Source organism: Camelus ferus, chromosome 31, assembly GCF_009834535.1.
Source record: "Camelus ferus isolate YT-003-E chromosome 31, BCGSAC_Cfer_1.0, whole genome shotgun sequence".
In the NCBI taxonomy this organism is placed as follows: Eukaryota; Metazoa; Chordata; class Mammalia; order Artiodactyla; family Camelidae; genus Camelus; species Camelus ferus.
In genome coordinates, this window is record NC_045726.1 from 4582357 (window position 1) to 4635727 (window position 53371).

General features: G+C 51.1%; 1 protein-coding gene across 7 annotated transcripts; it reads right to left on the reverse strand.

Annotated features, from left to right (window-relative positions):
• Positions 1-11739: 11739 nt before the first annotated feature.
• Positions 11740-41278, reverse strand: MFAP3L (microfibril associated protein 3 like). 7 transcript variants are annotated; one of them, XM_032470792.1, is made up of 4 exons: positions 41025-41278; positions 32041-32335; positions 26406-26819; positions 11740-17439 (listed from the first exon to the last, which is right to left on the reverse strand). In XM_032470792.1, the coding sequence occupies exons 3-4, from the start codon at positions 26689-26691 to the stop codon at positions 16511-16513; spliced, it is 1215 nt and encodes a 404-aa protein (XP_032326683.1). In that variant the 5' UTR covers positions 26692-26819; positions 32041-32335; positions 41025-41278; the 3' UTR covers positions 11740-16510. The 7 variants fall into 7 exon arrangements, with proteins under 7 accessions (XP_032326683.1, XP_032326684.1, XP_032326685.1 ...); XM_032470793.1 differs by lacking the exon at positions 41025-41278 and adding an exon at positions 40581-40771; XM_032470794.1 differs by lacking the exon at positions 41025-41278 and adding an exon at positions 34341-34683.
• Between the last annotated feature and the right edge of the window lie 12093 nt (positions 41279-53371).

Consider the following 53371-nt stretch of genomic DNA (forward strand, 5'->3'; position numbering starts at 1 on the left):
AACTCAGCGAACATTTATTGGAAAAGTTAAGGAGTTCTTAACTTGGTCTGATGCAACTTGTTACTGACGTAAAATAAAGTCTTGGGAGCAACAAAGAGGACACCGTTGTGTGCATGTACATTTAACAAGGGTTTAGTGTATGTGTGTGACACACACACAGCAGGTTATGTCATTATTACACCTTTCTACACGGTTATACCGATTTGTTTTTTCCATAATACTTAGAACTTTCTAAAATTATCTATTCAGTTGGTTACACGCTCACTGTCTGCACTGACTGCACTGACATCCCTGGAGGGCAGGGACATTGCCTGTTCACTGCTGGTTTCAAACACCCAGAAGAGCACCTGGTGGAGACGTGAGTATTTGTGAAATGATGACTGTGGTCAACATCACCATCGCTGTGTTACTTGCTGTGGTATCGTGTTTTGATTTCGGTGTATTGATATATATTCTCCATATTGACTTATAAGAACGTGAACAGAGAGGACCAGAGAATGGTACAGCCAACAAGTGAGCCAGGGAGCCCGGAGCCACCTGGCAGTGTAGACAGTGTAGACAGTGACCCACGAATGCAGACAGGAAAGCCGGTTTCCTTGCTGGTAAGGACAGGTTGAGCTGGATTTGAACAGTTGGGCGTGAATTTTTCAAGGCTCTCGTGTTGCCTAGTGACGGCAAACACACAAATCCATCACACTGGCAGCTGGAAGGAGCTCGGCACCCACGTGAAGACACCAAGAGCTCAGCCTGCAGTATTGATCTCATCCAAACCCCACGTGTGTGCCAGCCGCCCCAGTCAGGGAAGGAAAGTCCCTGAGGCACGGCACCGGGAAGGGAAACTGGCTTCACTGGTAAATACTCTCACGAATCTGAGACAAACGGGTGTAAACAAACCCCAGACAGTCTGATTTATCGTGATGCTTTTATCAAGCCAGTGTCAGTGGAGCATCACAGGATGCAGAACTTGCATCTCTGTTCTAAGCCATGGCGTAATGACCATTAGTCATTCCAGATAGAATCAACGATTCCACTTTTCTGACAGCGCCTGTCTGCTGTTCCCACGAGCCGCCTGCTCTCTGCTCCCAAGAGGGCGTTTCGAGCTTGAAGCGCGTTCCCAAGGCCGGCTGGCTGCTCATCACAGAACCGCCTGTCCCAGCCAGACTGGCAGCATGAGCCCTCCTCCCACGTCCTCCTAAGTACAGGGCGCCAGCTCCCCGGGGACGTAGAATCCCGCCCCGCCCCCAAACCCTGGCTGTAGCTGGAGAGGCCAAGAACTCTATTCCCACTGGGAGATGAGTTTCCTCAGTGACAGAAATAAGGGCAGATCGCTCTCAGTTTCTGAATTCATTGATATAAAACGTTAAAGAAAAAAAAACCTACTGTCCAACTTCTCATTCTCTCTCCCCTTCTCCCTCCTCCTGTCGGGATGACTGCAAATGTCACAGTGCCTCCTGGCCACCACCTACCTCTGCAGCCCCCCTTCTTCTTTTGAAATTCATTTTTAATTTTAAAAATTTTAACCTTTTTAAAATTGTAATTGAAGTATAGTCAGTTCGTAATGTTGTGTCAGTTTCTGGTGTACAGCATCATGTTTCAGTCATACATATACATATATATTTGTTTTTATATTTTTTTCATTATAGGTTACTACAAGATATTGAATATAGTTCCCTGTGCTGTACAGTATAAATGTTGTTGATCTATTTTATATACACTAGTTAGTACCTGCAAATCTTGAACTCCCAGTGTATCCCTTCCCACCCCCTTTCCCCCTGGTAACCATAAGTTTGTCTTCTATGTCTGTGAGTCTGTTTCTGTTTTGTGAATAAGTATCACATTTTAGATTCCACATATGAGTGATATTATATGGCATTTTGCTTTCTCTTTGTGATTTCGTTTAGAATGACAATCTCCAGGTTCACCCGTGTTGCTGCAAATGATATTATTTTATTCTTTTTCATGGCTGAGTAGTATTCCATGTTATATATACCACAGCTTCTTTATCCAGTTATCTCTACAGCCCTCCTTTCTGATGGAACCCTGCACAGCCCTCCTCACCTCTCTTAACAGCTGACATGGTTAGATTCCAGTGGACACTGGCCCTGTCCAGAGGGTGTTTATTGTGGTTGACATAAGCCAGGGACTGATTTAGGCAACATTTCACTCAGTCCAGGACAATGAGATGAGAGATTAAGTCTGCTGGGGGTACTTATGAGAAAGAGATCCCTTCTTTAAGACAAACAAAACAAACAAGAATAGGAATAAGGAGCCCTTTGCTAAATGGCGAGTCTGAATGGCGGTGCCCCCAGCTGCTTTTGTCACTGGGAGATCATGAGGGACCCCAGCTGAAGGGCTGGGAGAAATGGGAGTCTTGAAGGCTGAAGAAAACTCAGCACTTAATTATGCTGATGATTCAATTAACCTGGGAAACTCCACCTCCAAAGTTTTTACGTGAGAGTTAAAAAAAAAACAAAACCCAACAATCTTTGACAGATACACAGTACTGTATGTGAAATGGAGAAGCAGCAGGAATCTGCTGTATTTGACTTCTTGTTGTGAGCAGTAATTGAAAAGGCTCTGAAAAAATATACATGTATGCATGTATAAGTGTGACTGAATCGCTCTGCTGTACACCTGAAGCTAACATTGTAAAAAAAAAAAAAAAAAAAGAACAGTAATTTTAAAAAGATTTTAAAAAACAATCCTAATGTTGCTTAAGTCATTCTGAGTTGGGTTTTCTACCTTCCTGGTGGCCCGAAGCACCCTAACCAAGCCTTTTCTTCTAGGTCGTTTGCTCAGTGTGTCTTTATAGTTCCCTAGTTTGGGGACTTCTGAACAACAGTAGGACTTTCTAGTAATTAATAGGTTAATATATTAAACAGACAGGTCTCTATTTCCAACAGAAGACAGATTATTGATTCTATTTTCAGCGTTACCTGTATTGTGTTTCACCACTGCATGTTCTCAAATCACAGCAGACGCTGAAGTCCTGCCGTGTGGGGAAGTCCAAGGATGAAAAGACCTTTAGTAACTGCAGAGGTGCAGAGAGGACAGTTGTCACCTACATGCTTGCATATACTGATCTGTTGATCTCAGGAGACAGAAAGGACCTTTACAAATCCCAGCATTAGGAATCCCACCTGTTCCGAGCGTGCGGCTTTCCTTCTGTCATGCCCCCTGCTCCGTGCTGGCAGCGTGGTTCTCAGGCGTCCAGCATACTGCCAGCTCTCTCGCTCCAGAAACAGTGGCGCCCAGCATGCCATGACAGCCTCTTAGAGACATCCTCACATCCCTGCTGTCTGCACTGCCAGCCCTGCCACTAACCTGGTTCAGACCCTCATCCAAAGCCTTCTGAACCCCCCACAGGGTGCTCCCCTCTCTCCCACTCATCTGTCTGAAGCCAGGGTCCCTCGTGCCCACCCCGTCTTAGTGAGTCCTCGCTGCCCTGCTCTGCACACTGGCCTTCAAGATCCTGGGAGACCCTCCATCCCAGCCACCTCCCAGCCTGCCTCGTGGACTCCCTTCCAGCCCAGCAGAACTGCCTCCACCCTCAGCTCACATTGACTGTCTCCACCTGCTCAAATCCAGCGCCTCTTGCCAGATGATCTGAAATTACCTCCCTTACAGCGCTCTCCCGAATTCTCCCTGTCAAGAGTGTGGAATTCCTCCCTTGAATTTCACTAGAATTTCATCTCTCTGTCAGGGACATTTATTACTTACAAGCATCTACTGTAGACATTTACCACCTGTCTTACACACTTCCTATAAAGGGGGTGTTTGGAGGAACCAGGCCTGGTTCATTTTTATGTGCATGGGGCCTAACATTTCCTTGGCTGTTACAAACACCCAGTAAAGAAAGGGGAATCACCAAAAGGGGCTGTCTTTCTGCTGAATCCTGTTTCGTGAGTCCAAACCTTGTCATCATCTGATTAATTAAAATGAAGTAAAATTTTGGGGAAAAAAAGGTGGTGGGAGGGTATAGCTCAGTGGTAGAGTGCGTGCCTAGCATGCACAAGGTCCTGAGTTCCATCCCCAGTGCCTCCATTAAAATAAATAAATAAACCTACTCTTACCCCCCCAAAAAACCCAACAAAACAAAAAAGGGGCAGTATTTGGTTCAGCTGAATACCAACTGCCCACATGAGGGAGAATTCTTTAAGGGGTAATGAATTCAGAATCATCTTAACTACAAAACAGGATCAATACCTCAGCTCTCTGTTTCAGAGATTCCTCACTCTGAGACAGTCTGAATAACACACATACATCAGGGTTAGTCTCCAAATCTATACGTCCTTTCTGGCCTTTCATCTGAAGATTATCACATGAACTTTACCCCCAAAAATGATTGTTTTGCGTTACTGGAAAACACCACTGTTCAGTGAGTCAAAAGGTTATGTGTACCAGTATCAAGATGAAGGATGTTTTTATGTAAGTGTCTGTTTCTTCACTGGGCAGAGTTCGCTACTGATCAGGGTGACGCCCCGCTGCCCATCTGTAGGTGCCAGGAGATGACGAGATGCATGTTACCTAGTTACCAGGTAGCACCAGGAGATCCTGTTGGACCCCAGGAACCTCGAACCCGCTGACTTGCAGGAAAACAATGCACCCTGGACTCATGCTGGACGAACCAAGACATGGCTAGTATTACCCTCCACATTTTCTTTCCTATAATTCCCCCCCCCTGCTGTTTAGCTTAAATTTAACGCACAATATAAAATGGAAGTAGGTCCAGAGGTTATCAGATCAGGAAAACTGTACAGTAAATGCATGCTTCTCATTTCCATAAGCTTACTGCCTGCTGGGTAAGAAGACAATGTAAGTGGGTATCAGAGCAGGAGCTGTTCTGACTCACTCAGTTTAAGGTCAGGTTACAGAGCGAGCACTTGATAATCGGTGAAACCGAATTCCTGAGAACTGAACAATTAAGATTCTATTCACACGATATCCTCATAAAACTAAAACACAAAGGGATCCACGTCAGGATCAAACAGGTCCTTCATTGGGTGGGGATACAGAGGACTGCAGAGCTCAGAGACGCACAGCAGGTAAGTAGGGAAAAGTGAGTTCCCGAGAGGGTTAAAGGCATTTCTACCCCACAGTTAAGTAATACCCAGAGTCCAGCCTCTCGTGACTGCAAATGCCAGAAAAGAGGATTTACGGCGAGGTCGGGCAGGGCTGGTGTTACGTCTGAAAGCAGTGGCCCAGCCCGGGGCAGCGGAGCGCACGCGGAGATGCTGGGCCCTTCGCAGACCCGCGCGGCAGTGACCGAGGAGCCAGGCCATAACAAGAGCCAGGTGCAGGGAGCTGGGATCCCCGAGGAAGGAGGAGGAGGCGGGGAGGAAGTGATACGGACTCCCTGAGACAACGAATGAGGGAAGTTGCCTTCATCCCCCTAGGAAAGCGGCAGACGGTGGCCCTTCCCAACCCCGGGCACGGGCTGCAGAACTGCGGGCTGGGGGCTCAGGGTAAGCGCGTGTGAGGCGGGACACTCACATCCTCTCTGTTCTCAACCTGAAGTGACCCTCACTTCATGAGCCCCATTTTCCTGCTCCTACGAGGCCTGTGTGCAGCGTTGCCCTGTTTGTGCCCTGAAAGCAAATGGGGAGGGGGCAGGGGGACAAACACCTGGCCCTTTAGGAAGATTTAAGCCCATCAGCTGTGTGGGGGTTAATTCTCCAGGAGGGCCACTCTGCCCTGCAGAAGATTTCAGGCTCAGGGACAGCACTGGAATTGTGCTGTTTCTTTGGAGGTAAGACACCTAGAAGGGAGGCAGCCTGGACGGTTAACGTGTGAACCCGTCCCCGGGGCGCACGGACTGGCCCCGCTGGTATCTGTGAAGGATGTGGGTTTATTCTGCTCCACCCTCTGGGGACTGAGAACTGCTCTCCCAGAACATGATACGAAGTGACAGGGAACTCATTTCAGAGTCACGATTCCTTCCTCTCGAATTCACTGCAGGTTTCTAACTGTGGGAAAGTGCCTCACCCTGACACCACGAGAGTGGCAAAAGACTTTCCAAACAGCCCTTTAAAATATCAGGTTCAAGTTCGACGAAAAGGGCAAAGTTATATTCTGTTTGTGAAAAAAGGAAACCTACCCAGAAAAACCATCCTGAGGATGGGGGAGTTGGGACAAGTTTAATGGTTTCAGGTTAAAAGAGACTCTTCAAAATGTGCTTTTTACCCTTCGCTGGGCCCTATGAAAGAAGACATTCAGCCCAACACCAGTAGATCCTCATTAGCGAGAAGACATATTTGCTCTCAGTTAATTAACGTTTACTGAAGGCTGGCATCTCTGGGGACACAGAGCTGTCGAGCAGAGCTCAGGGTCTATTACAGTCTTGGGAAAATTGCTTTTTTTGTTCCTTAGAATGTGGGGTTACCTATTAGGTTAAACTGCCTATAAGACAGGGAGAAAGAAAGGTGTGCGTCGTTACGAAGTGGAAACCAAAGAAAAGACTCGCGGGGGGTGGGAATAGCTCCGTGGTAGATTCAGGATTTGCAGATACAAACTACTGCACATAAAGTCGATAAACAACAAGGTCCTACTGTCCAGCACAGAGGGCTATATTCAATGCCTTGTACCAGCCTATAATGAAAAAGAATCTGAAAATATGTGTGTATAACTGAACCACTATGCTGTACACCAGAAACTAGCACAACACTGTAAACTGACTAGACTTCAATTTTAAAAAAAGACAAGGGTTTACCTAGCTTTATCTAAATACTCTTTGATATGGAAAAAGGACAGGAAATGTTACATCCTACTGTTGATAAATGAGCATGAATGATCTTGTAAGGCTGAAAATACAGCATATGCAGAGAAAACAAGGCAAAACTCAGGGGAGACACAAGAAAACTGAACATCACAGAGTGTGGTGTAGGGATCTTGTGCGTAGTCCTGAGTTTTGAGTGGAAACTACAGAACAGCAATGTTACTGATGAGGCAACTGTAAAAAACATTTCTGAACGTAATAGAAACCAAATACCCTAACTAATGTTTCACCCTCAAAATAAACAGGTATTTGAAAGATGCTTCAATATTACTGTTTCCTGGAAAGTCTGTCCTCCACTATCACAGAATCATTTCCTTTTTTTCATTTTGAGTTTTTTCCATGATAGGTTATTACAAGCTATTGAATATAGTGCCCTGTGCTGCACAGTAGGACACTGTTGTTCATCTATTTTATATACAATAGTGTGTATTTGTTAATCCCAGACTTCTAATTTGTCTCTTACCCTCTTCTTTCCCCTTTCATAACCATAAGTTTGTCTTCTATGTTTGTTTGTTTTGTAAATAAGTTCATTTGTATCATTTTTTAAAGATTCCACATATAAGTGATGTCATAACATTTGTCTTTCTGACTTATTTCACTTAGTATGATAATATCTAGGTCCATCCATGTTGCTGCAAATGGCATTATTTTATTCTTTTTTATGGCTGAGTAGTATTCCATTGTGTAAATACACCACATCTTCAGCCAATCATCTGTCAATGGACACTTCGGTTGCTTCCAGGAATCATTTCTGAGACATGGTTTAATAACTCAAGTTTTATAACAGACTCTGCTGATTAGCTTAGACCAAAATGCTTTAAGCACTGAGATTCATGTCACCTAGGAGACAACCAGGACCAAAACTGGAGGGATTTCTTGGCTAGAAATCAGGTAATGAGTGTAATTTTCTGCAATTTTAATGACTGATTCACATAAGTGAATGCATGCAGTATTTGCCGTATTTAAAAATTCACTCTTATCTGGGCATGGCTGCTCCTGGCTGACAGCACGACGTAGGAGCCATTTTTCAATTGTCTCTTGCTTTCCATAGGCAGCTCCTCTTATGCTTCCAAGAGGTGAGCATCCAGCTCTTGACTGCTTGCCCTGCGCCCAGGTCTGGCCTCCCTAAGTCTCCTTGGATAGCCTCACTCTCCTGCTCTGGGCACTCAGACTTCAGTGGCTGTTAGGTAGAGTCACAGGATTAAACCAGTCCACGCCATGCACTTGCAATGCCTAACAAGGCCAAATGGGATTCCGAGTCCAGGGCCTTTGCACAGTAAGAGGAAAATGTTACTCTGAAGGAGGGACTCTTCCACTGTGCCATTCCATGAAAGAGTGGCTGCGAACGAGGGGTGACCCTGTTCCACACCCTGCCCCCTGCTGCTTCCCTCGAGTTGGGCAGACCATCTCCTCGACCCCGGCTGGCGGCCTTCAGGCCAGCGCTTGAGATGGTAGCGGCGTTCACGCTTCCTCAGTACATCAGGCGTGGCAGGCATCTCAGCGTGGCCGAGGGGCTGGGCACTTACCTCCAAGTCCTGTCTCACCCAAGGGGGAGGAAAGCAAGGCGAGCAGGTCACCAGTGTCACAGAGTTGGGCTCTCCTGGTGCCGTTAGCACCCTGCACTCTCGGTTCTGGGACCTGCGGAGCAGACCTAGGGAGTATGGGACACTGGGGATACAGGAAAGCGGGCCTTCTCCTTCTCTGAGGCATTTAAAGGCGTGTAGCAACGATGCCTTTGCTCCATGTCCTGCATCTCTGGCTCCCAGAGCAGTCGGGGTGGGTTTGGTGGCCAGTAGATCCTCCTCCAAGACAGCGTGACTGATGCTCCCTCAGGTCCCCTCCTTCTCAAGAGTTTTCTAGGATTTCAAGTGTCTGGCTGCCTTCCCTGTGTGTTTCAGAAACCACACCTGTCTGTCTTCATTGTACGAGTTCTTCTAAAGCAATGGGAAATCAGACAGCCAGACGGACACATTTGCACAGATGTCTATCGGACAAACATACTTATTACAGTTGGTTCCAGATAAGCTTCAGTTATCTAATTAAGTAAAGTTAAAAAAAAGTGTTCTGGGGTGGTGGGGCGGCAGGGGAGGTTATAAAAGGGGAACTGGAGGGATCCTTGTGTGATGGAAAATTCTGCTTCTGGATGGTGGTGGTGGACGCCCAGCCCTACACACCTGATAAAATGTCACACAACTAAATTCACGCACACAAATGAGTGTGGGGAAAACTGGGCAATCCGGTTACGACTGGGGAACTGTGTCACTGTTGATGTCCCATTGCGATGGTGTGCACACTGCTATCTGAGGTTACCACCCGTGAAGTGGACATGGGAGATCTCTGTACAATTTCTCACAACCGCAGGAGAACCTGGACTTACCTCAGGATAAAGGGCCTAATTACCACAGACTGGCACCTGCAACAAAACCATTCATTTCTCCCAGTTCTGGAGGCTGGGAGGTCCAATAATCAAGGCTCTGCAAGATTCAGTGTCTGGAGAGGGCTGTCTTCTCGCTGCGTCTTACGCGGTGGGTGGGTGGGGGAGCTCCCCAGGGTCTCTTTATAAGGGCACTAACCCCATTCACAGGGCTCCACCCTCACGACCCAATCACCCCCCAAGGCCCCCCCTCCTGACGCCATCACACTGGGGATTAGGATTTTGACACCTGGTTTTTGAGAGGACACAACATTCAGTCTGTGAGCACAGGATAATCATCTGATTCCTGTGTTACAGCAGAAAATCTTTTGTTTTTAAAGAAAAACCTTCCTTGATCATCCAGCTGTTCAGCTGTTACGATCATACTGAAAACCTCTCACTGATTCAAAATGACTGGGAGTAAGACATCTGATTACTGAAGCAGCCTGGTTCTTGAGAGTCGGTGAACTTGTGTGAACCAGATCGGTTACTAATTTCAAAGGATGCACAAAAAGTAAAATATATTTAACTTAGTCGTCTCAAGTTCATTATGGGTGAAAGATAACAAAATAATTAGCATAATATAAGAATTATCTATTTATATGTATTTTTTAAACATTTGGATTAAATTTGGGGTTTTTTCCCCCACAAGATCTGGCAGGGTGTCAGAAATATGTATTTCAATAATTACTGTGATGACAAAAAAGTTAGGGAACGTACATCTTGCAGATAAAAAAATTTAATGATCACAGATTTCCCATACCAGCTGCCATCTTCCTTTTTTCCTAGAAATGGAATATATTTAAATTTTCTGCCATTTCTGAGGTCTTAACACTTTCTAATTTCTTCTTCCTTAGATGAACACACTTCTACAAGGACAGTATCAGGTCATGACTTTTGTAATGTTTCAGAGTCAGCATTAAAATTTACCTCTCTTGTGCTCAAATGTCTACCAGAAGGCGGACGGGTTTCTCTCAGGCTCTGTTCCGTAATCGAGCATCTTATCTCACGTGTAACAGCTTGGTTCACGGCCCGACAGCAGAGGTAGGTTCGCAGGGAAGACAGAAACATTGCCTGACAGCGAGGGAGCTCCATGCAGCTGGTCCTGGGGAATGTTACCTCTTTCTTCAGACAAACCTGTCATTTTTTCCCCCACATCATGTGAAAACCCTGATGTTTAGAATCAGGAATCTTCTTAAAGCTCTGGGACAACTTTGCTCACCTCCTCACCCGGGGGGATGGGTGCCACAGGGGATGTAATAACCAGACTTGAAACCAGGGACACCAATCACACCGGGGTCTCCAATACGTATCAGCGTCGTGTGAATTATCGCACAGCATTTAAACTGATGACAGCAAGTCACTGAATTCTATCAGTGTTCTACCCGCAGGTGATGTTTCACATGCTCCATGGGGTTCCTATTCCATACTGAGCTTCCAAACAGGAGTCTATTACAAGAAAATCTACTCCTGTGGTGGTGAGAAATTTGCTTTTTGAAAAATCCGTATTGCTGTATCAACCTTCATTAGTATTTCTTAGCTTATTTGGTATTAGTTATTTAATATTTTAGGAAAATTCTTATTTTACCCTTGGCATCTTCCTTTTACCTGATAATTAAATGCAATCGGTGCTGGCTCTGATTGAACTGTTACTTAAAGATACTCAATATCTGTGTGTGCCGCTCAGCACACACCCACTCCTGTCAGTATGTCAGTCCTAATGATCCTTCCAAAACACACTCATCTACTGAGGCACTTAATCTGCTTGTTCTTTCATTTTTCTGGCTTTTGAACCATCTTTTATTTAATGAGCTGTAGCCTCAGGGCATCTTGGGGGCCAGGGGAGCCCCAGATTCTCCTGACTTCTGCCTCCGACATGCCCGCTAGCAGAAATCACTCAAACTCAAATGACCGTGTCTGCCACACAGCATGTGCTCAATGTCGGGGTGCCAGGAGCACCCAGGTTTGGTAATCCTCTCTGTGATATGAATACAATTATCATTTTCATTTGGGCTTGACAGTAAAAGGACAATTTTATTGCGGCAGGACAAACTCATGCTTTTGGTTCCAGATGGCTCGACAAGGACCAGGGTGGAACCACTTTCAAGAACCTTGACTCAGCGCTTAAACCCCACCCACCAAGAGACATGTACAGCACGTGGTCACGGACTCCACACCGTCAGAGACGCTCAAGCAGACCTGAACCCCTGCCTGTCAGGAACACTGCCGAAGAGACAGGGGAATCAGGACACCTGACACTCACTTTCCAGCTCTGTGATGACACACATCTGAAAAACCACGCAGATTAACATGAAGCCTTACCTAGGCTCCTCTGCCCATGCAGAACATACCATTCCAAAACCTGTAAAAAAGAAAAAGTTAGCAACTGTTTATTCTGGGTCTGAAAATACACACCCGTCAAAATCACGCAGTTCGGACAAAGCTCTCTTGAGTCTCTCCTGTGATGGCACAATGGCTGATTTGTCCGCTGACGCCAGCACCCCCCTCTTCCACGCTTTTTGGCTCCAGGTGGGACACGACACACACGGCACACCAGTGCAAATCCTTTATTAAAGCAACAATCAAAATACAGGATGGGTCATGTGGGTTTTCAGGGTTTTTTTTTCCTTTGCTGCTAGATCAGCTTAAATATTAGTCATTGATTTACATGTTTCAATTAGTTTTTAAAAGTTACAATTCACAAATCAACAGTTTGACATTTCCGCCCAGATACATTTTCCCGTCTTGTTTTCCGGTTTTAACAAAGGATGTCTAGACCCAGAGGTTCAGCACATGGGACGCAGGAACGAGCACCTCCCATGACCCCGACTCGCTGCAGGCAGCTCCAGGGTGTCTGAGGGACACTGGAAGGTTTACATTCCCAGTGAGATAAAAGTAATTCACGCCGGAATATTCTGAGAACTATTTGCTTTCTGCTTTTACTTTCTCTACAAGCTTCAGTTTTGATTGTAGTCATCTAAGCATCAGCCTCCTTAGAAATGACATCTCTAAAAAAAAAGTCTCAATTAAAGATCCTGGTCACCTCCATACGAGGTTTTCCTGTATAACAAACACTCAGTCCTCAGGAAAGCATAATGAGCAATTCTGTTTTATTTGATTCTTTTCCCCACCACTGATTTGCTTAATCCAAACCTTATTAATCACTGTAGGAACCCTAAGAGTCATTAGGAAAGTGAAATTTGTTATCTACTGAAAGATTTTTAAATGAATCGGTGAACGTAAAAATGACTTAATTTCTTGAAGGTAACAGGTGCTCAAACTATGTGTGTGAATATACGATGTGACTCGGTAGATACTTAAAGAGAACCCATGAATTAGTTTAAAAAGAACAGAAACAGGGATCATGATCTTAAGGGACTGCAAAAAGGTTTGCGAGGAGAGGTCCAGGATGGTCGCCGCACTGTGGAGCATCTGAACGTTACGGTAACTGCTCCACTTTCTCCCCCAGGGAAACGCTGGAGGAAATCCCTGGTCACAGCACCGCAGGGGCTGCCACTCAGGGGCCTCACCCTGGTGCAGCCCTGTCACCCCGCCTGCAAGCACACGGAGTCGGGGCTGCTCTCCTGACACGGCAGCGCCAGTGCCTGGGATGGCTGTGCCCGGCTGAGCTGGTCTGTGCTGTCTGCTCAGAACACGCAAATATTCCTTGGGCCCCACGTTTCCTTCACCTGCTAGAGCTGAACAGATCCCGGGTCACCAAAAAACAACAATCCAAGCACGCGACGTAGAACGTCATCAGCCCAGGGAATGCGTTACGGAGCCGCAGTTCATGTCAGCCCTTCCACCAGGTGCTTTCTTACCTCACGTGTGCCCTTGAAAGGGCAGCTTCAACAACACGGCCTTCTGCAATTAAAAACTGAAATACACAATAAAGAGACAAAGAAGGGAGGATTCTGTGCTCTACACTGGAATTTGACACAACATTATAAAATGACTATAACTCAGTAAAAACAATGTTAAAAAAAAAAAAAAGAAGGGAGGATTCTGGACTCCAGTGCGTGGGATGTCAGGCCCTCTGACCTTGGCTTTGAAACAAGAAATGCTCATCAGCCTCTGAGACCAATGCTTCCGGGTGTAACGGGTCACACGGCGCAGCAGGCTCGGTGGGCGAGAACACGCAGGGGTTTTCAGAGCGACTTCTGCACATTACGTATATCACATTTGGTTCCTAGAGATTTCGTCAAGTATTAGTATTTTTTTTTTCTGTCAAGTATGATGTACAAAAAGATGAGAATAGTAGATGTGCCCTAAAGATATGAAAATATAATATATAAAACAAAACCATTATAAATTACATAGATTTGCAGTATAAAATTGCTTTTTTCCCCGTTTAGAATAAATACCATCCAAGTTTACAGATCATCTCAGTGAATTAAATACGCACACATATCTGAATCATTTTCAGAATTTCAAGAAAAAAAAATCGCTAGAGATATGACCGATGACTCAGAAGCCAGAAACTGTTGGCTTTTGAGAATGACGACAGAAAAACCCAAAGGACACGGCTTGGGATTTAGAGTTGAGCTCTTAAAAACTGCCCGAATGAGTCTGATGTGTGTGTGTGTCTGTGTGCGTGTACAGACACAGACACACACATGCAGCCGTACGTCCATGAATCTCCATGAAGCGGAAGGGGTTAACTCATCTTTGAAAAATCAGCTGGAAGTCATGAGGTCGTGGAATTCCACGTTCCAGCAGGAGAGCCTTTGTCACTCCGAAGGGACACCGCAGGAGGGGAGGAGAGCGGAGACTCTCCGGACGGAGGAACCTGCATTGGGAGCCAGCCTCCTCTTTGGTCGGCTGTCACCCTGTCAAGAGCTTTCCAACGCCTCAGAGATGGGGAGCATGCTGAAAATCTACATAATCTCCCCAGTCTAAAAAAGCTAAAACCAACCTGAAAACATTCTTTGGTCACACATTCCTGCTCCTGCTTCATAAAAAAATCTGCCTATTTTAAACTTTCTACCCCTAGTCAGGGTCTAGATGGGAAAGACACCTTTTCCTGTAACTACGTGGATTTCGGTGGCGCAGACTGGACACCGTGGGAAGCAGCTCATACAGTGTCACAAAATCAGCACCTGCCAACATCAGGACAAGCGGAAAATGATTATGCTCTTAGAGCTGGAGATACAGCTTTCCTGCCACCCGAATACAGAAGACCCTCGACCAGAGAGCCGAAGCGGGACTCCAGGAGTCTCCTGGTTGTTCACTAACTTTTTATGTGACCACCCAAGACACTCCTAACTAGATGGCAGCAGGTCATTCCAGGCCAGGACGTATCTGATCCAAGTCTGTGCCTTGTCGGCTCACCTCCCACCTCCCACACCGGTTTTCTATAGACAGAGAAGACCCTCCAGCCAAGCCCTCTGCCCTCAGCTACAGGGCCAGATAAATTCATTGGCTGTAAAGTTTGCGCAGCAAAAGCACCCACCCCATGGGCACCCATCACCTGCCCACTTTCGCTTCCAGTATTACTTGTCTCAGGCAAGGGGCCATCGGGGGGGGGGGGGTTTACACACCTTCCATAAAATAAGATCTCTGAACCCGATGTACCACCTCCGCGTCATGCAGATGAGAGGGATCAGACCAAGGGAGGCATCTAAGGTCACTTGTCCGGACAGTGAGAGTGAGGACGGGACATCGGGGCTGCGCTTCCGCGGTTAGCGAGGCCCATGGCCCACGGTGTGGCTGCGACCCTAACGACGGCTCCCCCGCCCACCAATGGAAATAAAGCCCCTTCGCTCTTAGCACGGCTGCGTCTGAACGGGAGGCAACTTTGGGGGGAGAAGAGCCACAACTTGCTGAGAGAGCTCAGAGTCCTCTGAGACCGACTCTCTATTCGCATTAATACTAATTTTCAGCAGAAGAACCATCAAGAGAACCACGGAAGTGGAAATCTTTACCATGACTGCAGAGAAGAGCGGGGCGACCTCACTGGTTTGGTTCTGCGGGACAGTGAGACCATCTAGGTGGCACTCAGAGCCCGGCTGGTCTGTCCCTCTGAGAGATACGGAGCTGAGACCTGCTCGCCCAAACCCCGTGGTGGTCGCCCCCTAGCCAGGTGAGGCGCTGGCCTTTGGACGACCGGCTCTGTCCCCCTCCTGCAACGTCTCTCTGCCTCATGTGCAACTGCTTTCTTGTGGGACTAAAACTTACTTCAATAAATTTGGCATGCGACTCAATGCTATCACGCTAACCTTTCACTCTCTCCTTCGAGGACGGACTAATGCTCTCCGTGTCACAAGAGGGGGCCTGGCTCCGTGACTCCACAGACCTCACCCTTAAGGCCCCAAATCAAGTGTCTGAGCCACCCGACGGCATGCGGTCCCCTCCAGCTCTCGCGGGGGCCCCGCTCTAACCTGACTCATTGGATGGCTCTGTCTTTGGAAGCAACACGTTTCCAGAGGAAGCAGCAGCCTCGTGTGGGGATGACGGGACTAAAACGTAAAGACGGTGCTTCCCACGGACAGGTGGGGTGTGCCCTGCCTCACGGTCTCCCTCCAAGCTCAGCTGAGCTCACCAAAAGGCTCCCAGAATCGGACGGGTAAACACATTTCTATCTGGCTATTAAAGTGCTATTCTCGGGCAAGGTGTTTTTTTGTTTTTTTTTCTGAGTTTCACAACAGCAGCTTCATTGGAAACAAAAAGGGTGACATATGACACCAGCCTGGGGACCCGACAGAAATCACAAGGCTGGTAACCGCTTTGGAACATCGCAGGTGACCTGCAGGTGGCAGCCCTGACACCAAAGCCCCCGAGGTAAATGTTCTGGGGGGAAGTAAGGACAAAGTGGTAAAGAGGACGGAACGGGAGGGACGGTTAGCATTCGCAGAACAACGACTCTGTTTTAAAGGGACGTGACGGGAGTGAAAACCGAGAAGAAAGTGCAACAGACCCACGGACGACGTGCAGCTGCTCTCGAAGCAGACCTGGAACCGCTCAAAGGAAAAGCCACGCGGGGTGCATCGGACGGGGCTCTTGAACTCGGGTCATCTTACAGCCGGGGACTCTTTGCCACACGGGCATCACCGATTAAGGTATTTGGCAGAGAACAGCCTCTGGACTTGGATCACGCGGACAGACGTCCTCGACTCTGCACCCTGAGGTCCCTCACATCCTCTTTTCCTGGGGAAGTGCCAGCCACCACCAACAGCACACAGATGTCTCTCCCGGTGACACGGCACCTCCTCCACCTGCGGAGTGAGTGTCTCCTGTAAGGCTTAGCGGCGAGTGCGGACTGGGTCAGTACTGCGAGGAGCAGCCCCTGATTCTCCAGATGTGCACAGCTCCTGGAGTGGTTGTTAGACATGGCTTTCATAGACAACGCAGGCATCTCTGTCCTGCGCCCCGGCTGGCTCCGCGGCCTCCAGGAGAGGGGGCGGCAGGACCCGGTCTGAGACCTCCACCGGCGTGGGCTCCTCAGAGGTCAGCGCCGCGGATGTGACATCGGTGGAGGGCTCGGCGGACTCCGGGGAACGCTCAGCCGATGGCTCTGTGTCCTCCTCCTCTCCCGCCGGGAATGGCGCGCCCTCATGGGCATCCGCGTGCTCCCTCCTGGACGGAGGGTGGACAGACACCTTGATGGCGATCTGCTGGGGGTGCTCAGGCAGCGACGACGCGTCTGAGTCACCAGTGGGAGAGTCGCTCCTCTTCGGGGAGTCTGGGATGGTGTAGACCTCGTCCCCGTCGGCGGCCTCCTGGCCCTCGGGTGCGTGCCGCACGAAGTTCTGACCCTGTTCCTCCAGCCCCACCACCTCCAGGATGTCCTCCATGATGGTCCTGCAGTTCATGATCAGTGGGGGCAGCGGCACGCTGCGGGCCAGCTCCTCAATGTAGCGGGCGAACTCCATGGTCTTGAACTGGGTGACCTTGGCGAGCTCCAGCGTCTTGGCCGAGGTGATGATGGGGATGCGCTTGGCGATCTCGAAGGCCTTCTGCAGCTTCTCGGCGCCCTCTGTGCGGAAGAACTCGTTGATGGCCTTCTCCGTCTTCTTCAGGTGGCTGCTCATCATGCAGAGGCGGGTGACGTTGAGGACCAGGACCACGGTGAAGGCCACGAGGCACACTACCATGTAGTACACACCCATGTCCCCCGACGTGAACACGACCCGCAGCGTCACCGAGTTGTTCGCGGAGCCGTGGGCGTTGGAGGCCACACACGTGTATTTACCTCGGTCCGAGAAAGACACCTGGGTGATGTTCAGGAGGCCGCTGTGCATCTGCCACTTTCCTGCCGGAAGGAAGGGGAGAGATTCAGCCAGGACCTCTGCTCCCCTGCGGCGACTGCACCCCGTGTCAGTGGGAGCACCTGCCGCCACTGCTGCTGCTGTCACTGCTGCAGCCACCCCCACCACCACCACCACCGCCGACACCGCCACCACCACCCCACTGCCAACACCACCACCACCATTATCACCGCAACCGCCACCACCAGAACCACCACTACCAACACCAGAGCCACCACCACTAACACCAGTGCCACCACTGCCAACACCATCACCACCACCACATCCACTGCTGCTACAATGAACACAGGGAACCCTGACCACACACATGACATGGGACTGGATTAGCTCCTCTGATACTGGCATCAGCCCATTTTACAGGATGGGGAAACTGAGGCACAGTTGCACTGAACCACCTCCCAAGGCCCCCCGTTTGGAAGCCATTGAGCTCGAAGTGAACTCAAGCTCAGGAGGCTGAACTCTTAATACCAAACCGGACTGTGGAATCCCACTTCCCAGTGAAAAAAATCGACAGCCTGGAAAGTCTGGAAAATACCGTGCTCTTACTAGAGAATTCCTCAAAGTAGCATCTGATTTTCTAACCTGCCAGCGGGCCTGGATCTACTGGATTTACGTTCATGGGAGAGTTTAATGCTTCTCAGAATATAAACTATTTTAGGAGCAACATAAACTCCGGAGCAGACCCATTAAATGATGACTGCTGACCTGGGTTTTCATGGTTGAGACTGAAGCTATCCTTGCATGACCTCAGCCGATGGAAACAAAACTTCAGTCATTAGTTCTGAGAACCTACAATGAACTACGTCACTTACAGCTGCAAGCTAACACTGCCCGGAGATTCAGAGGCTGCATGTGAATGAGCATTAGTCTGGTCCATCTTTGCAGGTAAATCACAGACCCTCCGGCTGAAATCAGGCCTCCCGTGATGGAGAATGCACATGGATAAGCCTTATGATTGTTAAGAATTCTTTCCTCCTCTGGCCGGGAAAAGATAAAGTGTTGCCCTGGGACTGAGGTTCTGAATCTGGTAACACTCTCTGCCTGGGATTAATTCTCAGTCTGCCTGTGTACCCGCAGGACAGAGGACCCCAGGAAATGTGGTACCAGGTTTGCCTTCCAGGTCTTGGGTCTGAGTCTGTCTGAAATCCCACCACCTCCCTGGGCTGTCCTGTAGAGAAAGGAGGGTCCCGGCCAGGCCTGCTGGGAACTCCGAGGAGCAGACAGACGCTTCTCTGTAAAAGCACTCCAGTTCCCAAGGGAGCCAGAAAGGCTCTCTTGGCGGGGGGGGGGGGGGGGGGGGGGCATTTAACTGGTCGTCTCCTTTTAAGTGTCTATTATCGCACTGCATTTTCACTTGTCTCTGCCCCGTCTGGCAGGGACTTAAGTCTAATTAAAAGCCTGATATTTTCCAAAAGCAACAAGCAACTTTTCTTTTTTTTAAACGTGTGAGGACAAGCATGACCAGGGTCCCCAGGGGCCGCGGGACGAGGCAGCCGCCTCCGTTATTCCGGCATCCTCTCCTGCAGGGAGCGTCCCCCAGGGAGCTGCCTGGGGCAGCGGGGTGCCTCTGGGGCCCACGCCCCTACCCTGCTGGCCTGGGGAATCTGGCGGGATGCGCCCTGGAGATGCTGTTACCTTACTTATGTGCTCTCTGAAAGACCATTTGTGAAGAGTGGCTCCTGGTGCCCCTGAGTGACTCGCCCCTAACAATCCAGCCAGTGTGTTCCACCCCAGGGTGGATCCAAACACACTGGTTTGGAAAATCTGGTGACTTTCGGTCTCCTGTGAGTGTGTGTGAACAGACTAACCTCGCTCCTGGCCTGGGAAACCTTCTCTCATTCCAGTGGGCAGAGGCAAGGCTCCCACTTCGGTCACTCCCTGAACACAACACCTCCTACCTCAGTGGCAGATTTATCCAAGTATGTAATAATCTGAGAAAGGGAAGTTATCCATTTTCTTTCTCAAAATACTAATGTTTCATAAAACTAGACTATGGTAGGCATAGGGAAGAAAGAACAACTCTGGGCGACAGAGAACGTATTATAGACAAGGATGGTGCCAGGCTGCAGAGAATTACAGACCGTACCTGCAGCTGTTTCTCATACCACCTTCCTTACTTTGTTGGAAAATATGGCAACAGGATGGGAGAGGGTGAGGAGGTGAGGTTATCTGTAGGGGGATCAATGCGTCCACCTCCTACCCTCCCACCCCTACTCCTTTTTGGAGGAATCATCTGTACATACAAGGACAGAGCAGTGGGCACCGGCTACAGAAGAGGAAAGGTGGAGAAGGTCACTCAGCTCAGAAGACAGGCATCTGATGGTGACGTAAACCGCCTTCTCCCCACACCAGAGCATGGCCGTCAGCGATGACTGCATTCTAACTGGTACAGGAAAGTCAACTGCGGAGGTGCATGCTGGGACGAGACACCGACGCCTTCCTCTACTGAGTATTCCAGGCGTCTTTGAGCTTGAATTTTAGAATTATTTCCAGGCATGCTTTTAATTGTCTACTGATGTGGATTTATCTACCTTGGACCCAAGACATTCAAGGCAGATGCCCACACAGACACCCCAGAAGTTCCTGGCCGCACGGTCACAAGGGGCTGTGGTCCGGAACCAAACACAACCTACTCGGGTGGCACCTGTGGTTTGTTTTGGGGAAGCCGGTGAGACGTTCAGCACGTAAGTCATGAGTTCAACAACAAGGTCTTCCTGTATGGCAGGGGGAACTGTATTCAACATCTTGTAGCAACTTATGGTGAAAACGAATATATGTATGTTCACGTACGACTGAAGCACTATGCTGTACGCCAGAAACTGACACAACACTATAAACTGACTATGCTTCAATAAAAAATACATATAGAAGAAACATTATTAGTTAGGCATGTGCTCTGCTTCTGAGCCCAGGACAGTGGGTCCCTGCCAGACGAGGCGGATCCAAAGATGAGGAAGACAGGACCCTGGCTGCAGACACCATCAGGCCCCAGGGGGGTGCCCGCCCAGCCCACCCAGGGGCCGTCATGGGGCGGGAGAGGGTACAGCGAGGACGCTGCTCGGAGGGGACTGCGGTCCTGAGCAGGGCTGGGAGTGCAGGCAGGGGGCGGGGGTTAGGGAAAGCATTCCCAAGGCTGGGTTGGGGGGCTACAGGGTGTTTGAGGAAAAGGGAGGAGCTGATACATGCTGCTGCTGACAGACCCCGCAAACCCGAGGGGCCGGGGGTGGCCGGCTCATCCCATCCCCTTCTCCGACCCTGGGTTAAACAGCAGGGAAAACCTCAAAGTCCAGACCAGACATGAGGAGGATGTCATTGCAAATTAGGAGGGAAAAAACTCTGGGATAACTGACTGCTCACTGGAGAGAAAATAAAGTGAAATTCCTATTTTACGTGATACGTAAAAATAAATTCCAAGTACTCTGAAGATCTTAATATAAAATTAAAAAGTTTAAAATTAATAGAAGGTATAAACACATTTTATAAACTGGGGATGGGAAGGCCTTCTTCAGCATCTCAAGAATCCCACAATCTGTAGAGGAGAACAGAGCTGGATGGAATTTCTACCAAAAGTTTTACACTATAAAATACACCCTACTAGAGTAAAGAGCAGATGACAAGAGCGGGAGAAAAATCTAGAATATCTGACAGACAAATGCTTAATCCCTATAAAGCATAAAGGACTCCTATAAATCAAGAAAAATAACCCCAAAGAAAAAAAAAAAAACAGAAGGGACATGGACGGATCAGTCATAGAACAAAGGAATGTGGGTACTGTCTATGTGCACAAAACCACTGCTGGGCAAGTCATCACTGAATTTAAAGAGATTAAAGCAATCTTAAAAGCAATTTTCCCACCTTTCAGAACACCGTTGCGGGGTTGGGCACCGATTCTAATTATGCTGCTGAGAGAACGGGGGAGGGGGAATGCAGGTGGGGGCTGTGGGGATAAAATCACTGGGAAGTTGATTTTGGGCCTCCACCCAAACTCAGGATGAATGTAGCCTGGGACCTGCTTTTAGCATTCTTGAAATTCAAATCAGGCATGTCTAGGTTGACCAGGGAAATATTCGTGACTGTAAGAAAATCAAGGTAGTGAAAAAATGTCCTGGTCAGAGCAGCCTGTGGGTCTCTGCTCTGGGACCTCAGCCGTCACCTCATCTGGGCGGGATGGGGAAGGGCCTCTTCACTGCCAGATGTCCACACCCCAAATGCAGTGCGAGTCAGTAAAGGAACACTGCAAGTGTGGCTGGCTGCCAGGCCAGCGCCGAATATGACTCAATTTGGGAAATAAACTGAAGTACCACCTCCATGGAGAAACACACCGTGGAGACCTGAGGGCCTCCGGGATGACTCTAAGCTGGCTGAGGCCGCTGCTTTGGGCGAGACCAGCGATTCTCTCTGGGGCACTGCTGACATCTGGACTGGGTAATTCTTCCCAGGGGGCCGCCCTGTGCATTATGAGATGTTTGGAGCATCCCTGGCTTCTACCCTCAGATGCCAGCAGCATCATCTCTGCCGCCTTCCCCCACTGCCCCGGCTATGCAAACACAAATGCCTCCAGACCTCGCCAGTGTCCTCTGGGAGGAAAGAACCAAGGCGTTCAACAAATGGGCGGTTCGTCCCACGCATGATCTACTCCGTAATGTCTGCACCCCGTGTCCTCAGACGGGGGCGCACGCTGGAGGTTGGCCGGCCCCTTGGGCGCAGAGGGGGTGTGTGTGGGGAACAGGAAGAGGCTGGTGGGGTACCCTGCCCTCGCATCACAGGCGTCACAGTGCTATTTCGAGGTTTCAGTAAAAATTAAGGGATATACATTTTTGGGGGGGTATTTACTGAATGTTTTTAAAAGGCTGAGAAATTGAGACAGCAAATAAGGAACAGCCCAGAAAATTATTTCCTTTCTTTACAAAACACACCTAATTACGAAACAGAGATTGAAGCACTTGGAATCTTGACTGTGACAGCGCAGGACACGGGTAACATGACTGACAGAAGTGACAACAGCCGCGTGTACTGACGGCGTGGGGTGTTCTGGGTACCATCCTGGGCAATCAGTACACAAAACAAGACTCTCTGCCGTCCCTGGAGGTAAAAAAGGACTGTCTCTGTTTCATAGGGAGGAGAACCAGCTCAGAAGTGTTATGGAACTTGCTCAGGGGAAACACCATCACACTTTCCCGCTGAATTCCCAGTAATACATTTACAATTACACAAATTCTAATGCCTCTTGATGAAGTTGACTTTTTAAAATCTCAAATATTTAGTGCACCCAAAGAGGAATTCAGTGTAACACTCTCGGAGGTCAATGCACCACTTCACGCTTCATTTTAGAGGCAAAGGATGATCTGCGCTGACTGCTGTGGGAACTGACCCCTCCCGGATATGTTATGGGGGGTGATACACCCTGGTGTCAAAACGCAGCCAGCACAGCTTGCTGGGTGATCCCCCGCAGGAGGTAAAGGCACTTCACAGGCCACTGAGAACATTCGCAGAAATAGACGGTAAAAACACCAGAGTGAAAAAAACTTAAGCAAAATCTGAAACGATGAACTCCGCAGAGGTTGAGGAGCTGTGAAATCCTCGTGAACTTGGCACAATTCAGCTCAGCTTACTCTGTGTGCATCTCTTTCCAAAGATCATTCTTAATTACTTTTGGTGACAGGAAGCTGCAGGAGAGTGGAAGACAAATACACAGAAAAGCCTAAACTCCAACTTTAATGAAGAATTTCCAACTTAATTGATAACCCATCAGACGTGTTTACCAAGCCCTGTGCCTTTTCTGGAGCTGACTTTCTTGAAATGCCTGTTATTTACCATCTGATAAAGGTGCCAATGAGCACTGGAATGGTTTACAGTCAGAGTGAGAAGCTACAGCAAAAATACACTGCCTACTTTTCCATTACATGTTATTACAAGATATCAAATATATATATGAATGTATATGTATAACTGAATCACTCTGCTGTACACCTGAGGCTAACACTGTAAGTCAACTACACATCAATAAAAAAAATCTAAAAAAAAATACACTGGATCATTAGTACCTGAAATAATGGGGACTTTTTATTAGACTTTCTGGCAACTGTATAATCCTACTCGCTTCCAGCAAAAGGAGGACTGAAAACAGCACGTCCTGTGGCCACTGGTGGCTGCTCATGTCACCTGACTTTTGGGTTATTTCTGTAATATGGGTGGACACCCTCAAACATGTCCTTTGGAGAACTCCAAAAATAAAAACAGTCTTGCTCCAGAACAGGTCACACACAAGCATCTCTGAAGCTGTGGAATCGAAGTGGCAACACTAGGGAAGCAAAGCAGAGCAGTGGCGGGAGCCAGGAGCCAGCCCGTGCCTTCTGGGACCGCGGTGCCCGCACCAGCAGCACCACCTCACCCTCTCAGCATCCATGAGCTGCTCCTGGAACCGCCAAGCACACGGGCTGGGCGCCAGAGCAGCTGGCCGGACGGCTCTGAACACACCTGGGTGTGCACGCCTCGCACGCATGCCACCTGGGGTCCTGGTGCTGCCTCCTCCGCTCGGGTGTGGGTCTCAGGGACTAAGCCATCCTTCACCGACCGAGACTGGGAGGAGGAGCAGGTGCCGCCCAGGCACGGAGGGAGCTGAAGCCCAGCCCGGCCGCACTCGGTCGGGTACTGGCTCCTCCCCTCACCTGCTTCACACCTGTACCTTGGGGTCAGCAGCACCCGCGGTCTCGCTAACTGCCAGTGCAGGAAATAACGTGTGTCACTTGGTCCAGGGACTTAATAACCAGGGGTGCTTGTTAGTGGAAATTACCCGCGTTGTGCTTGTTTTCAGCAGCAGGCCACTGCGTCCAGGTGACGTTCTAGGTCCTTGCGCCCTTCCCACGCTGTACCCGTCACCCCTGTGCTGAGCTGTTAACGAGCCGCTGCTCCACCTAAACCCCGGCCAGTTGGCCTGGAAACTGAAAGCTACGTCCTGGTTACAATGTGGCATCTTCCCCTCAAAAAGGAGGAGTCAGAGACGACGGGTAGTCGAGCGGCACCACGATGCTACGTTTTATGATGAGGATCAATGTCCCGCTGTTTCCTCTGTCCCGCCTGGTTGACAGCAGTGCTTTGTGTATTACCCTGCATTACCTGCGTCCTGAAATGACTGTGACTATGCGCTGTAATTACACAGGCTGAGCTGGAACGCCAAGTGTTAGTATCACGGGTTCTCTGAAAAAATCTGCAGAGTGTCGCCCTCATGAGATTTTGAAAACAACCAAATGCTTTTTCAGCAAGGCCACTGGCTCCAAACAGGACCAGAGGGTTTTGACAGCATGGTTCTCTGGGCCACGGCTTTGTCACCCCCCCCACCCCCACGCAGCCACAAGATAGGAGAACAGTGAGCCCCATGTGACCTCGTTCACCCATCCGACGTGCAGATGAGCAGCTGAGGCACGGGGTCCTCTGGCCAAGACTGACTCAACACCAGCCATCGGGACCTCTCACCATCTCCTCGCAGCCGTCAGGTGCGATTCCAGGACAGCACTCGAAATGTCACAGCTGAAGTTCAGGCCCTGACTCTCCGCTGTTCCCTGGTCCTCGTCCTCTCCAGGACCCAGGGTTCAGAGCCCCAGCTCTGCCCCAAGGTCCATGTGAAAGGCAGGCTCGGTCTGGAGTCCCTGGTCCCCTCCATGCAGTCACCTTGGGACCCCTCACAGAGGCCCAGCCCTGCAGAAAGACCCCACGGAGCCCAGGGACCTGCATGTGCGCAGGTTGCCATGGTTACCACCTCCAGCCCTTCTGACCTGTGGTCTGGGAGGAAGGGGCTGTGGGGACCGGGACGTGGGCGGGGGGCGTCAAGGGCAATGTCTCTGAGGTCCCTTCTGATGTGAAAGTTGTGGTCTTGTAATTTCACTTGGGGAGGGAGCTCCCCCCTGGTAGCTGAAACATGCCAAACCACGCAAGACTGTTCACTATTGTAACACTTTTACTAGAGGGGCGAAGCCCTGGGGCTCTGCACATCCCTGAACGGCTGACAAAAGCAGTGCGAGGACCTGCACGGGAGATGCAGGGACACGGCTGTGGGCAGAGGTGTGAGCCTCCCAGACAACCCATTCATCCACGGAGCATCTAAGGAGGCAGACGTGGGAGCCTCTGTTCTCTTCCAGAGTGATTAAGATAAAACGAGGAAAAGAGGTCAGAAATGTAGGTCTTCCGGGAGCCGAGACTGTGGGGTTAGAGGGCTTAGGCTCAGCCAGATGGGCGGTCCTTCCACCCCGCCCCCTCGGCCCCTCACATCCTCGCCGAGCGCCAAGCACGTCAGGCTGGGCTCTCGCACCTGAAACAGGAAGGGTGCCGACTCCGATGAGCCCAGCAGTGCCCTCTCCGGCCGCAGCCTTTCCTCAAGTGCGCTCCTGTTTAGGAAAGCCAGAAACTCACTCCTGGGAAGCCAAGCGCTCCTGAGGGCACCTGTCATTTCTCACTCCTACGGCCTCCCGCCCTCTTGGCCTCGGCAGTGACAGTCTAGCAACTTCAGCCAGGAGCACAGACCATCTCCAGCTGGTGGTGAGAACCTGCCCAGAGACTTCTTTTAAAATGCGTGGCCTTTAAATTCACAGTCAATGAATTCAACTGACGTTTAATTATCAACAACTTATGTTCCATGAAGCCAAGCAGAACTCCCCTATAACTGGAACATACACTTGAGGGAAAGCCATGTTAATGTTCGCCCCTACATTCTGTGCGCACTGTTACAAAATTAAAGAGGCCTCGTAAAATGTTTGCCTTTTGTCTTCTGAGTCAGAGTGAAAAAACGAATTCATCACTGCTTTGAGTCCTTACGGATACATATTTCTCCTGCCTTAGAAACACAAGACAAAAGGAGATTTTTAAATGACTTGAATAAGAACAGCCAAGAGACGGGGTGCTGGCCCCAAAGTCCCCGCTTCTGTTTCATGACCCTGGACGTGACCGGGAAGCCTACCTCCTTCTCGCTCCTCCTCCTCCAGCAGCTTCCCGATGGAATTGTACCACCTGAACTGTGGCTCGGGGACGCCGGACACGCTGCAGTTAATCAAGGCACTGTTCCCCTCCCTGACGATGACGTGGTCGGTTCTGGCGGTGACCACGGGCGCGGAGCCGGCGACCACGTCCGTGCCATTTAAAGTGCTGTTGGCCAGGCTCTTAGCAGTTGCCAGAGTGGACGCCAGGATTAGGAAGGGCACAGAAGGCAGAAAGCACACAGGCAGGAGGCTCCTCGACCCACCCATCTTCCTTGCTGGCTCCGTGAGGCGACAGGGACAGCGGCCGGGGGTCTCCTACCGGACAACACGCTGCTCACAGCAGGCCGAGGGACCAGCTCGTCCTGGAGCCATAGAGAGGGCTCTTGGTTAAGATCCTGTTAAAAAAAAATTTGACACATAAATATAAGTATTCATACTTTTAATTATTATTTATCAAACGTTGGAACCCAGCTAAAATGCAAATGTAGGTAATTTTTAAACAGCACACAAATTCAGGGGACGTTCCAGACGTTCAGCTGTGTTTTTCACAGAAATCATGACAATATACTTCTGTTATTTTTGCTACTGAAACAGACAATGCTCAGTAGGAACAGGTGGAATTTACATCACATGGCTTCAAGGGGCCCAAAGGCTGACCCAGGCTTCTTTTTTTTAAGAAACACATTTTTATTGAACTATAGTCAGTTTATAACGTTGTGTCAGTTTCCGCCACACAGCACAAGGCTGCAGTCACACAGGAATGTACACATAATCGTTTTCATGTTCTTTTTCACCATAAGTTACTATAAGATACTGAATACAGCTCCCTGTGCTGTACAGTATACACTTGTTGTTTATCTATTTTATACGTAGGACCCAGGCTTCTTTACTCAGCACCCCAACGCCCCTCTCCACCCGCCAGCTGTCCCCATCGTGGACGACCTGATGGTTCACCGGGGCCCCTCAACCTCTCTGCTGGTGGACGTGACCTCTGGCTACTTCGGTGCACACGTGGGCCTGGCCACACGGGAAGGGCTCAACCAGAGTCAGCCCAGCAGCCCCCGTCCCCCCGAGGGCTCCCAGGACCCTGGACTCCCCGCCAGGCACCCGCCCCGACTCTTGGAGCTTCACGGCATCCAGCTGCCCCTGCTCCTGGTGACCCTCCCTCCCACCCCGGTCACTCACTGGATTCCTTGGTTTCCATCTTCGCCTGCCTCCCAGGATGCAGGGGGTGATGTGACGGGGGCTGCACTTCTTCTAGCCTCCCCCTACACCTTGAGCCTTCATCTCGTCCACTAACCACACAGCCACACCCGGGACCTTTCTTCTCTGCAAGTTCTGAATTCTGAAGTTCCAGGTCTTTCTGAAGTTCTCAACAACCATCTTTAACTGCACCCCCACCCTCTTCTAGGCCTCTTACTCCCCTCGCTGGGCCTCCCAGCCTTCCTGTTTTTTCCAGTCTTTCCCTCCTACCCTGGCCGGCACGCTCCGCTTCTGTCTCGTCTGGACCGGAGTGCACAGACCCCACGCCCCGCACCCTCACCCCATGTCCTTCTGCCTCCACACAACCATGATCAAGCCAATCCCCTGTCGTCCTGGCCCCTACACCCCAGGGGCTGGGGCACAGCCAGAGAGGATCCTCCAACCATGTTGTTACAGCAAAAATAAAGGGACGATCACCGGCCCCAGCCCAGCCCTCGGGGACAGCTGGCCACCTGAGCCTCAGGTCCGGTGTCCTCTCCCCATGATGCTGACAGTCCCTTTGACTGCAGAATCAGCACCTTAGCCCAGCGGTGGTCCTACCCCACGCCCCCACTGCGGGGCGTGCAGGTGCGGGTGTGAACTCCCTGCCCATCTTCCTGCCCCGTGGGAGGCACTCCGCATCTTCTCACCTCCACGTGCTCTGCACTTTGCCTGTTCCTCCCTGAAGCAGCTCTCCTGTCCCCGGTCACTCCCAGCTGCCAAGGGCTCAGTCTCTTTCTTACCAAATCTGTAGCAAATGCCACCATCAGCTGTGGTTCCCGCCACTTCCCCCTTCCGTGGCTTCTACCCTCCCCTCTGCCACTGTCCTTTACCAGTTGCCGTCTTCTCTCCAGTCCTGCAGGTCAGCAACCCTGAGGGTGCCATCTTTCCACCCTCAGCCTTTACGAAGTTCCGTCCCCCTGCCTTCACCACCACCTACGACCTAGTAACTCAAGTCCACATCCTCAGTCCTGACTCTTCCCTGCACTGCAGACAAGTAGCACCAACTGCCCTCTGGACATCTTCACCAGGGTGCTGGGGGGGAACTCGCATCAAACGTCTCCAGACCGAACTCACCTAACCCGCTAACCAAGCCATGTCTCCGGGATCCTCGACTGTGGTAGGCACGGCCCTCAATTCCATGGCTGCCCTCACCCCTCAGTAATTACATGGTGTCAATTCCACCTCTTAAATGCTGCTCGGGCTGTTCCCTCCTTTCTGGGCCCCCTCTCTGAGCCCGGGTTTGGACCTGTCTCCTCACCAGAAATGGTGAAGAAGCCTCCGATGGGATCTGCCCGTCTCCAGTCTCTCCCCAGGTCCCAGCACGGTCCCTGTAACCACCCGACAACACGCATCACATGTGGACATCTCTTTACTGAGCACTTCTGAGTCCCTGCACTGCCACTTTGTAGCCTCTGAGTTCCTCACCCTTCTCACTCCCTCAGAAGTAAGTCCTGAAGATAAGCAAGGTCCTGCTGTGCAGTGCAGGGAACTACATTCAGTGTCCTGCAATAACCTAGAATGGGAAAGGATGTGAAAACAAATGTACATATGTAAATGCATGACTGGGACATTAAGCCTACATCAGACATAACTGACGTGTTGTAACTGACTGTACTTCAAAGAAAAAGTCCCGAACACCTACTCTGGGCAGACAACATTCTAGGTCCCAGAGATAGAGATGGCAAGACAGATCTTTCGTGTTATACGGAGATTATATTCTCATGGGAACAGCCGACAATAAGTAAGAACCACGTAAATGAGAACTTCTGCTCATGATGCATGCTTTGGAAAGCGCACCCCGATGCACTTGAACACTGAGTTAGGCAATCAGGGAGAACTTCCCTGAGGAGGTGGCCCTGGAGCCGGGGCCTCTTTGGGGATCAGCCACACCTAGACCTGGGATAAAAGCATTCCGGGAAGAAGGAACAACAAAAGCAAACAGGGTGTTGCAAGACGGCTCAGAGACATAGACAATATCACCAAGGGCTTTTGAGGACAGAGTATGGAATCTGGATTTTATCTGATATTCACTGGAAAATTTTAAGCATGGGAGTGACAAGATCTGATTTCTCTTTTTAAAATCAACTTAACTGTGGTATAATTTACAAATTAAGAAAACCATCCGTTTCAAGGATGTATGTAAGTACATGAATGACTGGGGGACACTGTGCTGTACACCAGAAACTGACACCTTGTAATTGACTATATGTCAGTTTCAAAAAAAGAGAAAGAAAAATATCCATTTCAGGTATGCATCTCAATAGGTTTTGACAAATTTATACACCCATGTAACCACAACAGTAAACAAGATAAAGAATGTTTCCATCACGACCACAAGTTCCCCGTGTTCCTCCCATTTTAGCTTTCACACGGATACATCCGGCTATTTCTGTGCGTGGCTGAGGGAGGGACCAAGGCTGGTCTTCCCCCCACGTGGATATCCAGTCATTTCAGCGCCGTCTGTAGGAAGGACCACACTTCCTTCGATGGCTTATCTTGCCCTCTTGTCAAAAACAGTGAGTCTACTTGTAAACCTCACTCTGTCCCACGTATGCAGCCAACACCATCCTGCCCGTGCTGTCTGCCTCATCTGTCTTTGTGTCTGAAGTCACCCATACACTTTAGATGCCCAGTGAACTGCTGAACGGATGGCCCTCTCTTCGAAAGCAGCAATTATTAGGCCAGCTCTGTGGACAATGACACAGAAGAGGTACTCGGGGTGATGAATCTGCTTCAGACTACAGACTTCCTCGGCAGGAGGGTAAGAGTTTCCTTGGAGCCACAGATTTCCCTGCTCCTGGTGGACTGTGGTGCCTTTCTGCCCAGGACAGTCTCCCAGGACTGGCCAGCAGGAGCCGCAGGGCTGGAGACAGCTCAGCCCTGCACAACTATGCCGACGCTTCCTTTACTTGGCTCATCTCACGGTTTCCTTTTGCAGGGAGTTGGATACAGAATGCCTAAGAGCATGGCCTCAGGTTTCAGAGAGACAGGGCCAGCATTCTGGGTCTAACCACCCTTACGGCCTGGCCTGGGTGTTTGTGGCCCAGCACTTGCCAGGTAAGGACGATCACAAGGATTCACGATCAAGTGTGCACAAAGCACGTACGTGTTACTCAGCTTGAAAAATAAGTTACTGACGCAGCACATAACACATCGTTTACTGAAATTACACTTCTGGGTTCAATCCCCAGTACCTCCATTAAAAAGATAAGCAAATAAACCTAACTACCTCATTTAAAAAAAAAAAAGAAAGAAAGAAAGAGAAGAGTAACTCCCAGGGGAGGGGCCAGAAGACTGTGGAGAAATCATGTCCCTTTGGACACCAGGGAAACATCCCACAAATGGACTTGGCGCAGCCTGGCCGACTTCGCAGACAGCATCCTGAAAAGTTCAGTCAACAACACTGGAATGCTGGGAGAGACATTTCAGCCACAAAGAATTAACCACGAGGACTATAATCCAGCAGCTTAACATGCAGTCCTTCAAAATACAACAAAGGCCACAGATCCCCAAACCCGGGCTCAACAGAACAGCCACAATGGGAGGATTGTTAAGGTCCACGCGTTTGCTCAGGGCCTTTGGGAAAACCTTCATAGAATCCCTGATTTTTTATAAATGGAACAAAAGAGAAAACACTTAGCAAACACCACAGGTCCTTTCTTTAACTCGACCCCTTCCTGCCTTCCCACCAACTGCATTTTATCTAAAAGTATTTAAACACCATGCTTGGTGGAGTCTTATCTGCTGGCTCCTCACCTGTAACAGAACATGACCACTGACCGTGCATTTCTGGAGCTGGGAGGAAAAGGGCCTCTTGTTTCAGGGTGTTTTGAACCAGATGAATGTTCGTGATTGTTCTTTCTTGGCAGTGGACATGCTGGTATTTCCCCATCAGCTGTGCTGGATAATTTCATACCCACAACAACTGATTTTGTCACAACATCTACTGAGAGTCACCACTACTTTTTCATTTGTGCATAAATGATGCCTTGGGCCCTGAGGCTGCCTTTTAGATCAAGACACGTCCCTGACAGGTCCCGACTCCTGAGACCCGGCGGGAACCCCCAGCATCCCGTGCAGTGAGAGGCGCCGGGGCAGCCACTCTGTCACAGATGCCACCGTGCAAGGCGGGGAGCTGGCCGGGGCCACCTCAGCTCCGGACAGCTTTCTGCGCCTTCTCTCATGCTCCCTCTTAAGCATCATAATCAATGAAAACCTACCGCCCATGCTCGCCATTTTTAAAAACAGGGTTTCAAAGTCATTTTCTTCTGCAATTTTAAAGAAAAATTCCAACAAAATTCCCACCGGTCCATTCTTTCTCCCGTAATTTGAGATTTCAGGTAGTTAAGGGGATGTCTGAATATGACCCACCGGAATCCGAAGCCAAACATCAGGAACTGTGTGGAGCAAGGGCAGCAAGTCCCCGCGGTGACTTCCGCCGCCCAGGGGCACGTCATTCATGTTCTAAGTCAGCTCGGTTTTGTCTCCGCGCCCAAAGCCCCATGACAGAGGGAGGCTCGCGTGGTCCTTCTTTCTTCCCCGAACATGTCTGGGGATCTGTTTGTGGAGGATTCTCATCACACAGAGGTAGTTCCGAACTCAGATGGCAGACATGACGGCTCCACGAAGGATGAAGTGCACCCTGCTCAGGTCACTCTGGACACACCTGGAGAGACCAACCCCAGTCAGTGCCGGTACCTGAGGAGCCCAGGGTGCCAGGCACGTGCCGGGGGTGTGGGCACACCGGTCAGATACAGGCCTCACCTGCCATCCCAGAATCTGCAAGGTGGCAGATGAAGTAAGTCCACAATTACAAGGCGGGGGGCAGCTCCCCCATCAGAGGGCCCGGCGGCTGCTGCGGCACCACGCAGGAGCCCCAGGCGGTCCAAGGTTATAAGCTCTGCTATTTCCTTGATGAAGCTAAGGCACCGCCTTTTCAAAAACGGGTCTGTTTTAAAGCAATTTCTCAAACCTAAAAGTGAACATCTGCCCCCGAGACGCCACCTCTGGGACACTTCATTTCTGACGGGGTATAATACTGAGAAACCATTCTTGCACCTCCACCCTATTTTTTCCACCTGGTATGTTTTTCTGATTAAAAGTAAGAATCCTATCGACTAAAGCTCCCACAAATAGTATGTTTAAAAAAGGAGGATGAGAAAAAGCACCGCATCACAGGCTTTCCTCTCCAGGCACCACGGCCGTGATCACGCAGGATGAAGACACACCTGCTCACAGGACAAGAGCAGCGTGAGATCTGGAGAAACCTGGGCATCTTTCCTCAAAGGTGTTCTGGTGGTTTTTTATACCAGATCAGAAAGGAGGCCAAAGAAGGTACGTGATGGCCCAGGGCCACAGAACCTCAGAACCAGGCTCACGCCCACATCAGGCCCAACGTTACAGGAACGCCTCTTGGTGCCACGGAGGCTCCAGCACCCGAGTCTCGTGAGGAGGGCTATTGCAATCACAGGCACATCTTTCAGAAGACTTTATTGATGTTTTCGTGTGTATTTAACTTCTTCCAATTCTCATTCTAATTGGACAGGCTGAAACAGTCTGGGGCCCAATTACTGTAAATCCGTCACTGATCGGAGACATATTTCCTCGGAAATCTGACGGTCCAGGGAATAAACCAAACCTAGGAACTGAATACAAACGGGACGATACACTGGTGGACGGGGCCTTCGTGCCACCAAACCAGCTCCCGATCAGGTGACAATGCAGACTAGAGGGTGAGGACGCCGGGCGGGCCTTCCCTCTCATCTCTGATGCGTGACCACTAGACTCTGCACTGGACCCAAAGCAGGCCCAGCGGCACCTCGAGCTGCTCCGTCCTTCTCTGCCCGTCTCTACCACAAGATTTTTTCTTCCTCAGCATCTACCCTGCTTTAAAAAAAAAGTGTCCTTTCAAAAACATTCTCCCTACTCTTCGGAGTGTGTATACAGGGAGAGTCAGATTTTCATTCTGGGCCAATTAATTTCTGTTTCTGGCTCATCCACTTCAGCCAACCTTCGATTCTTCTGGTTTTTCATCACAAGCCCACTGCTCGAGATGTTCTGCACGTGCTTCATACACAAAACTAACTTTAGCATATAAACCAAGACCTCCTTAGAACCCAGTCTCAGAACACGCCTTCCCTTGCAGGGAGAGGCGGGGGCCTCCCCACACTGCTCGGGAGCAGAGGCTGTGGGGTCTGGCCCATCCGTCAGGGGACTCGGGCTGGGCAGGGGAGAAGCGTTCAGGGGACTCCGTCCTACGCCTGAAATACAGGGTTTAGGGGACTGCAGAAATGAAATTTAATTTCTATTTCAAAAATCAAAACCATCGTCCCTCGCTCCTTGTCTCCCTGGTGTCTGATTAAGGCCATTCAGAGTCACAGCAGAGGAACTGGCCCACCCGGGGTTTCTTCTTTCATCAGAATAAAAATCTCATCTACTGGAGAAAACCCGCTCGGTAACTGGAGAGGGCAGTTGAGGAGCTTTTCTCCCTTCCTTCTTTACCAGTTCATCATCACAAAGTGCAACTATACAGGGTACGTTCCTCTGAGCCACACGAGTGTTCTTAACAGACTCTCCCCAAGAACTGATCTTAGGGGAAAGAGATCCTGTAATTGAAACCCTACTTGACTTAACTCTTACAAACAGCGTGACAACACATCCCTCAAACTCACCTGGCATTTATGGTCCACGAGACACACCCACAGACGTCATCCCATCTGAGCTTCGCTAGGACCCCACGGCGCGGGGAAGGCCTGGTGTTCTGTCCACACTGACAGTGAAAGAGGCAGAGACCAACCCCTGTGGACGCCCCTCTAGAACCTCGTCTCCTGACCTCACCCGGGGGCTCCTGTCACCTGCCCACGGTGTCCACTCCCGGGACAACCTCGCTAAATGCCATTAACATCCAAACTGTCAGAATGATCATTTTAAAACATTGTGATTACTTATTTTTACCATTATTATTATTTAAAATTTTGTACATGGAGCAGTACTTTTCAAAGTCTGGCTGGACCTGAATAACCGTTCGGCTGACTTTACTGCATGCATCCTAAGGTCAATCTTCTCCAAAAGTTGTTTCAGTGTGCCACTACGGAAAATTACCTCAACTACACATCAGAAGAAAGCTGGAAGCGTGGATTCAGTGGTTTCCCCCTAGAATCTCTGAAACAGGCTTTGCTTCCTCTCAGCTTTGACGGGAGAAGGCCCTGCAGGCTGACTGGCTTCTCAGCTGGGTAGTCAGCCTCACGTGGGCCATAAAAACAACCAGGACGGGTCAGCTCAATGAAGCTGAACTCAAAGCACTTCAGAGGCCACTAGTATCAGTTTCGTTCCAACTGCGGTGGCTCTTTAAAAAAATTTTTAAGACTAGGTCTTTACCCTAAAGACGTTTACAATCTCGGTGATACCTGCAAACAAACAATACGCAATTAAGTACTAAACTGGGTAAATACTGCAGAAATTCACAGGGCCAGCTGGGAAGGTCACAGAATGTTCCCTGGGGCTGGCCAAGTCCTGAAGGGTGAATAAAGGAGACGGGACAGTTTTCCCAGCGGGAGGAAAGGCTTAGTTTAGCAAGCAGGGGTGGAAATCAACACAGCCCGCTAATTTAAAATAAAAATCTACGTGTTTTTTACAGCGTGTTTCAGCAAGACTCATGTAGAGGATCTGCTGTGCCTGCCCAGCTGGAGAATGCTGCTTGTCAGGGCCCTCCTCCAGAAGTTCTATTTAGACAGCCTCAGCGGCTTCTTAGGGCACATGACCAAGAGGACTTTGAGACAGACAGTCTATCACCCCAGGGAAAGGAGGGGAGACGCCAAAACCCGGAGGAAGGGACGGGATGTCCGACGAAGGCAGGAGAGAGTGCAAAGTCCACTATGGGTCCTGGGGTCAGACGGACAGGGAGAAATGCCCAGTCCCCAGGGAAGCAGGGGACTGGTAGTACTCTGATGCTTTCTGGAAACTAATTTCAAGTTCCTCAAGTGTTTTAAAATGGAGAAAACCAGGCTACCTTTGGGAAGTCTAACAAGAGGCAGACTCACTCAGAGGCCAAGTCATCTGAGGCTATCCAAACCTTGAAGGTCTGAGACTTTCCCTCCAGCAAAGCCATAACGGGCAACGCAGGCCAGCCCTGGCTTTAGTAGAAAAGCAAAAATTTACAAGATGAAGTTAACAACAGCATCAGCGACCCAAGAAAGTTCAAGGCTTCCTGGCAGTTTAAGCCACCCCACTGCCACCCTGGGGTGTGAAGACCCAGAAGAAATCCTGGGTGAGGCTTGGAGCCAAACACTTGTGCAGCCTTCACCCAAACACCTTCTCCTGCCAAGGTGAGAAGGTGGGCTCTGCGTCCTTAAGAAGGCATGGTCACTGTACACCCACCTGCCTCTTCACCGGGCAGCCTGGCTTCTCGGAAGAGAGGAGCTCACTGGCCAACCTGGGATGGTCCCCGCTGCCACAAACACCACAGGGCTCTCGCTCGATTCGGGAGGGTACAGAAGGGCACAGATGTGGGAACAGAGGTGTGCCATCTTGTCCCCTAACACTGAACCCCAGCCTGCCACCTCCAGCCCTGTCAACAAGTGATTCCTCCAATCCACTCATTTTTTAAAGGAGGAAACCCTTCCCTTACACTCTTCCTTGAACCATCAGCCAACTCAAATCCTCAATGGAAGGAAAGGTTTGGGCTGATATTTAAATATACTCTTTAAGCTTTCTCTTTCCCACTGATCAGAGAGACAACTTCAGTACAGCCTCTAAAAGAGCTACCTACCTTCTAAATCCAGAGTTAGGAAGTCCAACCCACACTGATTTCCTTCCAGTCCCTTGGCCCCAAACTTCTGTCCAGAAGCTGGACAAGCAGCAGGGAATTAATTCCTTCTTTCCTTCTTCCACCCTTTCCTACCAAGTCTGTGCACTTATGACTTCTTCCCTCACATGAAGCCCTGTGTATGGGCTGTCCCGCCCCTCCTGGCCTCAGGTCCCCCTGGTTAAGCACATGGTGGTGAAGTTGGTTTCTCTGGTACTGCAATGCCCTGCGTTCTGTATAAAGGCCCCTGAGAGCTGCCCACAATCTCTCGAGAAGGCATCACCCTACTCCTGATGTCACACACCTGATGGACGGTCCAGCTGCATGGAGTTCAGATGCCTCCTTTCCCGCATGGCTGCCACGTCCAGGTTCAATCCGGTTCAAGTGCGCATCCCCCTAATATCACACTGATGGACCCAGTCCTGGCTGACCTGCCCCCAACCCACACACTGTGCTGTTGCTGAAGTGGGCTGACGCTGAGAGACGTGATTTACACGTAGTCCATGTGCTCATGGACTTGGTAAAACTGAAGTTGGCAGCAACGCATGCATGACCCTTAATGCCCTGACTCCCACCCCGTCTCCGACCTCATCCCTGGAGCTCCCTCACCCCTCCGCCTCCCGTACCTTCCCCCAGCCCCTGGAGCTGCCTCGGCACCTCTGTGCTCCGGCCGCACTGCCGTCCATAACCTCACACATCCGTCAAACCCCTACTTCGCCTTCAAGTCTTGGTTCAAAGCCAAACAGGGCTCCCCAGGTAGCCCGAGACACTCCTTTTCTCGCTGATCTTCACCCAGAACTTCACACATCTGACCCTCCACTAGATTGTAAGCTCTCAGGTTATCAATGTTTGTTGAATGAATCAATGAGTTAGCGAATGAACAGATGTGCGGGGCTTATCTGAAGATCCAGATTTGGAGACACTGGCGTGTGGGTGACTGATGCAGGTGTGAGGAAAAGTAAATCACCCAGACGGAACACAGCAGGTCACATGATGAGAAGACAAGGTGGGAATCCAGGGAAAAAAGGACTAACCAGAGACCAAGGAGCACGTACCCCAGAGACTGAGGGCGGGGAGGCTCAAGACACACAGAGCCGTGTACACTGAGCTTGTCTTTAGGGAGGAAAACAGTAATTACTGCATCACTATCTATGGAAGTTTGGGTAAAAATCTTTCAAAGTTATGCAAATGGAAGCAATCCAATATGGTTTTACAGTTCTGCTGTCACCAAGACAAGTTGTAATCAAGTCTTAAACTGCCGTTCCCAGTATGGGGTTTTGCCAGGCCAGGGCTTCCTTTACCACGTCGTCTGAAAAACCCGTTTTCTCTTTCTGATTTTTCGTGCACGTAGTTCAGTTTAGTGTGGAGCCACTCTCAAAACACTAAGGTAGAAGATTTCTTCAGATGAGGTTTTCCAGACACACAGAGAGGTCAATTCAACTAGACGATATGTTTCTACATGACAGATATTAAGCCCTTGTACCTAAAAGAAGCTGAACAAATAGGTTTGGAAAGAATGATTGAATATCTTATATTTAAACCAGCAAGCCAGAGCACCTAGCCTCACAGCTGTCACCCACCCCGCAGCAGACGTGTCCTCCTGGGCTTGGCTGGAAAGGGCAAGTCACACCCCAAATGGCTGGTTAGACGCTGAATTAGGGAAGTGGCGTTACCTGCACTGTTTCTGAATCGCAAAACGCGGATACTTGCCTAACACACCTGACTGCACTGTGCTGAGGGTTAAGAGCAACTGTGGCACAGTATTTATTTCGATATCAGTATCTGGAAGTCCTTGCATTAAAAAAAAAAAACAGAACAGAAAGTTCAAATTAAGCGAAGTTCAAGTGGCCTCAAGTGTTTAAACTGCAAGTCATTCAAGGAGTTGAGTAAACTGAGGTCACATGGATGAGGGAAGCTGTTTTTAAGGCAATAGTTTGCCTGGAGGATCTAATGTGACTAACAACACTACGCAGTACAGAAGCCTAAGGGCGTGCAATCACAGGTAAAACCGCATGCCTGGCGGGGAGCTGCAAGAACCTGATGATTCGCGACCAAAGAAAAGAAATTATCACCTGTTTCCCAAAGTGAATGCAAAGTCTACTCTATTTGTTTCTTCATTAGCAATAATTAAACCCCTTATCAACTTAAATCCTGCTGGTTTGGTTACTTTTAGGTGAGGAGAATGTGGAGCTTCCAAAGTCAAGAGTGGTATTGAAATGGGCCTTCAATGCTGGAAAAACAGGTAGGGTTTTTAGATCAAGAAAGGGGCCTGACATTACCTTGACATTCACAAAGGGGAAACTCGCTGCTTCCTTCAGGTCAGGGAAAGTCAAGGGTGAGGGGAGATGGGCCTAACACCCACTGGAGAATGCAGCTGGAGGAAACTGGCCCTGCTATGCAGGGTAAGCTGTACATCCATGCTGAACTTGATGCATTTTCATAGAAAACAGAAGCCCAATTTCTCAGTATTTATGTTGGGTTTTTCAAAATTCTAAATTTTTCTACAAAGATATTTAGAAGGACATTTAGGAGCAATGAACACCACTGCCCAGACCCTCTGGCTAAGACAGAGGACCGCAGGCCTAATGTGCAGAAAGAGGAGTCATGCCGTCGCCTTTGTCGGGATGTTTCAGGCTGTCCCTGCTAGTATGTCTGGGTCACCTACAGGCGCGGCACAGAGCCCACGTGGGGAGCTATCTGCAGTATCTGGAATGAGAGCTGGAGGCATCTGGGGCGAGAACACACATTCAAAGCTGCTTGCCACCCAACGAAAAGTTAATACACCTCAAAAGTCTATTAAGGTCTATGAAGACGCAAACAAGACGCTTTGTAATAAGCTTAATAAATAAAACAACTGAACCCACTGCTCAGTGGTACTCAGGAAAACCAGCTTGAGAATTACAGCTTTAGTTAGAGGTAGAACTAGTTCCCACTAGAATAAGGATTGTTTGCCTTGCTCCTAAAACGGGGTAACCCTGAGGGTAGTAATGGAACTAAATGTTTTAGGAACAAACAGCAGTGGGACCAATAAATTGCATTTTCCATAAAAGTAAAACGCCCAGTAGAACTACATTGTTCTAATTTACTCCCTCCTAAAAATATACTTTCATGTTGCATTTCATCCCGAACAATTTTTACTATGTTCAGCATAGTAGCAACTGGAAAAAAAAGTGTTTCATTTAGAAATAAAAGTGAGAACTTTACAAAAAACACTGAGCGTCTGCAATGCAACGTTTTCAAGTTCTTAATATAAAGCTAAAATAACGCAAAATAAAGATTGCTGCAGTGCTACAGTAACCCACCTTTTCTTTAACAAGTATGACAATTCAACCACAGTATTTTCCACGGTGTGAGCGGATACTGGACCTTGCAAACACCCTTTTCTGTTAGCTTGCTTTATGCGTCTTGCGACTTGCAAGCTCAAGTTTTTTTGGAAGGGAAGGCCGGTTAATGGTAGAGCTTAAAATAAATCAGCCCTGCAATTACTTTGTTTTTTAAGCCGATGAAGCACATTTCCCCATTTCACGCCATCAGGCAATTCGATGTTAACTTGCTGTGGACTCAAATGCGACAAACTCCAGTGGAGGCGGCGGCTCGCGGCGCCCACGGCTCCCCGCACCCCTGCGGCACCAGGACGCGGCGGCACCAGGACGCGGCGCCGCCCGGCTCCCGACGCACCACCTGCACTCCAGGCCTGCGGGGCCGCGGCCAGTGCGGCCCCCTCCCGTCCAGGGGACACGGAGGCCCGCTGACCCGGGCGACCCGGAGTCGGCGAAGGCCCTGCCGCGGCTCGGCGGCCCCTCTCCCCGGAGGCCGGGAGGCGCCTCGGCAGCGCGCAGTGGACAGCACGCTCCCCGCCGCGGGAGGACTACGGCACGAGCCTGGGGCGCGCTGTCCCTCCGCCGCCGCTCCAGGATGCCGCCCGCGAGGACCCCGAAGCATCCTGCGACCCCGGAGCCCGGCGCGCAGTCCCGGCTGCAGGCTCCTGCAGCCCGAGTGCCCGAAAGTTGCGCGGCCCCGGCGGCGACTCGGCCACCACGCGGTGCGGGGATCCCCGCCGCCCGCCGCCCGCGCCCCGGCCCGCCGGCGCCCCGCTAACCCGACTAACCTGACGCCGCCTCGCCAGCCCGGCGGCCGCCGCGCGCCCCTCGCCATGGGCAGCCCGGGAGCCCCGCCGCGCCGCGCCGTGCCGACGCCCGGTAGCCTCCCCGGCGGCCGCCTCCGTCCCCGCGCCGGCGGCGCTGCGGGCTGCGGGCGCGCCGAGCCTGCGGGAGCCGAGCCTCCCTCAGCCGAGCCGGGCGGCCGGGCGGAGCATGCCCAGTGCGCGCGGCGCGGCGCCGCCGGGTCTTCGCGGCAGCGCGGCGGGGCGGGGCGGGCGGCGGGGCCGGGGGCGGTGGACCCGCCCGCGGAGGAGGGGCCGGGCCGGGTGCGGCCCCTCGGTCCGCGCGGTCCCGCGGCGGGACCCCGCGCCCCGCTGTCACCGGCCGGCGCTCGCTCGGCGCCGGCGTGCAGGTCCCGCCGCTCCCGCCCCGGCCCGCGATCCCGGACCTACCCCGAGCCGGGCCCCGTGCGGCCGCCGAGCCCGCGCCGTCAGCGCCCCGCCGCGCGCGGAGCCGCAGGAGCAGGCGTCCCCGGCGGCTTCGGAGAGGCGGGCTCGGGGCTCTTGCCGCCCCCTTTCTGACTGTGGTTTCTAAGTTTTTTCTAGCGAACACTGTGGTGCTTTTCCCACCAGGGCGACGGGCTTTCCAAGGCGCCTGCGGAAGTTGAGGGGCCCGGCCCCGCAGTGTCTGCCGCCCTTGTCGGGATCTGCCGGACCGCGCGCGGCTGGGGCGGGACCCGCTCCTCCTCGGGCTCCGCCCCCGGGCCGACCACGCCCCGGGCAAGACCACGCCCTCCGCACCCGCCCCCTCGGGCTGCGGCGAAAAACCGGAACGGCGGATTCCCCCGGCGCGGCCGGAAGGGTGGGAGCGCAGCGGAGGGGGCGGGTGACGCCGCTCCCGCTCTCTCCCCGCCTTTCCCCGCCCCCGGCGAGCCACACGGGGTGCGCCGCGACCCCCGGCGCGAGCCCAGCCGCAGAAGTGGGTCAGGACCCGACTAAGCATGCTCGGCGGCAGGTGGGCGTCCAGGTGGACGCAGCCGGGCGCCCAGGTGGACGCAGCCGGGCCTGGGGTCTGAGCAGGTGCGCGGTCGGGGCGCAGGTGCGCGCGGCCCTGCGGGTCCTGGCTGGGGGCTGGGGGGTGCGGGCGTCTGGCTCACAAGTGAGTCACAGCCTAACTTACCCCAACACTGAAATTAGAAATCATATTTCAACATTAGTTTCATTTGCTCCAAGAAGTTTCACCCCGTTTATCTCTCAGGAAACCTTCGTCTTTTATTCCTTTCACGTATTTAACAAGCATTCTTTACAACTGCACTGGGACATAAAATTGTCACCCGCTTTATCAAAGACGAAGGCTTGGCCCTCGCTCTCAGGTAATCCCACAGCGTCAGAGTCCTCTTTCTGTTCAGACAGTTCTTCCTCTGAGACTCCGCTTCAGATTCCCCGGAACCGGCAGAAAGCGCTCGAGCTGCCCTCGACGCACACAGAGCGGGCGTAGGAACTTGCTTTTAGTCTTGTTGCCCAAGAGAAGACAGAAATGGAGAGCTTTCAGGGAATGGATTTTACAGGCTTGAGATGGATAAACTAGGGAACACAGGGAGACCTCCGTGTGAGCGGGAGAGGGTCTGTTTTCTGTCCCGGGAGGAGGGCGCTGCCCTGCGAGGCTTGGTGCGACGGTGGGGGGCCCCTCCGTGGGGCGGCTTCACTCCAGCCTCTCGGCTTGCCCAGCCCCAGCGTGCCCGGAGACACCACCTGTGGTGGAAAGTCACTCCGGGAAGAATTTCCTGGAAGTTCACTCCAGCGCTTCCCCTAGAACCCTGCCTTGCGCTGGGGTCACCCGCATCCCTCTCCTTCCCTGTGAGCTCCTGTGGGTGCTGGTGCCTCCTGAGCCCAGCTCTTGACGTTGCTCGGGCCCCTTGGTCATCCACAGCACACAGTCTGGCCTGGGAGAGGGTGGTGACAACTTGAATCCAGTGTGTCCCCAGTAGAACTCAGGAGCTGTAGTTGCTCCTCTGCCTGCTGTCCCAGTGTGGTGAGTGGTACCCCATCTTCCCAGCTCTGCACAGCACAGTTACGGGTGCTACCCCAGACTCCTTCATCTGCCTTCCCTCATCATCCAGCCAGGCACCGGGCAAGTCCATCTGACCTCAGACGTCTCTGGATACCGGCCCTCCACCTGTCATCTTCCCATCGACCTTCTGGAAGGATCCTCTCTCTCTGTTCCCTCCAACCCATCCTCTATGCCTCCCCACACTTTTCTTTTCAAGCAAATTACATATTCAATATGTCTGCTAAAAATCCTTACTTGGATTCCTCGTTCCTTTGGGAAAGTCCAAGTTGTAAGCACGAACTGGCCCGTCTGCCCCTCCAGATTAGCCTCTAGCCAGTGTCCCTTAATGTCCTGATTGTAGCCAACCCGAATGACTTGCACGGTCACACCTCCATGTTCTGTAGTTCTGTGTCCCTCCTTGTGCCTTGCTCGCTCCTTGGCAAACTCACATCTTCAACAGCCGGTTAAGGCCGGGTCTCCTCTGACCTCCCCCAGGCAGCTCCCTCTTGGGCACTTCGCCTGTGCCATGTGCTCTGTCTGTGTTTGACCCTGACCTTGGTTTATTTGCCTTTGTCTCCTCCCCTGCACTGAGGCAGCGTGTCCGCCCAGGCGCCTGTCCAGCCTGTCTGTTTTTGCTCTCGGTCCTCAGTAAGATTTTACTTAATAAATGAATGATAGACTTACACACCTGTGCAATATTGAAAGCTCATTAATTAAAAAAAAATCTTCATGAGGATTGTAAGTCTAGTGCACAGAAAAAGTATCACAACCAAGCCCCAACAGATACAATTTTTGGGATGGTTATGCTCCTTTGCGTCCTGTACCTGAAACTTCAGATTTGACCTTCAATCCAGTGAATCTCCTTCAGCTGCAGAGGTCAGGGAGCATTGGTGAGCCAGTCTGGGGTCCTTGTTTATCAGTCCCTGGCTGCACACAGCTCAGCATTGTATTGCTAATTAATCCACAAACTGTTGTTCTCTATCCTGGTTTCCTTCCCCAGTGTAGTCATCATAACCTTCTAATTAAATGGTTACTCCTTAGAACAGATTTTGTTTTTTCCTGTAAAAGTCTGGCACCCAGGGAGGGCAGACAAACAGGTTAGCAATGAAGGTAATTCTCCCAGCTCTACCAGCCATGTTGTCTGCTGAGAGCCTTTGTTGCTGAGTGTGACGGCCAGCCACCTGCTTCAGACTATCTCAGGATGTTTGACCCACCCAGACCTCCTGAATGGTGCGGTCCAGGGGCTGCAGCCCCACCATCACACCAAGCCTCGCAGGGTAGCGCCCTCTTCCCTGGACAGAAAACAGCCCTCCAGGTGATTCTGCACACTATGAGAAACATGGTTGTAAGTTATATGGATAAAACAAGAAAACAAACAACAAACTATTATTCCAGACCTCCAAGTCACCCCTGCATTGGTTTTCTCTGGCAGGGAGATCTATGTGTGGGCAGTGTTGGCCGGTTCCAGGGCTGTTACCCACATTTGTGTGTGTGAACAGGCCTGGGCGTGTATTCGAGTGTCTGCGGGATCCAGACAAGCAGGAGGTAAGGGGGCTTCTGTGCTGAGCCACAGAGGACTTTCCTTGGTGGCCCGGTGGGCCTGGTGCGATTCTCCAGCACAAATGCCCTCAACACAGCATTGCAGGACCCAGCTATCTCCTGGAAGATGACAGGGACACTGGGCTGTGTCCTCATTCCAGGGGCCAAGGAAGGAGGGGGTGGGAGAGGACTTGAAGGAAGCAAGTGTTTCTTGCCACAGCATGTGACTTGCTGGCCAAGGAGGCGAGGCTTCTTGGAAAGCTTGAGTCAGTGTTCAGAAAACATTCCCTTCCTTGTTCTGGGTGTAGACTGAGCATTAATGTGGATCCCCTGAGGGGTGTGCATGTGTGTGGTCTGACCAGTTAGCTGCAGCTCACACGGGCAATCACCCAGTGTGGGGGTCATGCCCTCCCTGGACCACCCTCCGAGGTCACCACACAGCCCTGGTTGCCCCCCATCTGAGCCAGCTGCCTGTTCTGGGTTTCATTTGGGACAGTGGCTCGGATTTAGGGACATGGAGTACTGGCAGGAGAAGGGATGGATCGCAGGCATAGGACCGTCCTGAAAGGTGGGTGGGCGTTGATGTGGGAAGGTTCAGGGAGGGACCCTGGAGAGGCTGCCTGGGAGGTGGGGTGAATGCTGGGGGGACCCTTTGTAAACACCTGACTTCACAGGTGTGTCTCCCTGGGGTCCTGGGGAAGTTCTGTCTTGTACGCAGCTTGGCCTTCTGTTCTTTGCGTTTATAGTTTCCTCAGGAAGGAGGGAGGGCCGGACCTCCACTTTCCCGCCACGGGCTGGAGAAGGTCAAAGTTGGGTGACCTGGGCAACGAAATAACAAACACACTGCTGGTCAGCACGTGGGAAACAAACACCCAGAGGTGCCAGGATGTTCTCTGGACGAGGCGGTGCCTGACACCGGCCGGGAGATGGTCTCCAGCTTGGTGGCCTCAGGACAGGGCCTTGCCTGACACCTGGCCGGGAGCCCCCGCACCCACTTCTGCTGCTGCCCAGAAGCGGGGGGCTCTGCCCAGGGGAGTGCCTGCATCCTCGCTGACCGGGCAGGAGCGGGCCGGCACCCCTGCCTGGTGCGCAGGCCCGAGGTGGGCTCAGGAAGTGGAGGCGTGATTTCCCCGCTGCTGGTTCCACGGCTCCCTCTTTTTCAGTGGTTATTGACTAGAACTAAGTGAAAAGGGAAGAAACTTCTGCACTTTATGTTTTTATCCCATGGATGAGGGTGATAGAAACGTGGACATGGGGACGGGGGATCCTGGAGCTCGAGGCTGCGGGAAGCCCTGAGGTACGGCCGAGCTGGGCAGGCAGAGGCCAAGGTGGAGGCCAGGGGGCCCCAGCCCTTTGCGGGGGTGATGGGGACTTAGGGATTAGAATGGGCAGAAGACGCTGGCCCCGCAGAAGGTGGAAAGAGCTGGTCTCATTTGGAGATTTGAGGGGCTGGTGACCAGGGGGCCCTGCTTTACATGGGGTCCGGCTTCCTCTCGGGCCGCCCCCTCTGCCGAGCGGGGCTAGGGTCCTGGAAGGCCCTGCTTGGGGAGGGGGGCTCCGTAGCCTGGAGCATAGAGACTCTGGTCACCTATACGTGAATCGTCACCACAGGAAATGCTGCCTCGGGGGCTGGAACTTACTTTTTTTTTTAATTGAAGTATTTATTTACAATGTGTTAATTTTTGGTGTACAGTGTAGTGATCCAGTTATATGTGTATATCTTCCTTTTCATATTCTTTTTCATTATAGGCTATTACAAGGTACTGAATATAGTTCCCTGTGCTCTGCAGTAGGTCCTTAGATTAACATACAGAAACGTGCTGCATTTCTTTACAGTAACAGGGAAAAATCAGAAAAGTTAAAAAACTATGCCTTTTAAAATCACATAAAAAAATAAAATTCTTGGGAACAAACATGACCAAGGAGGTAAGAGACTTATATGTGGAGAACTACAAATGAAGGAAATGAAAGATGACTTTGAAAGACACTTTTCACAGTTTTCCTTCACTGACCAGCCACACAGGGGCTGACGCGGCCGAGGGAGCCGGCTCTCCGCCTGGACCACACCTGCGTTTCAGGTGCGCACAAACTCAGCTGCTTCTCCTTAGCAGTTTTTCAGTCAGATTTATAATCAATGCCAGTAGTGGAATTCTGTGCTGAAACTGGGGTCTGATCTACACGTCGCGGCGTCGTGGAGGCGGGCACGGCAAAACACAGAGCCTGCCGATCCCTTGGCAAGTGGGAAGCAGCACCTGGACTTCCGCCTCTGTCTATGTGATGCTGATTCCACTTTTCTTTCTGAATGAAGTGTTTTGGGTCTGTAATCAGCACGTTGCTCCCTGATTTGGGTCAGCTGGCAAAAGGCAGCCTTGTGAATAAATCCTGGATGTGTGTGTGTGGCCGAATTTGTGAACGTGTTTGCCGATGCAGGTTGCTAAGTGGCTGTTTTTCCAGCACCGAGGGCCTCTCTCCTGTTATAGGTCAGCATGTCTGCTGTTCATTTCGACGAGCCTTCCCATTTGCCTTGACAGGAATTCTGAAAGTGTCTCAAAAATCGTCCATCCTAGGATCTGAGGAGTGTCGTGGTTGTATTTATGAACGAAATGGGCCAGTTGGCTTACACTGAACACAAATTATGATTTGCTGCCCACCAGGGTTGGGTGGAGGGTCAGGTGGCTGAGAAGCACAGCTAAGGATTGCTGAGGAGTGTGGTGACATTGGTGGCGGCGACGGCAGCAAACGGAGAGGGCTCTGCAGTCCTGTCTTGACGTGACTGATGTCAGTGATTTGTAATTCCCAGCGTGTGCCGTGGCTGTAGTACTAATTAAAGAAAATGGACCAGCAAAGCAGCTGGGCTTCAGGAATCTCTGGCTGGTACATGAATATTACATTTAATTTCACTAAGAGTCCACTACTGCTTATTCCCTGTAAGAGACACAGGAGTAATGCTCCTCGGAGCAGAACTGCCCATCACCACTTGGCCACTTACCAACCTGGAATTCCCTTGGTGTTGGACCCCCTCCCCCAGGGCACCAGGCGAGAGGAGAACCGGGGACAGTCCTGAAGGTGCTGGCACTAGCAGAGTACATCAGGCTGGCCGTAGAGAAGCCACTCCAGGACGGCTTGGAGTTGTCAGATTCTCGTGTGTGCCTCCCAGGACTCGGGGGCTGTGGTTCTGAAGGTCCTAATCTGGTTTTCTGTCTCTTCTTTTCTTTTTCTTTTTCACATTTAATTTTTTTTATGGTAGGATAGTCAGTTTACAATGTTGTATCAATTTCTGGTGTACAGCATAGTGTTTCAGTCATATATACACATACATATATTTGTTTTCATATTCTTTTTCATTATAGGTTACTGCAAGATATTGAATAGTTTCCTGTGCTAAACTTGTTATCTATCTAATATATAGTAGATAGTATCTGCAAATCTCGAACTGCCAATTTATCCCTCCCCACCCCCTTTGCCCCCATGTAACCACAAGTCTGTTTTCTATGTCTGTGAGTCTGTTTCTGTTTTGTAAATAAGTTCATTTGTGTCTCTTTTTTTTTTAAAGAGTCCACATGTAAGCAATATCATATGGCATTCTTCTTTCTCTTTCTGGCTTACTTCACTTAGAAGGACAATCTCCAGGTCCACCCATGTTGCTCCAAATGGCATTATTTTATTCCTTTTTATGGCTGAGTAGTATTCCATTCCATATCTTCTTTATCTAGTCCTCTGTCAATGGACATTTGGGTGGTTTTCATGTCTTGGAAATTGTAAATGTGCTGCTATGAACATTGGGGTGCATGTGTCTTTTCAAATTAGAGTTCCCTCTGGATCTATGCCCAGGAGTGGGATTGATGGGTCATATGGTAAGTCTATTTTTAGTTTATTGTGGAATCTCCATACCATTTTCTCTTATTTTCACTTGTAGTGACTCTCACACTATTTATTTTTCTTGAGTTTTGCTGGCTTTCCTCTCGTAATGTTATGGGAAGACTCAAGAGAAGATGGCCGGGGAAATGCAGGAACAAGTCTTTGCTGAGACCTTTTAGGAACAGCAAGGTCCCTGGTGGCCTCCCGTCCAGGATGGCTCCCAAGATCGCATGCTGAGAGGGTTGATTAGATTTATTTCTTACAGGATTCTGGCTCAGGTTTCCTTATTTTTTGTTTTTGTTTGTTTGTTTTTAAATCGACGTAGATTTTACACTGCTGTGTTAGTTTCTGGAGTACAGCTTCGTGCTTCAGTCACACATACATAACTGAATGCACGTATAGTCCTTTTCATTCTCTTTCCTGTTATGAATAGTAGTTGTTATCTAACTTGAAGTATTGAAAGTGTGATGTGACAGGCAGGTCAGGAGCACTGAAGTCACATAACTCGAGCACCGCCAGCCTTTAGACCCGTTTGTGAGCTCTACGCACAAGTGCATTTAATTGTAAAGAACCATGTTAAGAGGGCAGTATTGCTACCCCAGCTTCCCCGAAAATGCCCCGTCCCGGGTCCTCCAGGGCCTCACTTCCTCTCAGCGGGCAGGGCCTGGGGGCCAGGAGGTGGGAGGCCAGAAGCACAGGGTGATGGGGAACTTCTGGGATCTCCTGGTTCCCCTGGGCCTGGGCTGTCCTCTCCTGTCCCTGTCCTCAGGGCTGGGGGTGATGGAAGAAGGTGGTGTCGTTTGCCTTCATCTGCCCCCAGGTTCCCAACCCCTCATGGTGGCATCCAGTTGAGCCCAGCATTGGGGCCAAGGGACCCTCTCAGTCCTCCCCTCCCGGTCCTCCCCTCGTCTCCACGTCCCCGAGCACAGGTGGTGACCAGTGGTTCCTGGAGCTGGGCTCTGTTACCCCGCCCGGGCCTCTGGAGGCTCCCGGTGTCCTGTGGTCACCCTGGGTTTCCTTGAGCCCCTCAAAGCCCATGAGGCCCGCAGCCGCCTGCGGTTCATCATGTGCCCGCAGCTCGTCATCAGTGGTGTTCTGGGACCGAAGGCGCAGTGTTTCTGCTCCATTTGTGTGAGTGCACTCTGCACCTCAACCTTTCCTGTAACGACAACCTCCTTGATCTAAGTGCCCTCAGGGTCCTGTTTGTAACCTGCTCAGGGACAGGGCTGATCACAGCCGTGCACGGTTTATCCCCAAACCACCTGATGGTTTAAATGCCAGGGGTGCGGCTCAAGTTCAGGCCCAAGTTCCCGGGGTGGTGATGGCTTATCTGACAGCGAGCTGTGTTGCTGATGGTGCCACCGAGGGCTTCAGGTACAGGTTGGTCCCTGGGGCCCTCTTGCTGAGCAAGGCTGACTATGGGGAGTGTAGATTCCATGGGCCCCGTGAGTTTGATGTTGTCTCACTTAATGACACCTAAGATTTCCCAAGGAGAACCCTTCCCAGCAGCCCGGCGTCCCTGATGGCCAAGCAGCTGACTCCACGTACTGAGTTAGCCAGCATCAGTCTCCAAGTCCTGCTGGTCCTGCCAGCATCCCCGGGCCGGCCCGCCATGGAGGCGTCTCTTCCTCAACCCATGTGCTCCTACCATTGCAGTTGCCTTTGGTTTACCCCATCCCATCCTGGTCCTTCCCTGACGTGTGGTGACACTGTGTACGAGTGTGTGCACTGGTGTGTGTGCCCTGGGGTGTATGCATTGGACTGTGTGCACTGGACTGTGTGCACATTTCCCATCACCTGCAGGGCCATCTCAGCCTGACTCCGTGTGCGTTCTGCTGGGTTTGTGCCAACTGTGCCCGGAGGGGTGACTGACACGGGCATCCCACAGACCGGATGAGCCCTTCTGTGTGCTGTGGAGAGAGTCCTGACCTCCCCAAATTCACATGTTGAAGGCTGACCCCCAAGGTCACCCCAAGGTGACTGATGGTCTTAGGAGGGGTGGGAAGTAGTCATCAGGTCACCAGGGTCGCGCCCTCCTGCTGGACCAGTGCCCTGATGGGAAGAGGCAGGAGAGGAGCTCTGTGTCCCCCACTGAGGACACAGCCTGGGGCAGCTGCCTGCAGCCAAGGAGCCAGGTCATGGACTCCCCAGCCTGCAGATCGTGAGCAGTAAAGTCTGTATTTTGTTACAGCAGCCCAGGCAGAATAGGACAGCGTGTTTCCAGAGACATTTGTCCAGATCACAGTCTCTGTCTGACTCCCCCCTTGTCACCCCCCCAGGCACCTTCCTCATCACCAGGAAATCTTCCTCCACTGTTCCCACCAGCAGACGGTCCAGCTCCGTACCCCCGACCTTCAGTAACTCGTCCATTCTCTCTCCTGATTTTTATTAACTGAAATTTGAAATGTGCACCCCACTTGATGTTTTATTCATGCCGCAGTGCATTTATCAGGCTCCTGGAATTTGTAGACTGAAAGATTTCTGGTTCTGTTATTAAAAAGAACTCTGATACTTAGGCACGTGAAATTTTTCTGAAACACAAGCTTTTTTTTTTCTTTTCCTGAAATACAGTGTTAACCACCTGCGCTGACGGGCAGCTGTGTGCAGCTGGGCTGCAGAGTAACTGGTGATGAGTGACTGGGTTAGTGATGTCCAGTTGGCCGTTCCTTACCTGGAGGGGGAGCTGGCGGCCGTCCTGTGCTTTGATAATGTTGTCTTTTGCTGGGGATGTCTGTGCAGTCATATAGTTAGGATTTTTAGAAGGCTCCTGGGGACCTAAGACTCTGTAAGTCTCATCTCTGTAGCAAGCTTTGTGCTCCTTGAAGGCAGGAACCTTTTCCTTCTCACTGCCAACTTCCGGCTGCCGCAGAGCCATGCCTGTTAACCACCAGCTAGTGAAGCCAGAGGTTGTCGTACAGCAAGTAAGTGGAAGAGAGGAACTGTGTTCTCTTCCTATACCAGGCTCAGCAGATATTTTGAGCGTAAACCCACTACTTACCATAATTATCATATGGGGTTTGCCACTTTAATTTTTAATATTATATAAAATATATTTTAAATATTGTAAAAATGACAGTACTTAATCTTCATGAAAAGTTAAAAGTAAATGTCAATATTTTTTCTCCAGTGGATGAAGACTTGAACAGTTTTAATTAAATGAGACAGGAGTTTGCAATATGAATTAGTGACGGGCTTCACATAGGAAGACAGAATACATTAAAAATCTTAATGGGAAAGTCAGTCTTTAAATATACGACGTCCCCCACTATGACTTAGAATGGTCTCCACAGCATGTAGTGTGCAGAAACGTTGGGATGATTAATTCACTCACTACAGACGTGGGGTATCTTTTGTATTCTTGCAGTTAATTGAATGAACAGACTTAGACAACATTATCCATGCAACTACAGGCCATAGTACGATTAAATAATAACGTGTTCGTAATTCCTGCTCAATGTGAGATATGCTGGGATTTCTCGGCAGATACGGCTCAGAATCAAAACGCTGCTGCGCCGCCCCGCCAGCTCACCGTGAGGCAAGCCTGCCACCTGCCGGCCGACGCTCGTTACTGCTGCCTGCCTTTCGGGAACCTGGGCCTTTTTCATCGCAGCGAAGGGCTGTGATGCAATCTGCAGGGGTTAACCGCAGGGACTTCTGAGATCCCCAGGCCATCATGAATGACTGAAGCTTGGCATCCTAACAGGTGTCCTTCCCACAAGCCTTTCCTGTTTATTCTTCTGTCCTGACGACCATCGGTGGGAAATCCGGGGCTGCAGATTTCTGGGTCTGTGATATAGCGACTAAGCTGGATTCAGGCTGCTTTCTCCAGAGCAGCTGTGTGCCACGGGCCCCTCTGTAAGTGCCACCAGCCCTCCTGCAGAACCGCGCTCCTCTGCTTCTTCTTTCTTGATCATGTCTCTCTCTCTCTCTCTCACACACACACACGCACGCACACGGGGAAGCCGCCATGTCCCCTTGGAGGACCCCAGCCTGGGGACACAGATCTCGAGATGCACTGACTGCAGGCCTGTTCTGCACGCCTGGGGGCCGAGCCCTGCTGTCAGGGCTTTCCCACGTGGTTTACGCTGACGACGGGTTTATGTGACCACCTGCTCTCCCTCTGTCGTGACGCTGCAGTGACTGGGTCGGTTGTGCAGACACTGTAAGAGTGACCACAGTGAAAACCCTGGACAGCCGGGCCAGGTGAGCCTCCCTTGCTGACAGCAGGTCTGCACGCTGCCCCCATCACTGCTGAAGGAACTGAGCCCCGTGGAACCACGGGTGGGGGTGGGGGCGGGGAGCCTCTCAGGCTATGGCTGGATCCCCCAGACTTGGCCCTTCGCGATTCTGCTCTGACTGTGAACACAACTCCTGGGTCCCCCGAGCGCAAGGGCGCGCTGGGAGGCCTCCCGCTGCAGAAACTGGAAACTGCTCCGGCTGCTCTCGGCTATGAACGTTTATGATCACGGATTCTATGGTTGGAGTGACGGGACACGGAGGCGGAGCTTCCAGGAAGGAACCAAGTCCAACCCCGCAGGGCACGGCTCTGCCAGGACCAGGAACCGCTGGGCCGGGAGGCAGCCCCGGGAGTGCCACCTGTGCCCATCTCCACCAGCTCTGCGCCGAGCCCGGGTGTCCGGGTGACGGAACCCAAGCCGGCCTGGTGGTCGCAGGGCCGTCTGCAAACCAGGCACTTCACAGCCAGAGCCCAAAGACACAGCCAGGAGCCCGGCGTCTGCCAGGGAGCCGAGCCAGCGTCAGACACGTCGTGTTACCCAGGACAAGCATCCGGTGTTTCTGGATCCGGCCAGACCGCCTCCCCGGGGCCTTGGGGAAACTCACGAGGAAACCGCAACAAGCATGTGCTGCCTAATACTTCATGGCAGGGTACTGTCGCGGGACAAACGTGACCAGGGCAAGGTAATCTCGCGGGACGCAAGTGGCCAGGGCAGGGTAGTCTCGCGGGACGCACGTGACCAGGGCAGGGTAATCTCGTGGGATGCACGTGACCAGGAGGAGGTAGTCTCGCGGGATGCAGGTGACCAGGCCCGGGTAGTCTCGCGGGGTGAACGTGACCAGGTGAAGGGAATCTCGCAGGATGCACCTGAACAGGGCAGGGTAATCTCGCGGGATGAATGTGAACAGGGGAAGGGAGGCTCGTGGGATGCTCATAAATGGGGCAAGGTAATCGTGCAGGATGAACGTGACCGGAGGAAAGGAATCTCGCGGGATGCACGTGACCAGGGGAAGGGAATCTCGCGGGATGAACGGGAACACTCTGTTGTCCCCTGTGCACGCTCGCTCTATCCACTTTTCTCTGAGGAATCAGATTCCCGCGGACTGTGGTTAGACT

What these genes read in the sequence shown, in the direction of transcription:
- MFAP3L (XM_032470796.1), bottom strand. Translation starts at nt 26,691, where the DNA reads ATGGGTGGGTCGAGGAGCCTCCTGCCTGTGTGCTTTCTGCCTTCTGTG. An exon ending in GGAGGAGGAGCGAGAAGGAG is followed by an intron (nt 17,440 to 26,405) that starts GTAGGCTTCCCG and finishes TCCTTCCGGCAG; the next exon opens with GAAAGTGGCAGATGCACAGC.